This window comes from Oryza glaberrima, chromosome 3 (assembly GCF_000147395.1).
Source record: "Oryza glaberrima chromosome 3, OglaRS2, whole genome shotgun sequence".
NCBI classification, from domain to species: Eukaryota; Viridiplantae; Streptophyta; class Magnoliopsida; order Poales; family Poaceae; genus Oryza; species Oryza glaberrima.
The window spans coordinates 18,494,940-18,567,028 of record NC_068328.1 but is presented as its reverse complement, the minus strand read 5'-3'; the positions used below and the strand labels follow the sequence as shown (position 1 = coordinate 18,567,028).

The 72,089-nt window shown below is 41.5% G+C and overlaps 3 protein-coding genes and 1 long non-coding RNA gene across 12 annotated transcripts in view; 2 read left to right on the top strand and 2 right to left on the bottom strand.

Annotated features, from left to right (window-relative positions):
• Positions 1-12,525: 12,525 nt before the first annotated feature.
• Positions 12,526-20,535, top strand: LOC127768072 (uncharacterized). 6 transcript variants are annotated; one of them, XR_008016550.1, is made up of 8 exons: positions 12,526-13,054; positions 13,145-13,508; positions 13,750-13,869; positions 13,987-14,046; positions 14,199-14,307; positions 15,639-15,763; positions 16,763-19,474; positions 19,685-20,535. It is a non-coding gene; the product is annotated as an uncharacterized LOC127768072 (long non-coding RNA). The 6 variants fall into 6 exon arrangements; XR_008016551.1 differs by lacking the exon at positions 15,639-15,763 and having other exon boundaries at positions 16,763-16,888; positions 17,286-19,474; positions 19,685-20,492; XR_008016549.1 differs by lacking the exon at positions 15,639-15,763 and having other exon boundaries at positions 16,763-16,888; positions 17,008-19,474; positions 19,685-20,491.
• A 755-nt stretch (positions 20,536-21,290) lies between these two features.
• On the bottom strand, positions 21,291-28,731 carry LOC127768070 (mitotic checkpoint protein BUB3.1-like). Its single transcript, XM_052293586.1, has 9 exons — positions 28,419-28,731; positions 28,168-28,298; positions 27,370-27,452; positions 26,356-26,622; positions 25,541-25,616; positions 22,159-22,239; positions 21,995-22,073; positions 21,823-21,923; positions 21,291-21,716 (listed from the first exon to the last, which is right to left on the bottom strand). Exons 1-9 carry the CDS (start codon positions 28,557-28,559, stop codon positions 21,635-21,637), a joined length of 1,041 nt encoding a protein of 346 aa, XP_052149546.1. The 5' UTR covers positions 28,560-28,731; the 3' UTR covers positions 21,291-21,634.
• A 6,130-nt stretch (positions 28,732-34,861) lies between these two features.
• Positions 34,862-41,211, bottom strand: LOC127767568 (uncharacterized). Of its 3 annotated transcripts, XM_052292944.1 has the most exons (13): positions 40,892-41,207; positions 40,610-40,802; positions 39,337-39,417; positions 38,724-38,806; positions 38,510-38,625; positions 38,320-38,430; positions 38,110-38,222; positions 37,720-38,026; positions 37,555-37,638; positions 37,423-37,473; positions 37,258-37,329; positions 35,498-35,566; positions 34,862-35,223 (listed from the first exon to the last, which is right to left on the bottom strand). In XM_052292944.1, the coding sequence occupies exons 1-13, from the start codon at positions 40,899-40,901 to the stop codon at positions 35,191-35,193; spliced, it is 1,323 nt and encodes a 440-aa protein (XP_052148904.1). In that variant the 5' UTR covers positions 40,902-41,207; the 3' UTR covers positions 34,862-35,190. The 3 variants fall into 3 exon arrangements, with proteins under 3 accessions (XP_052148904.1, XP_052148907.1, XP_052148905.1); XM_052292947.1 differs by lacking the exon at positions 39,337-39,417; XM_052292945.1 differs by lacking the exons at positions 34,862-35,223; positions 35,498-35,566 and adding an exon at positions 36,885-37,136 and having other exon boundaries at positions 40,892-41,211.
• A 30,516-nt stretch (positions 41,212-71,727) lies between these two features.
• The window catches only part of LOC127765128 (protein argonaute 7), a 4,639-nt gene continuing 4,277 nt past the window's right edge, over positions 71,728-72,089 (top strand). Inside the window, exon 1 of one of the 2 annotated variants that reach the window (XM_052289967.1) lies at positions 71,728-72,089. This exon is cut by the window's right edge and continues 445 nt beyond it. In XM_052289967.1, coding sequence (XP_052145927.1) covers positions 72,072-72,089 — 18 coding nt within the window. In that variant the 5' untranslated portion in view covers positions 71,728-72,071. The other variant, XM_052289968.1, reaches the window with a different exon arrangement.

Below are 72,089 nucleotides of genomic sequence, written 5' to 3'. Positions count from 1 at the left end.
GATGGAGAAGTATATGAGGGGATCTAGAATGACTCCTGAGGAGAAGGTTACTTTCATGCCTTTTCAGTTGACTGGTCAGGCGGACATTTGGTGGGATGGAGTTGTTGAAGCATGGAACCCTGATCGTGGTGCTATTACTTGGGAAGTTTTTCTTCAGCAGTTCAGAGCTAAGTATTATCCAGAATCATTTAGGGACAAGATGAGTGATGAGTTAAACAATATCCAACAGGGAAGCAAGACTGTTGATGAGTATGAACGGGAGTTCAGTAGTATTGTACGCTTTGTGCCTAGCGTGGCAAGTGATGAGCGTGAGAAGGCTAGGAAGTTCTTTCGAGGGCTCAATGCTCGGTATAGAGAAGTGATGGGAAGAAACCCGCCTACTATATACCTCAATGCAGTTGAGGAGGCTCGAGGGATGGAGGTTGAGCTCCAAATTACTACTACGCAGAAGAATCGTTCTGGCAATGTCACTGGTAATGAGTAGAAGAGAGCTCATCAGGAAGGGGGCGAGAACTCGCAGCGACCACCTTTCAAGAAGTACAAACGAAATCAGGTCACTCAACCATCATCTAAACCTAGGCAGTGGGGTTCTCAGCCTAATGCAGCTTCACGTCCAACGGAGTCTCAGTTGATTCGCCATGTGCCAGGGCAAGGGCTAATTTGCTTTAAGTGTGGAAAGAATCACCATTCAGCAGAGTGTGGGTTTACTGGGGCATGTCGTGGGTGTGGCAAAGCTGGACACATGGAGTTGGTATGTAAGCGTAACCCAAATTCTATCATCAAGTGGCAAAAGCCGAGCTCCTATTCAGCAACCTCTTCGACAGCTAGCTATCCTCGAGGTTTAGGTTCATCCACTAGTACTCCCCGTGGTGCCGTTCAGATGATGACAACTTATCCACTTCCTTACCAGCAGTTCACACATAATTACCCACCACCACCATTACCAGGACAGTATTGGCCCATGCCTCAATCTTTTGCTCCACGTGCTCCACTCCAGTTGCCTGCACCGCCTATGGCGCATCCTTCTGCTTCAGCTCCACCTCACCAGCAGGTCTCAGCCTCTACTACCCCAGCTATGGCTGGAGTCTACAACATGCCTGCAGCTTCATCCCTTGGTCGCCCGGATGTCGTTACAGGTACACTTTCAGTTGATTCGCATGATGCCCTAGTTCTGTTTGATTCTGGTGCTACATTTTCCTTTGTTTCAATCGAGTTTGCGAAAAGAGCTAATCTATTTAGTCAAGAGGTCTCTCGATCTGTCCAAGTCAGCTCTCCAGGGGGTATAATCTCTAGTTCAGTAGTATGTCCAGGTTGTGCAATCTCTATTGATGGGGAGGAATTTGTGGCAAATCTAATTGTGATTCCCTTATCGCTCTTTGATGTGATCTTGGGCATGGATTGGTTGAACCGATATCGTGCTGTAATATCTTGTTTCTGGAAGACTATTACCTTGGAAGCTCCATTAGGCGAGGAGATGGTTTTCCAAGGGAGCACGCCTCCGCATTCTCTTTTCGTGATGTCAAGGTTATTTCCTGGGCAGCGTGCTGTAAAGACGGGGTTATTATGGGCCTTAGCCGAGAAGTCATCCAAGCCTTTAGTGATTGAAGATGTTCCTGTAGTGCGAGATTATCCTGATGTTTTTCCCGCAGAATTGCCAGGGATGCCACCTGAGCGTGATGTAGAGTTCCGTATTGATCTTGTTCCTGGTACACAACCTATCTCCAGAGCCCCGTACCGGTTAGCTCGTCCTTTCCAAGAAGAGTTGAAGAAACAATTAGATGATCTATTATCTAAGAAGTTAATCCGACGGAGTGTGTCGCCATGGGGCGCACCTGTTATTTTTACTGAGAAGAAGGATGGAAGTTGGCGTATGTGTGTGGACTATCGGGCCTTAAATGCTGCGACAATCAAGAACAAGTACCCATTGCCTCGTATTGAAGATTTGTTTGATCAGTTAAAGGGAGCGAAGGTGTTCTCTAAAATTGACTTGCAATCTGGTTATAACCAAATTCGAGTGCGAGAAGAGGATATTGAGAAGACTGCATTTTCCACGAGGTATGGGCATTATGAGTATAGAGTAATGTCCTTTGGGCTGACCAATGCTCCGGCCTATTTTATGGAGGCGATGAATAGCATGTTGCATAGTTTTCTAGATAATTTCGTGGTGGTGTTTATTGATGATATTCTGATTTACTCCAAAGATGTAGAGGAGCATGAGCGTCATCTGAGGATGGTACTAGGGACCCTACGAGAAAACAAGTTCTATGCTAAACTGAAGAAGTGTGAGTTCTGGCTTCCTGAAGTGGCTTTTCTAGGGCATGTAATTAATCAGCAAGGTATCTCGGTTGATCTAAGCAAAGTTTTAAGTGTTGTCGGATGGAAAAGGCCGACTAATGTTAAGGATGTCAGGAGTTTTTTGGGTATGACGGGGTACTACCGACGCTTTGTGAAGGATTTCTCGATTATCGCTAAACCTATGACGATGCTCACACATAAGGATGTGAAGTTTCAATGGACGGACCAATGCGAGTGTAGTTTCCAACAATTGAAGCAGAGGCTGGTAACTGCTCCGGTGCTTACTTTGCCCCAACCTGGTAAACGTTTCACTGTTTATTCCGATGCTTCACGAGTAGGCCTTGGTTGTGTTCTTATGCAAGAGGGCAATGTTATAGCTTATGCATCTAGGCAGTTAAAGAAGCATGAGCAGAATTACCCCACTCATGATCTTGAGCTTGTAGCAGTGGTCTTTGCTCTCAAAATTTGGAGGCACTACCTGTATGGAGAATCTTGTGATATTTTCACTGATCATAAGAGTCTGAAATATATCTTCACTCAGAAGGATTTGAACTTAAGGCAGAGGAGGTGGCTAGAGTTGATTAAAGACTATGATCTTAACATTCAATACACACCGGGTAAGGCGAATGTGGTTGCAGATGCTCTAAGCCGTAAGGTCGTTCCTCCAACTGTGAGTTGTTTGATAACTGATTTTGAACGGATGGATATCTCCTATTGTTATGTTGGAGTGGCAAGTACCGAGTCACGAGTCATTCTTGAGTCCGCCATACCCCAACGAGTGCTAGAGGCCCAACAACACGATCGGTTGCTGCAACAAGTTAAGAAACGTGTAAAGGAAGGAAAAACTGGAGATTTCACTTTGGATTCCTCGGGAGCTGTGCGATTCCATGGGTGTTTATGTGTTCCACAAAAAGCTAAAGTCAAGGAAGAGATTTTGCGAGAAGCACACCGAACACCATATACTGTGCATCCTGGGGAGAACAAGATGTATCATGATCTGAAGAAGATCTATTGGTGGAAGAGGATGAAAGTGGATGTGGCCAAGTACGTGGCGTCATGTGGGGTATGTCAGCGAGTAAAGGCTGAACATAAGAGTCCTGCTGAAAAGTTGCAATCATTGGAAGTTCCTGTATGGCCTTGGAATGATATTGCTATGGATTTCGTGGTTGGGCTACCTCGAACTCCACGAGGAAAGAACGCCATCTGGGTGGTTGTAGATCGTCTGAGTAAGGTGGCACATTTCATTCCTATCCGCACCACTTATTCTGCGAGTGACTTGGCACCGATCTATACACGCGAGGTAGTGAGGTTACATGGTGTGCCTCGCTCGATTGTTTCTGATAGGGATGCTAAGTTTTCTTCTAAGTTCTGGGAATCTGTGCAAGAGGCATTTGATACTCAATTGAAATTCAGTACGGCTTTTCACCCTCAGACTGATGGTCAATCTGAGCGGACTATTCAAACTTTAGAGGATATGTTGAGATCATGTATCCTTTCATGGAAAGGCAGTTGGGAGGATCATTTGCCGCTTGTAGAATTTGCTTACAACAATCGTTTCCATGCTAGCATTCAAATGGCACCATATGAGGCACTTTATAGAAGAAAGTGTCGATCCCCATTGTGTTGGGATTCCATAGGGAGAGAGCTATTTTAGGACCCGATTGGGTACAACAGACCACAGAACGGATAGCAGAAATACGACAACACATGCTTGCAGCTCAAAGAAGGCAGAAGAGCTACGCCGATGTCAGAAGACGAGAATTAGAGTTTGAAGTGGGCGATCAAGTACTTCTAAAAGTATCTCCAACCAAAGGTGTTGTGAGATTTGGAACGAAAGGCAAACTCAGCCCTAGGTATATTGGTCCATTCTCGATAGTGGAAAGAGTTGGAATCCTAGCGTATCGCCTTGAGTTACCAGAGTCCATGAAAGGTGTACATGATGTATTCCATATTTCCATGTTGAGAAAATATTTGAGAGATCCTGAACATCATATTACCGTAGAGCCGATGACCATTGAGCAAGATTTGACATTTGAGTCTCATCCTGTAAGAATATTGGAGGAATCTGAGAGGGTGCTCAGGCATAGAACTATCAAGTATATCAAGGTTCTCTGGACGCACCAGACCGAGCGAGAGGCCACATGGGAACTTGAGTCACAGATGCGGGAGAAGTATCCAGAGTTATTCACGTCTGGTGAGTTATATAAGTCCTACCTATGAGTTCCTTTCTATACTTGTCCGAGGTATAGCTGGACGAATTCGAGGGCGAATTCGATTGAAGGAGGGAGGAATGTAATATCCCGTGTTCTAGAGTATGATTGGGCGAATTTGAGGGCGAATTCGATCGAAGGGGGGAAGAATGTAATACCCCGAGTTTTAAATTAATATATCTCGCGGAATATTAGAGCAAACGCGCAAAAGTTCAACTTTTAAACCATTGTTCGTATAGGCGATCGGGAACCGTGGATGCGTAGAGCTCGCCGAGTAGTGCAAAATAGACTATAAATTTATAGTAATCGGAGTCCAAACAAAGTCCCGAGGATTGAATAGATGTGAGCCGTTAGATCTTATTTAGTCTCTTTATATAACCAACCAAAAAAAACAAACGAAAAAAAAAAGAAACAGGAGCGATTCTCCTGTAGCCCTAGCCGCCGCACCTCCTGCGCTCTGCCGCCGCCGCTGCTGTTTCTCTCTTCGCCGGCGCCGCCGCTGGTGCAGCCGTCGCCGGTCGCCACAGCCGTCGTCGTCCGCAGTCGGTCGTTGGTGAGCTACTGTTGTTTCTGTTAATTTCCCTACTGCTGCCGAACCCTGCTGTTGCCGATCTGATCTCTTCCTTGCTGGTGGTGCACGGGTTGCTGTTGCTGCCGATATTCGTTTCTGCTGCTGCTGCTGGCCTGCAACGAACAGGAAGGAGGGAGAGAAGGCAGAGAAGAACAGGAAGGAAGGAAAGAAGGGGAAATTTGATAGGAGAAGGGAAATTTGGGGAATTTGGTGAATATTTCCAAATTCTTCCTTTTTCTTATACATTAGTACTGCTAGGTAATCCGGTTTAGTCTATAGTTGTTTCTAATTTATATTTAAGACGATCTGTTTCCGGTTTTTTCGAATTTATTTTATATCGAACGCTAGGCTGAAACCGTATTTTCAAATCTGGTATTAAACCATCAGGAATCAGGTTAGTTGTCCTAAATAAAGTTTGTAGTCATTGTCAATATCTTTCCAACGGTGCTAGTTTCACTCGATTCCGATAAACGGTTTAGGAGAAACAGCAAAAACAGTACTACTGACCGGGTCCGGAAATCAGGACAGCAGTTCGTTTTTCCTTAATCTGGGATTTTTAGAGGCATAATCTGATTTTGTGCTCAACATGAAAGTTGTAGACAATTTTGTCTAGATGTCCGAAGTTGTATTATTTGCTAGTTTCCATTAGACGGTTTGTGAGTTACTCATAAAACAGTAATGGAACAGCTATAGGTTATTTAATACAAATCGGTAAAAGGTTTATATGTTCTAGGTTTCGATTTTAGTAAATATCCCTTGTAACCGTCGTTAGTTGAATATAGTGGTTTATGCGTAGTTTTGCTCCACAGGTGTGGAGGGTTCCAACGTTGGAGGAGTTGAGTCGGAGTATCGAATGAGTTAAGGCAAGTACAAGACGGATTTATGTGATGGACAAAACTGAGTTGTTTTGTTTGGCTTTACTTGCATAATTATTATTCAATTGCTTGTTATTACTGATTGTATGGCTATGACGTTATGCTACTTATTCGTGTTTCGACCCATATTCAAATTCATGACGTTATTCATGTTTCATTATTCCGGATGTTCTGTTTACATTATTCAAGAACCATGCGTAGCCATGGGAGTGCAATTTGGATCTTTATTCATGATCCTTGAGAAGCGCTGATCACGCTTGCTCGGCTTATCGGTAATGCTAAAAGGATATTCACACCTGCCCGGGAGGGAACTACTATCTTTTGACTTCTTTGGTTTAAAAATAAAGTAAATCCAACCCTTCATGTTGGTTTCTTAATGCATAAATCATGCGTATGTTTTACTAGTTCAAGATTGTACTTGCTGAGTATTCTTTACTCACTCTTGTGTTTAATTTGGTTTTTAGGTACCTAATGACATCGATCGGCATGGGGCGGGAGTAGCACCCTTGCACTACACATTATTATTGCACACAATTGAAATTAGTTTTAGACTATAATTTTTGCTCAGCATAAGTTTTGCATAGAACTTGTAAAGGTCATTTAAGGTTCTGATCCTTATTTTTCACGTGGGATTTGTGGAGCTAGGATGGTTTGGATTGTGTGGTTTATATCGGTATTGACCTTTCTTATAACTGCCTGTCGTGATGTCCGTATTTTTAGGGGAGACTCTGCCGAAATTTCTAATAATTTTAGGACTTAGTTTTTGAGTGTATTTTGGTGTGGCATTCTAGGTACGTGGTTAACTGGGGTGTTACACTATCGCTGACCGAAAATGTGATAATTGAGCAGTTACAAGACTACATAACCATCTTAATATTATTGTACGGCAATAGGACTTGCCTAGCTACAAATTGGGGGACCTCAATGTTATGACGTGGCCAAACATAGAACAATTTCAAGAAAAATGCAAGGAGACAGGTATAGTACAAACCATATTCTCTTGGAATATTAAAATAATAATAAAGATATATTTTAATTGGTGTACTCCTGTATAATTTTGAATTGTTGTACTCATGTTTTACAACAAAGCAGTTCTTCGTGTGCTCTGTTCATGCTCAACTTTATGGACAATTGGACAGGAGATGTACTTTCTCATCATGTTACACATGTGTAATTCTTAACCGAACAAAAAAAAGTTGATCATATATCTTATCTTTTTTTATTAAACGAAGTTTCTTTTTACCGTGCAGGTAGATATTACCCGACATATTATTATGTTGAAAAACAAATAAATTATATAGTGAATTACAAATATATATATAAGGATGCGCTAAAACGCACTTGGGGTGCACAATAACTAAACGCTCCCCTCACATACCCCCTTCCCAACCCCCACCCCCAACCCCCCAACCACCCCTCCACCCGCACCTTTCTCTCTCCTCTATTCCCGTACCTTTTTTTCGGTTCCCACCAACCCACGCTCTTCCCTCTGCAACTTCTCTCCGTAAATAAATGAGTCATATTGCTTCTCTAACTGACACGTGGGTAAAGAAATTACCGAGTCCATGAGTAAATGAGTGAGTTACTAACAAAAAAAAAATACTAAATTTGCGAGCCGGATTTCGTATCGGTCCATAGATAAAAAAAAGTTAGATTTCCTATCGGCCCATAGTAAAAAAAATATATATTAATGAGGTTGTTAGTCAACGGGTAAAACAATTACTAACAAGAAGACTAAGTCCATGCAGGAAACCCATATACTGATAGATGGTATCTAATAGTGATATTTTTTTACTTGACGTTGGATCAGAAGTTGGTCAACTCCATTATGGTAGTAATATTTTTGTTCCCAAGTATATTCATAATTTTAATAACTTTAGTAATATTTGTACTTCCCATATATTTATAGATATGTATGTATTTATTTGTGTTTAGCAATTTGTTCACTCCATTGTGACATGTAACATGATTCGGTAAAAAAAAATATCGCCAGTTATTTGCAAGTAGTATTTATTTTACTAATCATATTAACAACAAGAAGAACATGGTGATATCATGAAAATTGAATTTTGGTTCTATCATATGACCATCAATATTACACATGAGAGATAAATATACACATATCCATAATGATCTAAGAAAAAAAAAGAGAGAAAAGTGATGCTGCTGACAACATCCCAAACACCACAACCAGCACCGGTATCATTACACAGGGGAGATAAGTACACATATTCATCTTGATTAAGGAGTAAAAAAAATGCAGCCGATGGCAACATGCCAACTCGCCAAACACAACCACCACGCTGGTGCTGGTTGTCCTCCAAACTTAGACGTTCACTGGAATCACAATTTGTATATTGCAAGAAAACAAGAGTTGCTTCCTTCAGAATTAGGAGCCTCTATTCTTTCTCGATCGTTCCAAAAATTGGCAAAATTCGTGATGCAAACAAGGTCAAAATCGCATTGATGATAGATTGCAAAAACAACACATAGCAGAAGGCCGCTCATAAATGATTCACAGTTTTGTTCCCTAATATAAAAAACAGAAAAACATGAAAAAAGTGTGAGAAGGAGGATTAGATCGGCATGGCAATGCCTAGTCTCATGTCTCAATATTTTACCTGCTCATGGGGATGCATCTTCATCCTAAATTCGAACAAAGATCACTTGATATTTGTACTATTAAAAATGGATTAGGGATCGCTCACACTATGAGAATGTGTTCTTTTTAAAAAAAAAAAACCTGAAAGTGAACTCACCGACGATTTACAAGGCAATATCCTTAGTAGGTCTGCTTCGTCCATAACGTTGGAGATGCTGAACTTCTCCCACATATATCACACCAACGACATCTGAACGAATATATATGTAAGGAACATAACTATAGAGTTAAAAAAAAAGCTGAAAATAGAAATTCAAGTTATTTGCTTTACATATGACCATATCATCCCTTATCGCCTTGGTAAAAATAGCACTATAGTCTACGAAACGAGGCTTTCATAGAATCAGACAAAACTTAGCTTGCATGGTTAGAATCAGACAAAACTTAGCTTGCATGGTTAGGTTCACATAACTAGGCACATCAGTCAGTTGAAAACCCACGTTAGAAAAATCATAGACTAAGCCACAGTGTATGGTTCAATTAAAATGATCTGCTAGCAGGTCGTAGGCTAGCACTTCCATCCTTGTCTCCTACGTTTCAATTGTATAGAATAAAGACATGGAATCCACAACCTAAATTTCCATAACATTTTTGCACATAGCGCCATAATCTTCAGCAATTAGGAGAAGAGGGCAATTAGGAGAAGAGAGTTGTTGTGTTTGACATACCATTGCGCCCTTGAGTATAAACCAAATATACCGAGTGCCAAATTTGTTTTGCTGCATGGGAGATTTGAACACCACCTTCGCACTCACCTTCCAGCATGTTCGGAAAACGTGTTCCGTCCGAATCTCATGGAGCTCTACCAACCTGCAGCCACGCATAAAGTAAGATCAAACATACTAAAGGACGTACGTACCATCCACTTACGTAAATTTGAAATAAAATTTTACTCCAGAAGACAAATAAAAGAACAACAGCAAATAGGGAAATGTTCTTTCTTGTTGAATGGCAACATGCAGTGAATATTTATTAGAGATAAATCTCTTATGTGGCACACTAACTATCATTATTATCTTAACTCTTGTTTAGACTTTGGTATATTTAGTTTAGCTTGATGAAGAATATATGAAGTCTATTTTTACACCACCCCTTCCCTATGGAAACATAAATACGATACCCTTAGAATACTCCTGAGTGAAATGCAATAACGGTATCCGTGCGCTTATCGGATTTTTCTATGACCATAAGAAATATCAGTAGAGCGCTGTTAATTTGAAGCAAAAACAGAAGCGCTCAACTACATAAAGGGTAAAATGAAGATTAAACACATCTATAGCTTGGGCTAGTTAATTGCGAGAAACCATTATACACCACTGAGTTTGTCACGGGTCTATGATTTGCCACTGACTTTGTCACGTTCTACAATATGCCATCTACTTTTGCTTAACTTCTACGATTTACCATTACCATCCGGTTAGCCTCCGTTAGCACTATATAATTTTGTCCAAATAATCAAAATACCCCTAGGACAAAAACTTCCATAACTTGGACAAAAATTCCAAAATATCATATTAGAAGCATAAGATTGTAAACATCCAAAATTTGGCCAAAAACTTAAAATCTAATATTTCAGAATTTTTGTCCAAATGTTGGAAGTTTTTATCCTATGGGTATTTTGGTCATTTGGATAAAATTGTACAGTACTAATGGAGGCTAACCGGACGACGATGGTAAATCGTAGAAGTTAAGCAAAAGTCGATGGTATATTATAGAGCGTGACAAAGTCAGTGGTAAATCATAGACTTCTGACAGACTCGGTGGCATTTAATGGATTCTCTCTAGTTAATTCATTACAGTGCATAGTTAATTTGATAGAGTACTTTCTTGTAGTTACAAATAAAACAAAACGTCAACCAAAAACAGACCTAAAAACGGGCTTGAAACAAGGTAACCAAAACTCATTGGCTCTCAATGCATTTGAGCAAAACTCTAATCACAAAGATCATCCATTAAAACATACCGTTTCTTATTCCTAACTTAGATGAAGCACATGAGTTTGCGCAGAAAAAATGTGTGAAATCAAACTCCAATCACACATAATTCCCGCTACCCAGGTAAACAAAAAAGGAAATCCATTTCGAATCCCACTAGATCCTGCTTTTGCACATGTAGTTAATCAAAAAAAATCTAAGGTACTTACCACTCCCGTTCGAATCATTGCTCAAAATACCAACACATGTAAACATTCTTATTTTAGAAGAAAAGAGAACTAGCTCACCTTGCTTGCCTCAACGATGCTTGCCAGTCCAGAAATCATGGCCTTGACGCTGAGAGATGGCACACTAGAAGAGCAGTAGCTGTATCTATTGCCAACACCAGCGAGAGGCTCCATGTATCCAGTAGGGACGACCATCGGGACAGTCCCTCCCCGATTACCTCTTCAACAACCTTGGGAATGGCGATCCATGCCTCACAAACAAAACATGGCGCGACGCCACCAAGCTTAGGCCCTACCCTTGCCGGAGAACACCGAGAGCATCACGGTCGCTTGCCCTGTCGTCGCCGGTGAAGACACTTCTCTCTTGCCATGCGCGAAGAAACCGAGAAAAAATTGGGAAGATAGGAATTTCTCTGGTTATACAGCGTGTGTGTCTAGATGAGAAGAGGACAGGATGACAACGTGGGCACCCCACCTATGTTGGGCCAGGCTACACTTCCACAAGCCGCACGCTCATCTTAACTAGGGTCGTCAAAATAGACAGGTTGGGTGTGGGTCCGAGTAGGACACACGAATCTTAAAAAGCAACATCCAATGGTCACAAATTCAGCTGACAAAACCAAAAAAAAAAATTGCAGGCAGATGTATAGCAATTAAAAAAGAGTGACACTCTTGTGCACATTGCTGTGGAGATCACAATTATTGAAGGAACGTAAATTAGATAATTAGTGCCTTGAGATAAAGCAGAACATTACACATGTATTTCTCGAGGTAAAAGTTAATTTGATTCCTCCATTTTCATGTTATTTAATGGGGTAAGCTTTTCAGTTGCATCTTGTTTGAACCAAAGGCTTGAACCTTACATCCGTTCTTATTGAAGACTAAATTGCTTTAAAATATAAGGGATTTTATCCATATAATTGAATAGGAAAAATCCCTTATATTTGGAAAGTAGATAGTAGTAGAAACCATTGTTCCCTTGAAACAGTAGAGCTAAACCTCTTTTTATCAATAAAATATATTTTGTCCTTTGCTTCAAACATGCTATAGCCGATTATTACAGATGTTGGAGGATGAATAATTGTGAACTAAAAAACCTTGATTAGAAAAAAAACTACTTAGCATACCTCCTCAAAGATAAAGATTTTCCATCTATAGTTGGTGCGGATTTGCATAACTATTGCTTCTTCCCAACAACTCATAAGCTGCATGTAATATTTATCATTCTCAACCCAAACACATAATCTCCAAAATCAGCGGCCAATCATTGAGTCAATCAAATTTCACACACATCACCATCGACGACAGACATCAAACCAAAGCGGAAGATAATATCGAAAGTAATCGAGCTGTAACTCAGCCATTCGCTCGAATTGGTCACTGCCATAACCATCAAAGCCGATCCAACAAAAACACAACCAATAAGACCGTTGCATTGACATGTAACCTCCAACGCATTGCTCTAAGGTCAGGTCATTAGAAACCATTAAGAGCGGCGGAAGGGGCGGACGCTGAGCTACGCCACGTCGAATAGAAATAGTGTGCGGGGTGGCAATTTTGCAAAAACCCCTCCATGTTGATCCCTCCCGCAAAGTACCTCTGAGTCGAGATTTTACGTGGAGGCCCTTCTAAGTACCGGATATTACATGTGAAGGAGATAAAAATCAACAAATTGGACCACGATGTAAAACTTTGAAGGAGAGGGGCTTTTTTTGCAAAACGGTGCCCACTAACCCTACCCCCAACCCTAGCCGCCGCCGCCGCTCACGCCCTCTCCTCACTCTCGTCTCTCCCTCTCCCTCTCTCGCCGCCGCCGCCTCGCGCCATCGCCAACGCCGTCCCCGTCGCCTCGCGCCTGCGCCCTCGTCCCCGCCTCCGCCTCGCGTAGCCGTCGCGGTCGCCACTCCCTGCCACCACGCCCTTCATCGCCCAATCGCCGTCGCTGAGCACGGGCTTCGAGGCGGACGCGGAGAAATCGAGGAGGCGAACGCTCCTTCCTCTTCCCCTCTTGTCTCTCCTCTGCCTGCGAGGAGCGCTGCTTTGCCGCCGTCATCGCCGTCGTCACCTTGCCGGTCTAGCCGCTCGCTGCCATCAGAGTGGTCGGATCTGATGGTGACGAGCACGTGGCTGTCGATTGTTTGGCGGTTGATGGAGCCACCGTTGTCCTCCCACAAGCCGGTATCACCATTTTCGCGTTGTAGTGGACAAGGGGCTCCACGGTGGCGACGAGCTCAACCTTGGCGGATTGAGCGATGGCGTCAGCCTCGCCGGCGGCGCCGAGTAGGCTCACCTCTTCTCCTCCCCTTGTTTGATGTTATCACATTTTTCTAAGAAAGACTTGTCACACATTTTCCTTCTTTCTTTTTACAGTAAATAGAGGCTTGCTGGATCTGATGGCGGCGAGGTCGTGGCCGCCAGATCCGGTAGCCTGGCGGCTAATGGAGGGGCTGTTGGTCTGGCGGATGGAGGTGCTCACTCTCCTCTCCGTCGTGCATTCACGTTTAACTGGTGCTGCCGCCACCACCATCGCCGGCACGGCAAGGCATCCACCTCCTCTGCACCATCCCCTTCCTCCTCACACTTCTCTGCCAGCCTGAAGCACCCCACGAGTATGGATCCCTCGATTTGGCGCTAGACCATGACGCTGCCTCAAGCCTCGCCGATGAGTTCACTGCCACCGCCACCACTGCGCGGCCAGACGACATGATGCTCGTGAATCGGATGCAACGGCTTGGTAAGGATAAAGATTTGATCTGTTTTGCTAGAAACTGTTTGCAGTTGTGTTTATTGTTATTCTTTTTTTTCATACTGTGAAACCTTAACTGACGCATAATGAGGTTGCTTCAATTTTTAGGGTTATTGAGCATTTTGAGGTTGCTGCAATTTTTATGGTTTTTTTCAGATCTAATTGTTCATTAAATGGTCTGGTGCGCATAAAACATGGAAATATATTCATAATTGTTTTTTTTGTGCAGCTCACTAGGATAACTGACATCGGCAGTTCATGCTAGAGCAGGAACGGATATACAGGTACTGAAAATACTGATTATCCTGTGTGAGCTGTTCAAGAATTCAAAGATGGGCTCATTCACAAGGTTAACTCTCTTGAATTTCACTTTTAGTTGAGGCCATATTTTTGACAAAAGTGGCCATCTGGTATTGAAATTCTGTTTTTTTTTTGGTCAATTCTGAACTGCCATTTTCTTGAACAGGAGGAGTTCCAGCTAGCACTCTTTAGGAACAGCAACAAGAAGAACCTTTTCGCTGATCGGGTCGGTTTGCCTTTTTTTCAATTTCTGTGTATTCTGCTGTCTCGCGGCAAAAGCTTTTGTCAGCTAATTAAGCACAATTTTATGGTTTCGGTTGAATTATAGAACAATTTCAGATGTGTGAAAAACTGACAGAATCTTCTCATTTCAAGCAGATATTTGATCTCTTTGATCTTAAGCGCAATGGCATTACTGATTTCGGGGAGTTTGTTCAATCCGTTGACATTTTTCACCCGGAAATGCCTTTGGCAGAGAAGATTGCCTGTAAGAAATACCCTTCCACATTGCATATGGTTAAAGCTGTCAGAATTAATGTGGTGTATTTACTACTTAATTACAATCTTCTTTTCTCAGTGTCTTAAGAAATAGCTTAGTCGCTACCTGAAAACAATACTTGCTGGTAATCAAGGATTTTTAAAAGATAGAAGCAGAAATAGGTCTGTTAGTCGGTCAGAGTATTCTGGCATAAGCCAAGAATCATCTGCATCTTTTGTCATGATTTGCTTTTCAACATCCTGGAATTGTTTGCACTCAAACTTTGTCTTCTGTTCATGTCATTTTAATCTTCATTTTATTCATATATCATTCATGTGTTTGGCATCTGACAGTATTCCCTCTTGCTGTTACTGCATTTAGATTGTAAGATCTGAGAGGAACTTGATACATTGAACGTGAAGAGGTATATTGAGTTACTAAACAATATCCTTAATAATTCTTTCCGTTGAACACCATGGCTGGGTTCAATAAAGCTTCTATTATCTAAAAAATATGGCTAATTAGCTATATTTTTGTAGAAATAACAAAACATAATGTAATTTCCATGCATAGCTAGCCTTCAGTACTGATGGCGATGTACACCAGTTTTCATAGTTACGTAGTAAACATAATTCATATAGATTAAATTTTTCTTTTTAGATATATATCATAAAGTTTAAAACATAAGAAATAATTATTTTCTTGCACTGGTCATTTGTACCAGCTATTGGTAGACTTAATGAACAATTTTGCTGAAGTAGGATATGTATATAATTGAGCTCAAACATACAAAGGAGGAAAACATGAAATAAAAACAAATTTGTCTAAGTTTGGGCCCTTCTGATAATCACAACTTGTTATTAGTAAAACTGGAAGCAACGGATAAAAAACTTTTATTTGGTTTTGCAAGAAGTAAACAGAGGTGACTGTTAATGCACCTACTGGTGGTGGTCTTCAATTAGGACTGATGCATAGTAGTTGGTTTCCAAACTAGAACCTGATCTCAAGGTGCCCTACAACTCGCCAACTTCGCAAGCTTATCATCAAGTAGCACTAGCAGGCTTGTCCTTACATGACATGCAAATGACCACCCATGGACCTTTTGCTTCCGAAATTTGGCTGCATATGGATGGAACAATCAAAATAGATGTTTTTAATGTTGTACTCCCTCCATCCCAAAAAAAGACAAACCTTGGGTTTCCGTGTCCAACGTTTGACTGTCCGTCTTATATGAATTTTTTTTATAATTAGTATTTTTATTGTTGTTAGATGATAAAACATGATTAATACTTTATACGTGACTTGTCTTTTTAATTTTTTTCATAATTTTTTCAAATAAGACGGACGGTCAAACGTTGGACACGGAAGCCCAGGGTTTGTCTTTTTTTGGGACGGAGGGAGTATGTGCAGATGGTCTAGCAACTAATCTGTCCCCAGTAGTTCACATATTTCATCTCCATTCTGGGTAATAGTTGCTTGCAATCTGCTTTATTCCTCCTGTGAAGTATTTACTGTCAGCAGCACACCATATTTTTTGTTGTCAACTAATAATAATCTTGTGTCACAAGCAACATAACCTGCTATAGATTTTCTGGTTATAAATATCCTATGACCAGTATAAACCAAACACTATTATTCCTAATATATGCTACAGTAGTAAAGATTTTTCTCCATGAATATTCTGGTCTCTCACATGCACATTGTAGCACTTAATTGTTCATGACTATTTAACAACTTTGCAAATGAAATACTCCTGGCTGGTTCATTAAGTTAGAAATAGACTTTTCGAATACTCATCAAAGAAATCAAATGCAGTTCATGTTTAGTTAGCTAACATATCGATCACTGATTTAAGTTTAGCTCTCTGTATTTAGATGCGTGACACTTTTCATGATTGCTATTCCCTTTATTAAAGTTCTTCATCCTGTGAACTACTGGTAGCTTTGACTTGGGGGCTAGGTCCCTGTTTCACCCTTTGTGCCACGGTGACATTTCTGATACTTAATTGCATTTTCGACTGATTGCCAGAATGGCATATTAAAATTTAAGTGCAAGTTTCATCTTGCTAAAGATTTCCTATAGACTGTCACTATTTTTTTTGTCATTAGCAATTTAGCATTGCAAGATTTCCTATAAATTGTCTTTGTTATTTTTGCTTAAAAATACTAACGAGCTATAGATAGATTTTCTTGTTGGCTTAAAAGAACTAATGAGCTAATGATATTATGCTATAGGGTCCTACTAATGATGTGAAAATGTTATTATCCTGTATATGCTGCATATTATTGGTGTCAAATATTTACTAATAAGTGATTCTGGCTGACAACAATGTTCTTTTGGACATTTCTGTGAATCTTTAAGCATATGCATGCATTCTGAAATATGAACATCCCCTTCTGTTTACTTTGGGAAAAAAATCCGTGCGCATCTCTTTTTTTCCCTAAACTGTTCCTTCCTATTGCAGAGGCTGCAGGATTTGTACCTGTTGAGCCCATTTAAATACTCTAGAGGAAATACTGGAGAAGAAGGTGGAGGAGGCCACCGAAAGGAAGTTTGATAGTTGTGCAAGAGCTCTTTTTTGGCTTAGTAGGTAAACTCACACATAGCATATAATGGGCTTTAGTTCTTCTCTTATGGAGTTTTGCTACCTACAAATTTCAACCTTGCATACCTCTTCATATTAATAGTTATCTTCTCTAACATCACCAGATGCATGGATTCACTATTGCACCGCAAAGCTTTGCACACCTTGTAGAAACTGCATGCATGATCATTCTGAAGTCATTGCAGCGTTGGATCTCTTTAGCAACCTATGATTGGTCAGGGTCCATTGAATCTAAGTGTACCATTTTTTTTTTTGTCGAAAATGACTGTTTTTCCATCGCACTTGTCCTGCACAACTATGATTGTATTGATACTGAATTCACCTTACAAAGATCAAAATATTTGCTTTTAGTGAAGTTGCATATTATCTGCTTATTTTTCAGGCCAAGTTTAGATTAGACAGGCTGAAATCAACTTGATGGCAAGTCTAAAATGGTTGTTCCAATGTGTTATTGTGTGATTCTGCCTTGGTGAGCTGGTTTGTCTATGCATAAAAATTTTCCTTTTTGTGTCACAGTAGTATTACCACGTGTCTATGGATCACTCTGTAAATATGTCAGAATAAAACCCCACGTATATAGCTTGGATATAGGCGTGGTTTCAATGCAGTTCCAAGAATCCACATAAGTTTTATCATCCATTTCCAAATTATTCATCCACATTTGCATTTCAAATTAATTTACAGTAACACAAATCAAGATCTGTGCTTAAAAAGTTATAATTGTCTTTAATACCTCATAGCAGTTATATTACTCTCATTTCTCCTCCATTGCATTACAGAGAAATATCTTCATTGTCATGATTTTGAACATGTCTTTATGTTTAAAATAGCATCTGTTGTATGTGCTTGTTTAATTTATACTAGCAGTGCTGTTGTACATGAATGACCATATGTACATTAGAAAATACGAAGTTCTTTGTACTTAGTCCTTACCATTGGGTTCGACAATATGTTGTCTGTACAGTACCTGGCTTGTATTAACTGCAAGGCTATGATATCCTTTATGTATTGAAATTACCATCCTACATGTTCATGGCTCCTTTTTATTTGCTTATTCCTGTTTATAAAAAAAGATGCAATTCTCTCTTTACATTTGTTGACTTTTCATCAATCAAATTATATAGGACGAGTTGTATACAGGAGGCGCAAAAGGGTGCGACCCAGAGCAACAACATTGTTTATGGAACAGTTTCTATTTGCATTGTAATAAACAATCTTACATCTTCACGACTTGAAATTCTTTAGTTGATGGCCTCCAATCTAAATAGTTCTTAACATGTTACCAGTTACTGCTTTCTACAAAGTTATATTTCTGAATGGTGTTTTTCCCAGAATTCAGAATCTTAAAATCTGTGCTACTGGAAGAGTTATTATTTCAGTTTGTTTAATTAAAATCAACTTCACTGCAACACATAGGCACATGCTATGAATCTACTAGAGTATGACCATGTAGCATTTGTCCATGGCCTTGAATTCGTTGATGATTTTTTTTTTTTGTAAGCATTGAAGTTCTTCTGATGGTCTGATTTGACTACTGCCTTAATTTGCTGAGAGGAAAAATTCTGAACGGAGATTCAACAATTCAATCAGAGGAAAAAAAAATATCAGCAGACAGTTCTTGAAATTTCATCATCTGCACCAGTTGTGAGAGAACTCTTTAGTCCTACTATTCTTTTGTGCCTTGAAAGTTCGCGTTTCTAAAATACAAGTACTTCCTTTTGTGCTATTGATTTGTAATATTTGGTGTCAGTCGTACAATATCTGACTAGGTCATTATCATTTACACAATAATTTTTATGGTCATTAACTGCAGAATCGAAAGAAAGCAGAAACCAACAATTTTGTTCTCCAAGGTTTGATCTATGATCACAAGGGGACAAGTTATTATTCTCAAGAGATTGGGTAAGTGTCTCGAAAGTGATTCTCTTGTAGCCAAGCTTGTTAAACAAAAATCAAGGCCCACCTTGGCACTAATGGATCTTACAAGCTTGATAAACAAAAATCAAGGCCCACCTTGGCACTAATGGATCTCCATCCCCATCAAGGCCCACCTCGGCACTAATGGATCTCCATCCCCTGTTATGTGTAGTACTGTATTTCTGATTTCCTAAAGTGGTCTTGGTGAAGGTTGATGATTGCTTTCACTATAGTCTCGTTTTTTCTCTGTTTACTGAATCATACTAAGATATGACTGACATTTAATAGTTGAAATAAGCTTAGGCTTTTAGACCTTTCTTCCATTATGTGTATTGTATGCATTATTAATGTATTAATATTAAATTCTTTTTATGATAATATCCATGTTTAGTGACACTTAAAAAAGAATCACGGAGAAATTTAACCCTACTGGATTTCCTCCTATGTATCATGACCAAATAACGAACCATATCCTGTGCCATAAATATTTCTAATGAAAATTAATATAGTAAGGATAAAATTTGTCATAATATTAATAGCCCTCTTTAGAGGACAATTACATGCCTACAATTTTCTTTTATGTACATGTTTATGGATTTCTTTTGCTGAGGTTGAGAAGAGGATTGAGAAGATTGGGAAGATAAATAAAACGAGGTGAGCCATTAGCGTATGATTAATTGAGTATTAACTATTTTAAATTTCAAAAATGGATTAATATGATTTTTTAAAGTAAACTTTCCCTATAGAAAATTTTTCGGAAGCGTGCACACGGAAAACGGAACAAACAAACTCACAATGTGATTGTGCCGAAACGCAGCCTAGATGAAATGGCTGTGGTAATGATTGTTTGCTCTTGCTATATAGGCCCCACGGTTCCGACTGCGGAATATTATACCCACAGATGGTGCTGAAATTTGGTGGAGCTTTTGGTGAAGAAAAAGCAATTGGTGGAGGATAAGAAGCAGGGAGTGATTCCATTGAATGTTTGAAATGTTTGCTTTCATTTTCTGTTTTCAGATTTCCTGAAGCAAGTATGCCTAGCCCTTCGATGGAAACATTTTTTTAACAGTTTAAAGTGCAGCTATACCTTTTCATCGTATTTGATATGCACGAGTACCAGAACTACCTGAACGAGTTGAAGACCCTGTGGTTATCCAGAGAACCAACAGTGATGTGGCTTTGAATGAATGTGGATTATCTGCAATACTCTTTCATATGGGTTAATTGTTATTAGGACTTTTGTTGTAATTATGCCCAAAGAAAAATGATTGTGCTGTAACTATCACTACTAGCAACTGTGGTGGTTTGTCTGATGACTTTTGCTACAAGTACTATCAATGAACAATGATTTTCACTAATCATAGATAAACACCAATTATACAGCTATTTGTGTGTGCCCTTGAAATTTAAACTAGCTGTGCACAGGCGGCGCGCCATTGGCGCGCCCCAGCATCTAGTCTCAAAAAATCATCGCAACTATTCTGAATACCCGGAACTACGTTTTCACACAAAAAGCCTACCACAAGACATATAATCGTCACTATTCTGAATACCTAAGACTAGGTTTTCACCCAAAAAGCCTACCACAAGATATATAGGACGTCAACAGCATCCCCTATACAAAGGTACGCAGCATACGTCACCGATGTCAACGCTATTAGCATTGACAGCCCAAATCCTAGATCTACGGTGATCTAAACTCCCGACCTCCTGTTCGACATCAAGTGGCAGCGGTGCCTTTCCCACACACAGTAGGATGGTGGCAACTGGCAACTTGACCCACGGACCATGGAGGACGTCATCATTGTTCTTAAGTGGACTAAACCGGAACAGAAGGAATTCTTGACAAGTGAACTAGACATGGCAATGTTCTCAGTTGTATAGGCATCATATTTTACCCTACAAATCGACACCCACCGATTTCCGGTTTGTTGCACAGTGACCATAAGGTCTTGTTCGGTTACGCCGGATTCAATTATGATAGATACAACGAGAGACCGGGATTTATTCCGGGCCAAGAACCAATTTACTCATGATAGGAACAATAAGCGACCGGGAATCAATCCACTAGTCAAGAGGTATGAAAACTAATCCGGATGTTTTTTTTACCTAATATGAGTAAATTGGTTCCCGACCCAGAATAAATCCCGGTCTTTTGTTGTACCTATTATAAATTTCTTGTTCTATCATTCCCGGCCCAGAACAAATCCCGTGTAAACAAACAAGGCCTAAGGGAGTTTCAAAAACCAAGATCAAATGTGACTCCACCAGGTTCAGAAGCAAGAAATGTACTTGAACCATGCTTCAATCTTTTTAACGAATTCAAAAATGTAGGGCAGTTGGAGACTTGGAGTGTCTTCTACATCAAACGAGAAAACGGCAACTTAGTAGTCCAGCTTGGAACTTGTGGTGTTTACATATAACTACATAGTGCTTTTATCCAGAGACAGGTTCAACAAGACGACTGATATAAGATCCCAGTTCCAAAACTTAAAACAGAATAAATGAACATGGTACCATAATATACAATAATATGGAATACATCAACATTTAAGCAAATATTTCTAGAGGTTCCAAGCGAAATGAACAGGCAGAGGCAACAGAGTTAGATGCTGACCATCCCTTCAACATAAACAAGGAATTTCGTCAACAGATGTGGTTGACATGAACTTAAGAGAACTAAGAAATGGAGTGTCCGACATAAATACTTTTTTTCTTGCGAGGACACAAAAATACTAATTTGAATGACGCTTTACTCTCACCATACACATCAAACCACACGATTACCCCTGTCGTGAGACAACTAAAACACTTCTAAGGTGCTGCCAGTGCCTTAGGCTTCGGCTTTACTTCCACTTCATTCACTGACCGGATAAATATTGCATCAGGTTCATGGCTGAACAGGAAAACCACATAGTACGTCAAGATTCCACTATTGTTGTTCTTTTAGATAATGGACAATGTCCTCCTAATGACAGGAAGAAAACAAAGTAAAATCTTACGATTTTTCTCCCTCTTCATAAGTGTAGCTGGATGCCACAGCGAGCAGGTGCCCATCCTTACTAAATGACAAAGCAGCTATGCTTGACGCATACTTTGAATACTGCAATAAAAGAAGAACATTAATGGCAACTATTTTAGCCCTTGTCTTCATTGAGATAGTGTCACTTGTACCTGATATAGTCTTTTCTTGTTAATGCCATCCCATACATTCACAAATCCGTCACACCCACCAGTGGCAAATGTACCATATCTGCAGAGGATACAAAAGACCCAAGTTAAAGACAACGAGCAATTCTATAAATCAAAAGCTGACAAAAGGCATGTCAAGCCTTTACATTGGATGGAATGCAATTGCATTGACAGGATAAACAGTGTCCCGGCCAGCTTCTGATTTCCGATGACACTTGAAAGCATACCTGCATAGGATTATCAGATGAGCCAACAAGTAATTTTTCACAGGATATCACCTACAATAGATCAGAAGTAGATTACCTAGGAAGGTACACTGATATTATATTCTGAGTTGACTGCATTATCTTTTACAGCTGCCTTAATAAAGTTAAAATATGACATAGATGTTCGTTCAATGATGCAGTGCTGTGTAATACAGAAAGTCAACTTCTGTGTATAATACAAGTACTGAAAATTCTGCATTTCATAATACTTTTCGTTACTAGTATCAACTGAGCACCCTACTTTTCATTACCCCCACCCGTAAAGCAACCCAAAAGCAATTTGGTTGGGCCTTGATGGCCAAATGGGATTTAGTAAGATAATTTGGATGTTCCTACTTGGTTTTCTGGAAAAAGAAATCTGACAGTGAAATTTTAAATATGATTCCGCTCTGCTCATTCATAGCAACAATCTATATGACACCTAAGTCAACAGTGATAGGCAGACAAAAGATGCAGGCTCGTAACCTGCTCAAGCTAAAAATTAGCCAATCTCAATTTTAGGCTCAAGCTCATGCAACTTGATACGTGGGTGTCGAGGTTTTACCTGAGCTCTCTTCACACAAATTTCAAACTCCTAAGCAAGCAGCATGGCCTAACTACCCCTATTCTTCAAGAAATAAAAATAAATGGAAGCTAGCTAGCATCAATGTCATCATCTCTTCAATCCCTAGTCAGCAGTCAAGGTCAATTCCATCTCCCACTCAATGAGTATTTAATTGTGTTGATTATAGACAGCTTTGAGATGCCTTTTGTGTTTTGTGTTTGAAGAACCAAAATGGGAAAACTGGTTACAGCACATGAAATTAAGCAAGTTGGTGTTTGTTATTCATAAGCAAGATGGCCGGCTTCTTAGAATCTTAAGCTCCCCCAAACAGAGCCTTTTAGCTACATGAGCAAGGTTCGATGAAAGAAATCTAACTTGCCAATCCAATATGACTTTCAAAGGAACATGGAGCAGCAGCTAGTGATATTCATTCTTGCCCACTGAGAACCATATTCTACACCTTCTCTATGTTGATGACATGGTCAGACATGATCAAGTGCTCTTGTTCTACTCCCTCCAGTCATAAAATAAAGTCATTTTGGGATGTGCGCCGCCAACATAAGTCAACACTGACCATAAATACTGTTTAAAATGGTGATGCCAAGTCCTAACAAAAGCATTCCTAAGATTATACTTGTCTGACTTAAGTTTTTTTTTTTGCAAAAGAATCAAGTACTGATTTGAAAGTTATGTTTGTCAACTTTGAAAAGCCCAAAACAACTTCCTTCCATGTTCTACAAGTGTCTATGCATCTTGCATATTGACAAAACTTAGCTCAACACATGCCTTGTTCAATTTATGCCTTGTCTATAGCAGTAACCAATTTGAATTTTGAATTCAAAAACATGGATTCAGACTTTTGTCCGGTCAAGAACTGGAAAGTGATAAACGCTGCTAAAACAAGCGGCTAACTGTTTCATGGAGTGACCAGTATTTTTTCCCAAAACCCATATTTACAACCTTGGTTTACTAGTTGGTCAACTAGTTGATCAGGACTGCAAGTCACCCCTTTTGTAACACCTTTAGAACTGAGAACAGCGCAAGTTTCTAACCACAAAAACCATTTCCTTTGACCTAGAAATCTCCAATGCAGCCACATAGTAGTGATCAGACGACTACTTTTTGGTCATCAAACCATGGATACGAATGGTTACACTTAGATCACCAAAACGTCCCAAGTTCAGAAATAAAATTATCAAGAAATTTTGAAATGATAGATAAAGTAACTCATAATTTATGGTCTAATGTTGAGTTTTTGCACAACCCAAAGTGAGGTACGCATGATTGCAACTAGGAACTAGCTACCAGTTTAAACTGGATGTCTTTATGTATGTTAGATATTTCATGTTTTTATAATAACTAGAAAAAATACCCGTGCATTGTAACGGGTTACAGGAATTTTAGTCTTACATATTACTTAAGTTCAAGATATCCTACTCTAAGCTCAAGGTTGATCAAAAGGAGCTGGCCATTATTTGCTCGATGAAAATGGGAGCCCTGCTATGGTTTTTGCATCCATGCACAACCTATAACATCCGGTTAGATAGTTAAGTCTTCCTTGTTATGAAAATAGATGCATAACGGATACACGAATTTTATATGAAAAATCCTTATGGGAAAAAACTATGGGCGACGATCGGCAATGATCAGTATAGAGGAGTTGAATACAAACGTAGATGACACATAGTGTTGTCGCATCCTTCCCATGCGGCATACAAGAGATATATAAAAGGAGAAATCTATGAGTCCTAATATGTAATACAAAGTCCTATTAGGTAACTAACCCGAATATATTGTATGCTAAAATTTAGTTTACATATTTCACAATCTCTACCTTGACACAAATCTCGTCTTGTAGCATAAAAATCTTTAATCTCCAAACAAACTCATGATGTGACAAAATCATTGTGTGCGAAATAGTCACTTGGACAATAAAACCATAACACCCTTAATCTATAAGAGGTATACCATACTTCAAACTCGCCATTGGGAATAAATTCTGAATTTATTGGTATAAACCTGCGTGAACCTAGCAGAAACGCGATGCACTTTGGGTGAAAAAAGAAGTATTTTGATCTTCATAAAAACCTCATAGTAATCTGGCATATGAGCTTAGTAAAAACTGAACCTAAATTTGATTTACCCAAACAGAACGAAAGCAATGCAGATGAATTAATTCCCTGTACATGCACGAAGCGACAATCTATAAATCTTCTGGTGCACAAGCTTGGGTGGACGTAGCAATTCACCAGAAAATCACCCACTGTAGAGTGACAGGGGCAGCGAATTAACTTTGCTTGGCCTTCTCGTGAGCCGTGCAGTAGATGGATTGGCCAGCCCATCGCTGTCTCTTGCCTCCTGACAGAAACGGATTCGATCGGCGTGGTCAACACGGAAAAAGGGCAGAGGCAATGCAAATCTTTAACAAACGTGTGGCGTCACGTGTTATACACAGGAATCGGACGCGAACTGCTTCGCGCGCGGAGACAATATCAGACGCAATCGGACGCAGGCGACGTACGAAAACTACGGCAAAAACATCTTCAATTTTTATAATAGGTAGAGAAGAAGCAATGGAGGACAGGAAACTAAAAATTGTTCTGTAAAAACAGAAAAGCTGTTTGGATGGAAGATTCTTAGTCCATTATATTAAGTCTTAATTAACATGCTCCAAGAAACAAATGTTTTAAAACGCAAGCTAAGATGCAGAAAACATACTTTTTAGATTGAGCAGACTCAGATAGATCAAAGAATTCCATAGAAACTCGTCCTTCAACAGAACTTAGGGCATATCCTGAAGCATCGACAAGAAAGATCAAGGTCAGTCAACAAAATATATTTCACTGTAGTAGGAAAAATAATAATGAACAATGCAATCCACAGAATAAAAGCAAGGTGACTGTATTGATTCCAAAACTTACACACAAAAAAAAACCATGCATAAGATCAACAGCCACTCTAAAGGAACTTATTCCATAAGGCTCAAATCAAAATAGATGGAAAGAAGCTTAGATTATCTAATGCTATTCATCTTGTCTGTGCACACGTACAGACAAAATAGACATATTATCTAGCATCAAGACAGAAGGAAATTCATCTATACCCCCCCCCCCCCCCCCACATTACATTAAATGTAGTGGTGATGGTGGTAGTGAATCTAACACCCTATTAGCTCCCACTACATCTTGTACAGATTGCTACCAAAAATTTTTCTAATATTACGTAATATATCATTTATATGTTATTCTATCTTTATTTGTATTTTTCTAAAATCATAATTTAACAAGTCCCAGGAAAACTCTAAAATGTTAAAAATGTCTTAGTTTATCTGTAATGCATGAGTTAACTTCATAGATAATACATGTAAACACCATCAAATGCTCTTGTAACAAAAAAGGAAATCAAGGACATGTTTGGTGCAAAATCAAATTGTCCATCACAAGCATAAGGGCATTTAGCTAGTGTTTGAAACATGGGAGACAACTGGAAATGTACTGTCCTGCAGCATAAGTAATCAAAAGAGAGCATATTACCTGTTCCATTGGGGAAACATCGAACACAACGTGTTTGATATTTCAAAGAAGAGTCCCTTTTTTGCTCAGGTTGAGACATATTACGCAGATCATAAATATTGACATGTCTTCCTGCTGTTGCAACAACCAACCTATTCCCCACTAACGACAGAGAATATACACGCTCAGGTTGAGCATATGTCCCAACAAGCGTACGCTCTGGTCCACTTACACCTCTTGGATCCCAACACTTGATAGTCTTATCCCAGCTGCCAGTGATGACTTGACCTGGATAGATAAAAATCCATAAATGAACAGGTAATTTCAATATCCACAAATGAATAGTTAATTTCTGTATTGTTTTTAGGATGTAACAAATTATACATGACAACCAGATCGTAGTACATGCTAATATATGCAATGCCACAGAATCAAGTTTTGCACAATTTCCAGAAATTTACCAACTAGAAGTTTGGTTACTTTAGCCAATCTGTATAGCATATTCACTAAAACAAGCAGAACCGAGGACAGGAAGAAATTCATTCATGAATCATCTGCTGACTGGTGTTTGCCCTTAAATTAAAAGAAATGGATGCTACCCTAACTTGCTACTCCCACCAGTAATGCAGGTCATTCTCTCTAAAAGATTTCAAATAGACATCGATACTCAAAAGATTTGAAAGTTCGATAATCATGTCTGCAAGATGTGTCACGAGAAATTAAGTCAGCACTCAGCACTAAAGCAGGTAAGAACACCAACATCACTACCAGATAGAGAATTAGTATGAAACATAAACAACAAACTGACATGGGCATTCGCCGAATCCTCTATCCAAAGAGTTAAGCACTATGATCGATTTTTTCATGCTCAAGTACAAACTAATAGTACAATATAGAATTCAAATAACAATTCAGCCAGAAAATGTGCATGACGTCCAAAATAATGAGAACTTGATTACTCCAGTAAACAGCCAGTTAAACTCCTAAGGTTGAAGATTTTAATGCAGGAATGTGTGTACAGTAAAATCGAAGTACCTGCAGCATAAGAGTACTCCACACAGCGAACAGGAGCATCATGCCGTCCTAAAAGATCCTCTTTTGCTGAACCAAATACTAACCTGGAAGTCACGTGCCCCATTGCTTGTTAGTCTTACCAAGTCTTCACGTTATGGCAGAATATAATAAGGATGAGCTAATGATGATATCAATAAGAAAAAATATAAGCCTATTTACAAGCAACGAAGTGTTGAGTTTAGACAACTGAATTTACAAGAAACATTTAGTTCACTCATGTGTTCATGGTTGCTTAATGACGCTAGTAGCTGATTATATGTATTTGAATATATACATATATGTGCATACATGTTAATTGTTATACGGGGAAATACATCCATGGCATTGTAACATGGTCCATTGAGCATAAAATCTACTCCATTTCTCCAGCCTCTAACTAGGATCCCGAATTAACAACCCTTAACATTTTCTATCATCTGTGTCAATTGCATCCCAATTTGTTTTTCTGGCGGTTGGACGGTAACACAGCTTATGAAAGACAACTTTAAGCACTATTTTATATAACAATACAATTTGGAAACTAAATAAAATTATAGTGTCATGAGATTGAGAAAAAAAATCTACTCAAATCTGGTTACGATAGTACTGATGCTCCAAGTTGACCCGAGGGAGTACTATCCCAAACCATCATGAGCAAGCATATAAAGGAGCAATTGTTGAAAATGACAGTATCCAGAACAAACCTCCTGAACCGTCAAATCAACCGCGTGCAAAGAGTTGAATGAGGCAGGAGAACGGGGTTAACTCAAAATGGCTGACCTACGCACGGTGTGGTCGGCGCCGGCGCTAAACCCGGAGGAGTCGTCGTGGAAGCAGCAGTCGAGCACGGCCCCGGCGTGTACGAACTCACCCTTGAGCACGTTCGCGTCGGCGTCGTAGAGGCGCACCGTCTAGAAGAGATCGCAAGGAACCAAACCCCGGTCAGATCTTCCAAATCAAAGGGGGGCTAGGGTTTACTTACGGGCCACCAAGACCGCAAGGAACGGAGAGGGACGCGCATCGTCGCTGACCTTGTCCCAGGAGGAGACGAGGAGGTGGTCACTGTGGTTGGAGAACCGGAGGTTGGAGATCCCGTCCGTCGGCGGGTTGGCGAGCTCCTTGCCGCTGCCGACGGCGGCTGCTGGGGCGGCGGCGGCGCCGGCGGCGCTCATGGTGGGAGGCCCAAAGGGAGGAGGAATTGGATCGTTAGGGTTTCGGCTCGGCAGGAGGAGGGGAGCGTGTGGGGAGGAAGGGGAATCCAAATTTGAATTCGCAACGGGCAGAGTGAGGAGGATGAGGAGGACGACGGGGAGCAGAAGGTTTTGAGAACCGGAAAGGAAGCGGAGAGAGGGTGAGACCGACGGTACGATAGGATTGGTCCGTTGTCTCGGCATGGGCCGAGTTGACCAGTTTTTTTTTAAGACTAGAAAAATGCACCTGCGTTGCACTGGTTAGTACCAGGATGAGTAATGTTTGATCTCAACAATTTATCCAAGCAACTAAGCCTGATCATAAGCATCAGTGATGTGTACTGTGATCACAAAGGCATATTTGTTCTTGGACAATTAATCTTCTCTATACGTATGTGGAATGTGAATGATGCTTCTGACATGTGAGCCCGATGATTATAGCATGGGAGTAATGGATGGGCGAAATATGTAGTTGCCTCTGCACATAAGGTGACAGACGAAAATTTGAGTGACAAACGGATAAACCGATATTTGTAATCCTAACAGATGTAAATTGGAACCACAACACAACTTTGTAAGGGGTATTACTCTCTCTCTCTCTCTATTTAGGCCGAGATCATTACCTCTATGCGGATCTCGCGGATGGACAAAAATGAAAATATTGATACAGACAAAAAAAATCCCAGAAACCTTACGTATTTTTTTAGTTAGATATAGAATTATTAGTTTAGTGGTAGATATGCAGCTCCGGAGATATACACTTACATATACATATGTATGTATTATTTTAGTTTTTGGTTATGTTTCATCCCCACATGTTATGAGTTTTGTTTTTGATAGGAGGGTATATATACCACGTAGGTAGGCAATGCAGTATCTGGCGGTGGGGTAAGTGGGCGGTGGTGGAGCGCGGGTGTCAATGAGAAATTAAAAGCAAAGAAATGGTCCATGCCCCTATCCTCATCGCGCTCCCCACCATCCTATCCCTGTCCTTCAAATCTGAACGCCGATTGTCATGGGTATTTTAGGCTTTTGCACTATTAAGGTGGAAGGGTATTTTAGGCATACCCGGGGCAAGACGGGCCTGCAATCGCTCGGCTAGGCCCAAGTCATGGTCATCTCGTGATGCAGATGCCATCGCCGTGGGGGCACCCCTTGTCGCTCTTGCACGACGTTCTCATTCGCCCTCCCGAGCTCCCCTCGTGCGACCACGTAGACCGCCGTGGCAGTGGGGGTGCAAGCGGGCCGACCCACGAGTTTAAATAAATAATAATTTATGGGTTTTCGCGTCGTGACCCGGCTTGCCGCATCTAAATATATAAGTGGATCGATCTATAAACCCATTTATAAGTCAAATTCATAGTTAACCCGCTAGTCAAGCCGGTGGGTTACGCACTATTTTTGCCTAGGTTCGCGGGTAAACCCATGGCTCCACGCAACTGTGCGCCCAATGGCCGGCGACCCTTGTTGACTGAACCGACGGCCGCCATGCGAATCCTCTCTCTTAGATGTGGCGCCCCTCCTCTATGCTCAGCCGCTGGCACAACGCATGCGATGTGTCACGAACAACACCGCCAACATTGCATAAGATCCGGAGGCACACCACTGCAAGCACGATCTACATTCTAATTGACCTTCCAGTACTCCATGAGTACTGCTTCTTCCCTTAATCTTGTGTTATTCTGATGCACCCATCGATTTTTCAAGTAAATTTATTTGTGCAAACGTTAATATTGGCTTTAAAAACTGTATCTACATGCTATACAGGATAACATAAACGTCTCAGAGTTCAATATCAAATGCTATTAGAGCTAGGAATCACAATCCAGCGCATCGGCAGAGCGGTCTCCACCATGCTGCCTCGATCTGGCTGCTCGCGCTGCGCTGCAGCGGCCACCACTATGGGAGAAGCCGTAGTGGTCACCAAGGTGGCAGCTGCATTGGAGGCGGACTCTTCACCGTCTATGCCATGTTCCCCCATTCTGATCTTAGGGCAGCCGAGATGGACGCAAAGATCCCATTGTCGATGCCGAGTTCCACCCCCCACACACAACGACCAAGGAGGCGGCGTGCATTATGGAGAGGGGCGAGCACAATGGGATGGTGGGATATGATGGGGGAGCTCGCCGGAGACGTGCCCCTCCTGCTCATCTGTGGTGGTAGAGTTGGAGCTGATGAGGGTCGCGGTCTTGGTGCAGCGCTAGGCGACTTAGCACAACATGTCAAGCCCTGGCCTCGATCATCGGGGTGGTGACCGGCGCCTCGATGGAGGGCGAGGAACACATCACAAAAATCATGTTCACACGGGAACCCTATCGAAACTTCATATTTACAACAATTCCATGTATTTTTTTCTCACAAATACCCTTCTACTACACCTACTACACAAACTAATAGGTGTAGTAGAAATACTATCATCTGTACAATCTAATACAATGAACGGCTCATGTTCACTCGAAGGTACTCTAATAAATATCCTTATTTGATATTACTACTTGAACATGCGTTGCCTTGCACTTATTAAGCCCATGCAAACATTGTCATGCGTGGCGAGGCATCGCGCATACCCTTCAGTATAACACCATACCACATACCAGCTCTAAGGCAATCTATCATAGATCCACCGAGGAGAGGGGAGAATAAGCTCTCGCGTTCTCGCAGCCATTGCGTCACTGCCATATCCAGAGTCATCTCGAAGCACAAGCAGCGCATCGGATCAGCAGGAGCCGCTCTCGTCGGCGGGATACGCGCATTGGTTCGCCACCATTGCACCGCCACTGGACCTGCTAGTCTCACCGGGTTATTATTCGTCGCCAGCTTGTTTCACCGTGGGATTATAATTGCATTCCTCCCTGGTCATTGGAATCCGATTCTTTAATTTGGTAACTTCCCCTCGCTGGATTATACCCCCAACTCGCTAGATTACAGCCCCTGCCTTACCGGATTATGATGCCACCGGGTAGTTGCCGGACCACAACGTTGAGCTCTCCTCCTCACGTTATGGCCTAATGTTGCTGGACTATAACCTTGCCGCCCCCGACCCTGGGTCGGTGAGCAATCTGTTGAGTTCTCTTGGCGGGAATTATGAACTGCCGTGGCCAGAAAACAATGACAATGAGCCGGAGGGTTGCCGTTGTTGGCAGTTGCCATCCCAATGGCCCGCTGCATGATTTCCACCACTCCTCGCCGTCACGCACCATCACCTCCGTGCTCACCGGTGGCAGGCGTCAGCATGCTAGCTAGCGACTTCCACTGAAGACCACAAGTACCATAGATACAGAGAAGAGCAAAAGCCTAGTCATATTTTTCAGAGTAAAATTAACACTGGTTACTCAAGTTTTGCCCCACATTTCATTTTGTCCAAACAGATTCTCCAAGTTTTACTTCTTGGTTCAAAATAGTCTGACTTCAAGCACATTCAATTCAGGGCATGGCACATTGGCATGGAACACAGAATAGCATTACATATATAAAATGAACGGAGAAACAGACGAGGTGGGTACTTGATGTTACACGTTCTCGAATTTATCTTTCTTTGCTTCATAAATTAACCGAGGTATATAGAATACACACAACTTATTGCCTCAAACTATAGGCTGCCCTAATTACTCTATGCTCTGTGCTAAAACAGAGGAGCCAAAAAGAAATGGTAAAATTTGCTACATGACATTCAAAAAAAATGTGATGTTTGCTACGAGACAGTGCAGGAATGTGAATTTGTCCAAAAGCACTAAAAAATATGGTAATTTGCTATAGAATACCACAAGTATTAAAATATACTATTCACTTAGTTAAGGGGAGAGAAACCCTTATCTTCTTCTACCTTATCCTCATCTTCCTCCTTAGCAGGTTGTGCTGGCAGCCCAGCTACCTCGGGCCTCCATCTCACGACGGAGCGGTCCTTGGACGGAAGAGGAGAAGCGGCGTTGGCAACAGCGCGGCAGCGTGGTCACAACCCATTGTCCTCCTCTCGATTTCTGCGTGAACCAGTGGCCGTCGAATCACCATATGTGTGGCCGCGTCGTCTTCTTTCCCGTATGTTGGCTGCAACCAGTTCGATTCCTGTCCCTTGTTTGACGGTGAGAGTGTTGAGCTGCTGCCACTAGATGTGTCCGACGGTGAGAGTGTTGAGGTACCGCCGCGTTCGACGTGATGGTTCAATAATCCTGATTACCATTAAAATGTGTCATTTGGTCCGAGCTACAACAAATCCATGGCTTCATTATCGATTAGACTTTGCTGTCGCAGCCTTTTAGCTGCGCCGACTGAGCACGCCGCAGATGAGCGGCCTTCGAGCCTCTCCAACATGTAGCTGGAGAATGAGCTTTCAGCCTCCCACCGCCGCCAAATGAAATCTAGCCAACGGGAGCGCGAATCGTCCACAGACGTCCAATCCGCCGCCGGCGGAGCGCCACGACCGCCGATCCGTGAACGTCTCGCTGGCTTTCGATCTATACTTCTATAGTACCCGCCGGCCTTCGATGACCACCCAATCCCAACCAAGAGACAACTGTTGATTGAGGAACAGAACAAAGATTAGAAAACTAGAAAATGATTAGAAAATTAGAAACCAAGAGACAGCTGTTGATTGATGGGGATTGAGAGCAAGGCTAATAATACACCGACTTGTTGGCTATAAGGTTCTTTCTACTCTTCTCTTAGCCTCCACATATAGTAGTTAGCTATTTACAGTTAATATAGGGTCCACTTGTATCTCTCACAGAATTTCTTCGTTCTTGTGTCCAAGTCGGCTGCAAGTTTATAGGGCCCACTTGTATCTCTCATAGAATTTCTTCGTTCTCGTGTCCAAGCCGGCTGTAAGTTTATAGCCTGCTTCTCCTCTCTTCTCTCCTCCACCTCAGCATTTAGGGTGTGGTTGCAAGAACAAGTTCCCAACACCCCCCTCTCGTTTTCCGTGAGCACGTTTTTCAAACTGCTAAACGGTGTATCTTTTGCAAAAAGTTTCTATACAAAAGTTGTTTAAAAAATTATATTGATCTATTTTTGAAAAAAAGCTAATACTTAATTAATCACGCGCTAATGAACTGCTCCGTTTTTCGTGCATGGGAGATGGGTCCCCAACACCCACCTTAGCCGACTTACAACCTACTATTATACTTTCTCTGAGTGATTGACAGCGTTAATCATGGGGTCAAACAAGCTGACCGGGAAGCTGACTGGGAAAAAATGTTTGTTCCCAGGGACAAAACTATCATTTTGGCCTTGTTTAGATCATGCCCTAAAATTTTTCATCAAATCACATCAAACGTTTGAACATCTGCATGAAGTATTAAATATAAGCTAAAAAAATAACTAATTGCATAGATTGCGACTAATTTACGAGACGAATCTTGTAAGCCTAATTACTCTATGATTTAACAATGTGGTGCTACAGTAAACATTTGCTAATAACTTCGTCTCGCAGTTTACAGGCAGAATCTGTAATTTGTTTTGTTATTAAACTACGTTTAATACTTTAAATGTGTGTCCGTATATCCGATGTGACACGGCAAAAATTTTCACCCATGGATCTAAACACAGTAGGGATGAAAACGGAGCGGATAGTTTCCGTCCGCTCCGGACAAAAACGGATACGGATACCTTTCAGATCGGATAATTCTCAGATATTTCGGATACGGATACGAATACGGATATTTTCTCCCGGATACGAATACGAATATGGTATCAGGGTTTTCGTCGGATACGGATAATAATTCGGATATTCGGTGAACAGTGCTATTCAGATATCCGCAGGACCCATGAGACATACCCCATTTCTTTCTAACTCAATATACCTTTATAGATTTTAATAGTAGTTTATCTCTTAACACTAGGCCATACTATTAATATTATTTAAATTTTATATAAAATGATATAATTATATATGTTGATATTTGTTTCTATTAGAAGTTGAGTTGGTTTTCGTGTTCCGAGAAAAATTTGTTTCCGTATTCGTGTCCGATCATATTCGATTCTTATTCGTATTCGAGATAATCCGTATTTGTTTCCGTATTCGAGCTATCCGTATTCGTTTTCGTATCCGGTAAAAAATATGAAAACGAATATGGTATGAGCATTATCCGTCCGTATCCGCTCTGTTTTCATCCCTAAAACACATATATTGAAAAAGTTTACTCTATAGTACAAAATCATAAAATAATACGTATGGTGTCTGCCAGCAAATTATCACGCTTCCTACGTGTCCTCGAACAAATTTACGTTTTTGCAGTGTTGTCCAGCAAAGACCATGTTTTTTCAGTGTCTCGTAGCAAATTTACGCAAAAGAAAACAAGTTTATAAGCATTTGATTATCAAATGCTTATATTGTACTATAAAGCCAATAACCTAGTTTTAACCATGTACAAACAAACTAGAAAGGGAAAATACTGTTTAGACAACTGCGTGTTTAAATCTGCTGTACCAGCAGGAAGTTACAAATAATTCTTCAGAAGTGTTTTTTCAGTAACATTGTGTTCTAATTTATAAGTACATTGTATATTGTATTAAGTTTGTAACGCTCTTGAATGAATTAACATTGGCCTATAAACACACTCAATATCTGATAGGATTTCGGCTATACAAAATTCCAGGAAGAATAGAACATCCCTATCCTTTATTGCTCGTTTAAGATATTTTGCTTCCTCATCTGTGCATACGCAAAACATTCAACGTGATCAGTAATCATTACTACAATGAATTAACAAATTAGAAATGGAACATCAAACTATATTGAACAAGGAAATGTAAGTTATATCAAAGATGCTACTTGATTTTCATCAAGAGCTTCGACTGCTACATATAGCCTAAAAAATTTGGAAGATCCCACAACTACTAATAAGGCTGAAGAATAACATCAAGTGGATTTGCACTCTGCCAGTGTGAACAAAAACAAAATGGATAATATTGCACGTTTATCTTACTTGGGCTAAACGACGCTCCTTATTCAACTTTAGAGCTCTTCCTTTCTCTTCTCCAGACCTATAGATTTTCTGCAAGAACAGGTGATCGCACTTGTGATTAAAAAAAAACACGTCTAGGTTCCATGCCCAAAACAAAAATGTCCATGTCTAGATGTCTATCACACAAGCATGCCAAAAATAGAACAGTAACAGATAGGAAATGAACGGAGTAACATATAAGGAAAAGCTTGAATATGTATGGATAGACTATATACAAATCTATACCTACTTAAAAAATACGGAGTACGTAAGTATTTTGGAAAAAAGATTTCATCCATCGCTAGTAGAAAACAGCTTCACGAGAGTGGAAGCCCTTTATTCGATTCCTATTTCCCCGCAAGTCCTTTTGTAGGTCGTCCGTTAAAGATCGAGATTGAGATGTGCTAGCTCGTTCTCAAAGATCACGCGGGACCACTGAGTTGAGATCACGCCAGATTACATCGCGCTTTCCGTCCTTTTCCCTTTTTCACCCATCACCAGATCGCGTCGTAACGTCGAACACGGTACACTGAGGATTGTCATGCCCTATGCCAAAGTGAGGCCAACCAGCCTATGCCTATCTCCAGGGAACAAACATGCTGGCCAGTCAAACTGTATCACCGGAGTCACTCCGTCACCGGGTGCTCTTTTGGTGTGGTTGCTCCCCTACTTGCACATAACCAGTTCAACCTCACTGCCTGTGTTGGCGATGATGATCATTGAACGTGTCAGTGAGGCGGTGAGTGCCATCAGGTACTCAAATCACCAGGTCACGACCTTCGACATGACACCATCATCCACCACTTCAAAAGATCCTGCGAGCACGCCGACACATGCCATGAACGGTCACACGTACGGCACTGAGCACGTGGATTTTCGTGGTCAGCACGGGATCATGGAGCGGCGACCTGGCAAAATCTTGGTGGATAAACTCCACGCTAAACCCACTGTCACCAGCGCTGCGCTCGCCATGCACTAGAACAGCTTTCGCTGCCTCCATCGTCGATCACCTCCGGTCCTATACACAAAGTTGATATTGGGAGAACGTACATACTAAATGAGGAGAGATTAAGGGGGTCCTTATATTGGTATGATGAGTGTGAACTGCATAATTATCGTGTGCTACATATGACAAATAATTTACGATAAAGCTAGTGTTGGCAGTTGATGTTTTCATTGGAAAGAGATGTGCACGTTTTAAATTTTGCCATTAAAAATTTGGAATGAAGTAATTAATAAATAAAAATAATATTACGTGACCTAATTAATACCAATAAACTTATGGTTACAAACTTAATTAGTAATATGTAAAATATAATTTTTTTTAAGTTAGTATCAATATATTTCTTATAATCATCCATGTATGCAATTATTATTGACTTCATCCATCGCAACGCATGGGTACTTTGCTAGTTAAAATATAAGCCAGTAACAGGTTAAGAAACGAATTAATCAATTAATAAAAACTTGATATGCAAGCATAGACTATTCAAATCAATTCTATATGTACCATAAAACTGGTGATTGATTATCCCCAGGAGGGCAACACTGCAACTTATAAATAAATCAACACTGCACGGAGAAGCCTGGATGCAGCACTACCCAAAAGTATAAAATGTATCTGAAAATCAAAGTACATATCACCGGAAATTGCCAAGCAGACATACCAAACAAAACTCTAAATAACACCCTACAAAACATAATCAGAATGCAAAGCAAGTCCAAAGCTATGAAAAGCTTACCTTTTCAGTGGTTGACATGTTTTCAGTTTTATCCATTTTGATGTCAAAGATATCATGTAGCAATCCATTGTCCTGTCATAAAAATTATGAATGCCAGTCTGAATATAAAGCAGAAATATAAGTAATAGAAAAGAAATTAATATGCATAATTTCACCGATACTAACTTGTGCATGCTTCAGAAATCCTCGCCCAAGGAACCGCCTCAAATAGTTCAACTAACCAAAGATACACAAATTAGCAAATTTATAAATGTGCAAGCACAAAAGTTCAGATAATCATTGAAATAAAACAAACACCTGTATTGATTCACGCCATGATGTAACTCTTAAAATACCATGCTTGCCTGCAATTCTAAGTGATTCTTCAAGGCACTCACCAGTCTGCAAAAAAGGTAATTAGATGATCAGAAAAAAAAGCTATTAAAACATTCATGATACAACAAGAATACAATAAAGTTAGACCTTAATAAAATCTGAGATTCGTTGGAATAAGTCTCTTTGATCATTCAGATTTTTCTTGTCAGCACCTCTTCCCCCCGCTTCCATAGAGAGATTATAGACTAGACCAGATATTTTGGCCTTCAATGCTTGCATATTCAAGAAAAGTTGGTTCTTAGAACCACTAGCTTCTGCAGTGTCCACCTCAACTTCTTCATTGGAGAAAACATCAAGCAGTTTTAACTCGAAGCACAGTGCTAATGCTTCACCAGCAGCCATCCGCACAGCACGGTCCTCCGCTTCTAGAAGAGCAGAAAGAAATGTAATTGACCTGCATCCAAAAGAAGAATATCAAGATATAGTTTGACATATAGTTCGGTGCAGAGAAGAAAACAGAGACTGAGCTTCACTAACTCTTTCCAAGAGTCAACGTTTCTTTTTGATGAAACAATAGTTGTCAAAAGAAGTGCCCATGCAGACACAGCAGCTGCTAACAAGGGAGGCTTTGGTTTTCTGACAATTCCAACCTATAAAAATCCATGCAAAAGATTTATGTTCAGATGACAACAGATATAACATTTTGCAATTATTACCAAGCCATCACCACAAGTTATTCACCCTTACATTGGATCCTGACTTAGGGTGAATCACATCCCAGATGGCTTTCATAGATAGCTGGGTTTCAGATAGATCAGTTGCACCAACAAATGTGACAACAGCTAAGCAATCAAGTGCCTATAAGAGTTCAGGTTAGTGGTGCCTCCTGAAAATCCAAATTCAGTTGCTGGATGAACAAAAAAGAAACTAAACATACAGATATCATTTTTGAAGCATCAGGCCAAGTTTGGAGGACTCTCAGAAGCTGCAGACGGGACTCATCCATTATTTCATGAGAACTACTTCCAGCACCAAGTGTAATGGCCAGTAAGCCTCGCAAGTTTAAAAAAGAACAAAAGAAGTTCAGAACAGCAGATATTCTGCTGCACAGCCTAAACTACGAATACCCATGGACAGAGAAGGATACTAACCAGTGGTGTGACAAGCCAGACAGACCTCCTTTATGGATCCTTTTTTTATTGAATTGATAAATTGGTTCAAAAGTGTGGCATACCTTCAAAAGATTAAAAAGAAAGGTAAACTTTCAGGATAGATTGACAAAAAAGATGGCATGACATTGTTCAAATGCTTGCAACTCCTATAGAAGAAAAAGTTATGATTGGACCAACTGTGGCTAAACTATGGAAAGAATGCTTGTCTGCTTGCAATAATGCATGCGTAAGCTCACTATAAATATTGAATAGTATGGAAAGGAGGAAGGTACAATCCTATGAATGAACATAGAAATGACATATACCAATCTGTTCACTAGTAACTCATTATGTATGATGTAAATTGCTAGATAAAAGGGAATGCCTTTATCCAGAAGTTTGCTACTGTAATATTTGACTTAGTATGGTTGAACCATAGGACCTACAGTTTATCAGCTTGCATGTAATCTCACTTCTCACTAGATACTTGAAACTAGAACACAATAAATTTGGGTTATGCAAATTGCTGAATCTAAATTCTCATGAATGAATAGTACAGTCATATGCCCATCAGTTCAATGGCTGCAACAATATTTAACAACCATGAACTTACTTGTTTTCCACTAAATCAAGTAGCACAAAACTTTCAAAAGCATCAACAAGAGCGCCTAATGCTGCCTCTCTTGTGGATCCCCTGGACCAATCACAGCAGTTGATTTAATATGCGCGTTAATATAAAACAAATAGTAGTGCTTTTATACTATTACAAAAAGCAAAAACTGAAAAGTACACAACCTGGAAGCAGTATTTATAGTACTTGTGTGTACTTTATTCTTTTCACTTTCTGGGAGAGCTTGACTCTTTCAATAGTATTCTGTTCTTGTTTCATCATTCATTTTATAAATACCGCAAAGAAAGAACATGGTGGTGTGAAGAGCATAAAGGGGTGTGGTTGATGCACTTGATAGTGCAGTGGCAAGGGGTATGTGGTTTCAACCCCAAGGTCTCGTGTTTAATCCCCAACACACTCACAATTTCCTCTTAAAAATGACTCTTTGAACTCTACTCACAACTTGCCTTTTTTTTTTCCAATTATTAAACAATCTATCTACTTTATCAAACTAATAAACAAAGAAATCAAAGAGCAATTTGAATTGATGGATTCTTTGCTGCATTAGTGTATATGAACTATCTATTAATTTATGTGAATTCTTTACTAAAACTAATAATCTCACTAACATACAGAAAAAAGATTATTAGTAGAGGATTTAATGGTTCAAGCATTGTTAATATAACTTGATAATCTAGTGTGCAAGAGCATATGTATTCACAAGTATTTTTAATGGAAAAACACATTATGAAACTCAAATTTACCAGTAGAGGTAGCAATAGCACATGCTCTCTATTGATAAAAACCCATGTGCTGGTAAATAATATTTATTCCAATTCTACAAATAAATAGAGACAGTTCAACATAGACTAATTGTTAGATTGTTAGTTGCATCTCCGAGACCATAAATGAACTGCCAAGAATTAATTGGAATTATTAGATGAAACCATGCACAATTCATCATTTAAAGAGCAATTGTGAATGATAATTTGAGCAACATAGGTAAAATTGCAATATAACAACAGAATTCAATGCCCAGCTTGAGACGATTGCGATATCCTGTATAAGACCGGTGCCAGCCGGCACTGCAGTTGTTATAGAATAGCTTCTTTCACGAAGTACATAGCATTAATGTAAATCAAACATATTCCATAAAGCTTATCCGTCTATCAAAATATTCAACTGCTGATAAAAAAAACGTACAACGGAAAAATATAAGTTCCTAGGCTCCTAGCAGACATCATTGATCCAGCTAAAGGAAAAGAGAATGATCCACCTCTTCTCATAGAGATCGTCGATGTATTTGTCAAGAACAAAATCCTGCGAGCTAACTTGCTCGGTGGCCTGCGCGAGCTGGAGGTCGGACAGCGCCGTCGACACCGAACTCACGCTATCCACGTCACTACCTCCGTCAAATTGGTCCTCTCCACCACCGCCGCCGCCTCCTCGACCACCCTTGTTTTTCTTACCTAAAGAAACAACGGAAAAAATTCCCAATGACACCGAGCAGCGAAGAACCAGCAAGGGGAATCCACGAAATGGATGACATGATACGAACTCTTGCCCATGGCAGCGGTGAGGCCGTCGAAGAAGGAGCTAAGATCTCAAGAATCGAAGAACCGCCCCCGAAACCAGGAGCGGGGGGGGACCAGTCAGCGGTGGATCGAACAGAGGTGGCCGTCGTCAGCTGGGGCGGCGAGGAGGAACTGGGAGAACGAGCAGGTGGCGGAATTGGATGGGGAGAAGCGGGGGCTCTCTTCGCGGGTTGGATCGAATTGGCCGTGGAGACGCAGAGCCATGTGAATTGGGCGATGGGGACGGGAGGAGGGGAGGAAGAGGAAGAAGACTTTTCTTTTCTTAGATTTCTTTATCCGCTCGTTTTTCTTCCCTTTCCTTCCCAACTAGAGGCCTAGAGGGGCATTTTTAACTATTTGCCACTCTCCGATGGACGCTCTTCAAATGCGACTCTTCCTGTTCTTCTTAATCTTTTGCCACTATAGCGATGTGAAATATCACTTTTGTGCCCTTCCCTTCCATCTCTCTTCTCCCTCTCTCCCAGTGGCGAGACGAGATAGGCGACGATGAAGCTCAAGGCCAATAGTGGCAGACCTCGACAGTGGCGGCGGTAGAGCTCAGGGCCCGTAGTAGCGACGGAACACATCGATGGAGGCGCACCGTTCTTGCGCAGAAGCTCGAGTTCAATCTCCGTCACCGGGAACAGAAGGAAAAGACTCCGAGCTCCCCGTCGCCACCGCTAGACTTGAGCTTCGCCACCGCTGCTACGTACTTCAAGCTCTGTCATTGTCGTTCCCGCGCTGCTATAGCCCATCAAGTCTTGTTGTCGAGAGAGAGGGGGAAGAAGAGAAATGGAAGAGCAGCTCTGGGCTGCCTGAAAGAGGCGTTGCGGGCTTCGAGCTCCGCCGCCGCTAGCGTCCATCTCGTCTCGCTGCCGGGGGAGAGGAAGAAGAGATATGGAAGGGGAAGGGGGGGCAAAAGTGACATTTCACATCGCTATAATGGCAAAATATTAGGAAGAACTAAAAGAGTGGTATTTGAAGAGTGGCTATCCGGGAGAGTGGTAAATAGTTAAAAATCCCAGCCAGAGGTGGTGCTAAGAGATTTTAATGACACATTGAGAGAAGCATGTCCAAAATTTATAACCTATAGTGACATCCATAGTTAAAAAAACCGGACCGGACCAGCGGTGAACCGAAAAAAAGGGAACCAGCCACCTTGCCGGCTCGGTTCTGCTAAAAGACCGCCCCTGCAATCGAACCGGTAAAAAACCGGTGAACCGACCGGTTTTTCCTTGAACCGGTGACGGGTGTTTAAGTATTGAACTGGTTTTTATTTTTCCTATGGCAGTATGACATGATGAATTTATCATGTTACCATACCACATTTATTTTTTTTATACTGTGACCATGTAATAATAGATATACTGGTTTGTTTATGCATATTTTCACCAATTTGTGATGGTTCTATATTAAAAATAATGCAAATCAAATATAATATTAATAAATAAAAATTGGCGGTTCGACCGTTGAACCGGTGAACCAACTGCCAGAGTGGGTCGACCCCCGGTCAGTTCTTTTTTACTATGGCCCAGAGAGCATCGGGTAACTTATCCTTCCATCCTGTTCCCATTGCATGGACCGTTTTCTGCAGAATATTTTTGATCTGTTTGTTTGATGTTTGTGCCTTGCCACTGGTCTGAGGATGGTAAGGTGTGGTGATGTTATGCTTGGCGCCCATCTTGCGCAGGAGTTCTAAAGGTCTTGTCGATGAAATGAGATCTCCCATCGCTTATAACCATTCTCGGGGTCCCAAAGTGAGAGAAAATGATCTCCGAGAACATCCTTTCAGCATGCTTTGCATCTGCAGCTCTGCATGGCATCGCTTCCACCCACTTGGACACGTAGTCGACTGCCACCAGGATATACTCGCAGTTTTGGGACTTACGGAATGGTCCCATGAAGTTGATGCCCCATACATCAAAGATTTCTACTTGTAGATTGTATGTGAGGGGCATCGCATCTCGAGTAGTGATCCCTCCTTGCTTTTGGCAGCACTGGCAACGTCTGACGAATTCCTTCGAATCTTCATACATTGTTGGCACCGTAGTTCCTTGCCTTTGGCTTGTGTGCAGAATGCACCGTAGTTCCCACCATAAGGTGTTGCGTGGCATCTCTCTATTTCTTAAACCCTTCTTCTATTGGCACGCATCTCCTTAAGAGTCCATCTGAGCAGACGCAGTATAGGTATGGCTCATCCCAGATGTAGCGATGACTGTCATTTTCAATTTCCTTTGATTCTCTCCTGGTGGTACGTACTTAGAAACCATGTAGTTGACGATTTTGGCATACCACGGGTCGGAGTTGCATACTGCCATTAGTATGTCGTCTCGTAGGAAATCATTTATCGGGGGTTCCTGCATATTAGTGATCTGCAACCTCGACAAATGATCTGCTACATAATTCTCTACTCTCTTTTTATCCTTAATTTCTAAGTCAAATTCTTGGGGGTAAGAGGATCCATCTCAAGAGACGTGGCTTAGCATATTTCTTAGTGAGCAGGTATTTCAGAGCAGCATGATTAGTGTAATTGATTACTTTGGCACCCACTAAGTAAGATATGAACTTATCGATAGCAAAAACAACCGCAAGAAACTCTTTTTCAGTAGTTGCATAATTCAACTGAGCTCCGGTTAGAGTTTTGCTAGCGTAGTAGATTGCATGATGCTTTTTATCCTTGGTTTGGCTCAAAACCGCACCAACAACAAAGTCGTTGGCATCACACATTATTTTGAAAGGAAGCGTCCAATCAAGAGGTTGAATGATTGGCGCGGAAACGAGTGCCTTTTTTAGAGTTTCAAAGTATTTAAGGCACACATCGTTAAAATCAACGGGGGCATCCTTAGCCAACAAGTTTGTTAGCGGTCTGGTGATTGTAGAGAAGTCCTTGATGAACCTTCTATAAAAGCCAGCGTGATCAAGGATGCTACGGATTCCTTTGATATTGACGAGAGGTGGAAGTTGATCTATGACTTCGATTTTTGCACGATCAACTTTGATACCTCTCTCAGAGACTCGATGGCCAAGAACAATCCCTTCGTGGACCATAAAGTGAAAGTTGTCCCAACTAAATACCAGGTCCTTTTCTTGGCATTGCTGCAAGGACTTGTCCAAATTTTGGAGAGATCAAAGGTCTTCCCATAGACTGAGAAGTCATCCATGAAGACTTCCACGATTTCTTCGATCATGTCCGAAAAGATGGACATCATACACCTCTGAAAAGGGGCGGGAGCGTTGCACAGTCCAAATGACATCCTACGATAAGCATAGGTTCCATACGAGCATGTGAATGTGGTCTTGCTTTGGTCTTCGGGATAGATGGGAATTTAATGATACCCGGAATACCCATCAAGGAAATAGAAGAAGGAGTGATATGCTATCCGTCCCAACATTTCATCGATGAAGGGTAGTGGAAAATGGTCCTTCTTTGTGGCCTCGTTAAGTTTCTAGTAGTCAATACATATTGTTGGAGGCATGCCATGAAGCCCTTCGGTCGAACCTGCCGAAACCATAGTACCAGCAAGGATTCAAGCCGAAGACGTCAAGACCATTCAGGCGAAGCCCTATGGCGAAAGCCATAAACGAAGATGGCAAAGGCTGGAAAGCCGCGTCGGTACTCCGAAATTAAAGGCATCTCGGGCGAACTACAAAGACTTCGCCATGATGAGTTCGGCATCAAGGAGGCCCAACAGGCCGCCCCCGGCTTTTTAGGCCCGTTCGCCATAGACCAGGCCCAGCCTATCAGCCCATTAAAAGCCCATATGTGCAAATGACATTGCGTACCCATGTAAATGTCCCTTTCATAAGGGCAACCATGTAAAATCCCCTGTAACCCTAAACCTTAGAAGGTGCAAGCTTGTGCTAAGGCTATAAATAGACCTCTAGGGCCATGTAATGGGGGGATCCCTAAAAAATTTTACGAATCAATACAATTGCTTTTACATTCCAACTACTGTTAAGAGAACCACGCCTTTCGACGTGGCATAGTTTTCCATTCGACAACAGCTGGCGCCGTCCGTGGGGATACCCAGACCAAAAGGGCGAAATGGGACCCTTTTCGCCACACGCCAAGCCCTTCGCCAAAGTACCAATAAGGTACGGCGTCAAGGGCTGCAGGCGAAGAGGTTTCGCCACACCCACGCCCTTCGCCACAGTACCAAAAAGGTACGGCGTAAAGGGCTGCGGGCGAACAGGTTTCGCCCATCCACACCCTTCACCATAGTGCCAATAAGGTACGGTGTCAAGGGCTGCGGGCAAACAGGTTTCGCCCACCAACGCCCTTCACCATAGTACCAATAAGGTACGACGTCAAGGGCTGCGGGCGAACAGGTTTCGCCCACCCATGCCCTTCGATATAGTGCCAATAAGGTATGGCGTCAAGGGCTGCGGGCGAACAGGTTTCACCCACCCACGCCCTTCGCCATAGTGCCAATAAGGTTCGGCGTCAAGGGCTGCGGGCGAACAGGTTTTGCCCACCCACGCCCATCGCCATAGTGCCAATAAGGTACCGTGTCAAGGGCTACGGGCGAACAGGTTTCGCCACACGCCACGCCCTTCGCCATAGTGCCAATAAGGTACGGCGTTGTTGACGGAAAACACGAGGCCTGGGAGATCTGCTTAACTCCAGTGCAGGTCCAAAGCTCGCTTTCGAATGTATGAGCGTGCCAGTTGATTTGATCCTGTAATCAACAAGAAATAGAAGCAAAGAAACCACAGTTAAATCTATAAATGATAGCCGATCGGCTAGGTGCCGATGACATATCATTTATCTTTGAGCTGATGTCGTATATGCATCGATCGGCAGTCATTAATAAATAAGAAAGGACTGAATCTACTCGATCGGCTGCATATATTACCAATATATATTCTTTATATCGATATATACTTAAATCAAGTGATTGGGATAGATCAGTCGCCATGCCGAGACAGTATAAATCACTTAGATCGAAATATATATTAACAATGAGACTATATACGTTCATAGCATAACCGATCAGATAGATCTAGCATGTATCGGCTAATACCCCGATACCACCTTATATTAAGATATTAAAGCAAGTAGAATATACTAAACAACAGCCTAATATACTTAAATGCAGCAAGATCTTAACGTAAAGGGCAGATTTAACATGTCAATCAAGCATATAGGATAAAAAGTAGTTAAATCAGGTAAGATCGGCTGAAACTCCGATACTACCCTAATCAGCAACCAAGAAGCGGGCTAGAGATTGAGATTCTAATCACGACTCATAAGATCAAACTTAACTGATGCAACTATAAGTATGAAAAGAAGGACAATATCTAGACAATCAAGCCGTTGGATGTGTCATGGAGTGGTAGATATCCTATATAATCTAAGTCAACATCGGTATTTAACCTAATCGGCTGCCTTCTATTGACGGATATTAGCCGATTGTAGGTTGGATATCGATATTGCCAAGGATTATGTAGGATATATGATAACTCGATGAATTACATAAACAAGATTAGAGTGTCATAAAGATGGAAGCACTAATCCCGAGAATGCAAGCCGCCATAACAAGTTTTACCTCTTGTTGAAGATCGAAACCGATGCAGCTCAACCCGAAAGCAAGAACTCGTCGAAATAAAACTAAAGCAAAAAGGTGGCGATGCGCCGAGATTGTATTGAACGTGTGTGTTAAAAGTTACATAGGGCTCGGGTCTATTTATACCCGAAAATTACAAGATATGTCCATAACGGACACGACAACTATCTCTAACAAACTCTAAGATACCATAAGTCTTTGCGGCAGACTTTTGCCCAAGCATATCTCTAAGGAAATTACATAAAACATCCTAATTAATAGATACAATTGCCTTCTCAGGACTCTATCCATGTGCGGCAATCACCTTGAAGCACCTCAATTCAACCCGATGTCATACATCAAGTTGCATTGTCGGAATCGGCTGCATCAGCTTACCTAGCCCGACTCAGACCCAGCCGATCCTAATCGTAGCCGATCTGGACTCCAGCCGATTCCTGCTCTGTTTTCGATCTCTCCGCCTCTAACTTTGCTTCGATCTAATCTTCTTTCCCGATGCCGATATTACCAAATTTGGTTGTTAACAGGTGTCAAGGGCTACGGGCGAACAAGTTTCGCCACACGCCACGCCCTTCGCCATAGTACCAATAAGGTACGGCGTCAAGGGCTGCGGGCGAAGAGGTTTCGCCACACCCACGCCCTTCGCCATAGTACCAATAAGGTACGATGTCAAGGGCTGCGGGCGAACAGGTTTCGCCCACCCACGCCCTTCGCCATAGTACCAATAAAGCACGGCGTCAAGGGCTGCGGGCGAACAGGTTTCGCCACACCCACGCCCTTCGCCATAGTGCCAATAAGGCACGGCGTCAAGGGCTATGGGCGAACAGGTTTCGCCACACGCCACGCCCTTCGTCATAGTACCAATAAGGTACGGCGTCAAGGGCTGCGGGCGAACAGGTTTCGCCCACCCACGCCCTTCGCCATAGTGCCAATAAGATACGATGTCAAGGGCTATGGGCGAACAGGTTTCACCACACGCCACGCCCTTCGCCATAGTACCAATAAGGTACGGCGTCAAGGGCTGCGAGCGAAGAGTTTTCGCCACACCCATGCCTTTCGCCATAGTACCTATAAGGTACGGCGTCAAGGGCTACGGGCGAACACGTTTCGCCCACCCATGCCCTTCGCCATAGTGCCAATAAGGTACGGCGTCAAGGGGTGCGGGCGAACAGGTTTCGCCCACCCACGCCCTTCGCCATAGTGCCAATAAGGTACGTCATCAAGGGCTGCGGGTGAACAGGTTTCGCCCACCCACGCCCTTCGCCATAGTGCCAATAAGGTACGGCGTTAAGGGCTGCGGGCGAAGAGGTTTCACCACACCCACGCCCTTCGCCATAGTACCAATAAGCTGCGGGCGAACAGGTTTCACCACACCCACGCCCTTCGTCCTAGTACCAATAAGGGACGGCGTCAAGGGCTGCGGGCGAAGAGGTTTCGCCACACCCACGCCCTTCGCCATAGTACAAATAAGGCACGGCGTCAAGGGCTGCGGGCGAAGAGGTTTCGCCACACGCCACGCCCTTCGCCATAGTACCAATAAGGCACGGTGTCAAGGGCTGCGGGCGAAGAGGCACGCCATGCCCTTTGCCATAGTACCAATAAGGTACGGTGTCAAGGGCTACGGGCGAACAGGTTTCGCCACACCCACGCCCTTCGCCATAGTACCAATAAGGTACGGCGTCAAGGGTTGCGGGCGAAGAGGTTTCGCCACACGCCACACCCTTCGCCATAGTACCAATAAGGCACGGTGTCAAGGGCTGCGGCCGAAGAGGTTTCGCCACACGCCACGCCCTTCGCCATAGTACCAATAAGGTACGGTGTCAAGGGCTGCGGGCGAACCGGTTTCGCCGACCCACCCCCTTCGCGATAGTACCAATAAGGCACGGCGTCAAGGGCTGCGGGCGAAGAGGTTTCACCACACGCCACGCCCTTCGCCATAGTACCAATAAGGTATGACGTCAAGGGCTGGGGGCGAAAATAAGTTGCTTCCAAGCTAGGGGGCTACGAAGCCACCCTAGCCTCTAGAGCCTTTCGCCACACCCACACCCTTCGCCACAGTACCAGCGAGGTACGGCGACAAGGGCTGGGGGCGAAAATGAGTTAAGGAGTTGCTCCCAAGAGCAGCCGAAAGAGATTTATCATTTTTCAAGATGCTCTGAGGGGCCGGCAAACTCAATTGGACACCTAAGTGTCAAGCCGCCTTCGATGGGCTAAGGTAGTACCTTCGGCACTAGTGTAAAAATCCGTTCGGAAAAACATTTTCTGCCGATTCGGTTTGCCAAAAGAGTTCATTACCGACAATAACAAGCGGTTTGAGTCCGAGAAGTCCAAGAAAATGTGCGAGGGGCTAAAACTTGAAATCAAGTTCGCATCGGTTGCACACCCGCAGACGAACGGGGCAGCCGAAAGGGACGAATGGCAAAACCCTAGTAGCACTAAAGAAAAGACCGAAAGCCGGTAACAGTTAAAAGGTCGAAGTACTAAAAAGACCGAAAGTCGACAACGGTCAAAACGATCAAAGTACCTAAAAATACCTATGCCAAAGGCAAAAAGGGGAAAGTACGAGCCGAACAGCCATAACACGCACCACACCCCATTTATTTGCCAAAAAGCACAAGTGACTGATAAATTCCATTGCCCGCCAAAAGGCATTCGGTCTTTACATTCGATTCATCAGCAAAAGCAGTCCTCAATGGTGAAGGACTACCCCCTTGAGCATCTTCTTCATCGCTAGTTGTTAGATCAACACAAAAAAAATTTTTAAGCGGTGAAGAAGGAAAAACGTGGATTATGCAAACTGACGCTCAGTCATATAAAATTCATGGGCGTCTTCGCCTTTTTTGTGTATGATATTTCGTGGAAAAACCCCAAGGCAAATGTTTGATCGACGAAAACGCTAGGGGGTCAATACGAATCGGCCGAAGCACAGCTCGCCGAACGTTGAAACCGCTGGCTCGTTTTCGGAAAACATACCGATCGTCGCTACACTCAACTTATGCAAATACTTAAGAGTTTCTGGACGCATATGCCAAAAGTCGAGAGCGAATGATGAGGGCTGAAAAGTCAATGTGAATTCCTTTCGCTAACACGCAAGGGGGCCGACACGCTTCGCCCTTCCGAACGTACAAGTTACAAAATATGATGATAGCGAAAAGAAACTTAAAAACACGCACAAGCTCCATCGGGCAAAAGCACATACGTGTTATACAAAGGAGCAAAAAATTTTATGAGTATATCACATCATCCGTTTCAGGACATTTTCGCCTCGCCCCTACTAAGTCCGGCAAACACAGTTCGTCATCTATACTGTACACGACTTTAAGGGGGGAAGGAGGCGAAATACACACCGACACCAAGCGATAGCAGCTTGACGATTAGTCATTTTGAAGTCTAACCAAAGTGTGGCAATGTCATCGCGGCGCTGGATGTGGCACCGGTCGTAATCCTCTAAGGTTCGACCAAGATGTCTTCGCCTCCAATTCACCATTTTGACAACCACATAGCTACATAAAAGGCGAACGCTTGATCGACGAAAACGCCAGGGGGGCGAAACGAATCGGCTGAAGCATCGCTCGCTGAACGTTGAAACCGCGACAGCTTGTTTCGAAATAAAAATATCGAACGTCGTTACATTCGACTTACGCAAAACACAAGCGTTTTTCCCAGCGCAAAATGCTACGAGTCGAAAACGGAAGTCGAAAGCTGAAAAGTTAACAAATCTTCTCGCCAATCCCCGAAAGGTGGTCGAACGCATAACTTTCGGCGAAATCCCCGCTAAAACAATAGGGAAAAGGGGAAAGGAAAAAAAATCAAGTCAAGAATCGCGCAAAGCAGACAAACTTGGCAAAATATACTCACCCAGTGTCATATACAGCTTCGCCATTCTCGAAAGGCGAACGCCAGTGTTCATATTTTTTTTTCTTTCTGCAGGAGTCTAAAAAGAGGTTTCAGCAGGAACATCGGCCGAAAGGGGGTACCTCATGCCATACCGTATAGTTTACACGGTCTCCGGCGAAGCTCCTTTCTCACCCTTGCCCGTGAGGGGCTTGTTGGAGGCATGCCATGAAGCCCTTCGGCCGGACCTGCCAAAACCATAGTACCAGCAAGGATTCAAGCCAAAGACGTCAAGACCATTCAGGCGAAGCCCTATGGCGAAAGCCATAAGCGAAGATGGCGAAGGCTGGAAAGCCGCGTCGGTACTCCGAAAGTAAAGGCATCTCGGGAGAACTACAAAAACTTCGCCATGACGAGTTCGGCATCAAGGAGGCCCAACAGGCCGCCGGCCTTTTAGGCCCGGTCACCATAGACCAAGCCCAGCCTATCAGCCCATTAAAGGCCCATATGTGCAAATGACTATGCGTAAGTATGTAAATGTCCCTTTCATAAGGGCAACCATGTAAAATCCCCTGTAACCCTAAACCTTAGAAGGTGGAAGCTTGTGCTAAGGCTATAAATAGACCTCTAGGGCCATGTAATGGGGGGATCCCCAAAAAAATTTACGAATCAATACAATTGCTTTTACATTCCAACTGTTGTTGAGAGAACCACGCCTTTCGACGTGGCATAGTTGTCCATTCGACAACACATATCCTCTATCCCGTGGCGGTACGTTGAGGGATTAGCTGATTGGTGGCATTTGCAACGACCGTCATTCCTCCTTTCTTAGGTACTACTTGCACTGGACTAACCCAGCCACTGTACGGCATAGGATAGACAATCCCAGCGTGCAGGAGTTTCAGGATCTCCTTCTTCACAACTTCACGCATCTCATTATTAAGCCGTCGTTGAGGTTCCCTGGAGGGCGAACTCTCAGGCTCAATAGGAATGCGATGTGTGCAAAGAGCGGGATTAATTCCCTTGAGATCTTGAAGGGAGTAGCCAAGAACAGAGCGATGTTTTTCCAACATGGCTAGAAGACGATTGATTTCGTCCTTAGAAAGCTTGTCATTAATGACAACGGGAGCTTCCTTGTCGCCATGTAGAAAAGCATAGCGTAGCCCTTGAGGATGGGGGTTTGAGCTCAAGCGGAGGTCACGGCTGCGGTTCTAGAGTAGGAAGATCAAGAGTTTCTCCAGAGTCATCTTCTTCTACGACAAAGTCAGGGACATCATCGTCGAGGAGTGATTCAAGAGACTTGGATGGTAGAATAGCTGCTACTTCCTCTGCATACTCTTCTTCGGGCAGGGAGTCAGTCAAGGCGAACCTTGACTGCTCAAATGGTACACGATTAGGACATCAAAATCCTGGACTTCAAAAACGTGGAAATCCAGGATTGCCTCCTTGCCGTCATGAATGACCGGCACATCTTGGACAACCCCAAATCCTTCAATAATGCTCCCATTGGGTTGCTTGAAGAATTTGTCAGTCTGTGTAATTGTCTTATTACTCAGGTATGCAAACACAAAGGATTTTGAGACAATATTGACACTGACTGTTGGGCTGTAGAGAATCCCAACATCGTTCCCCTCTAAGTGACAAGGAATGAGCCGAGGAGCGGTATTTATCCGAATTTCTTCGGAAGAAAGCTCAGCCTCCTTTAGCCATTCGTCACTCATAATAGAGGTCAACTCCCGAACTGTTTCCTTGAGAAACTGGAACTCTATCGGATCAGGAGGTGCTAAGGGAACTGGTGGTTTTCTCTTACTGAAGTAGTTTAAGGTGTTCCAGTAATCTTCATCAAATCCATCCCTGAACAAGATAGCACAGCCCGGAGTTTGAATTTCCTCGGTCTCAACGAGTGATGGCTCAGGAGGAAGTTCTCTGGTCGAAACAAGAGAAGTAGAAACTTCGGGCTCGGATTCGAGAACCGGAGGTTCCTCTATTCTAGACACTGATGCCTCGGGGAGGGGCTCATTATATTGGTCCATGAAGGAGGTGTTTTCTAGAATTCGATCTAGAATCACCTTTCCTTCAATTGGAGTTTTATGCATAAATGATCCTCCGGCAGTAACGTCTAGATAGAATGCAGACTCTTTGTCTAGTCCTGAATGAAAATGTGGCAGCAGCACATGGTCGGGTATAGACAAGGTTGGGCCAGATTGTACTAGGTTAGTGAATCTGGACCAGGCTGCACCGATTGATTCTTTATTTATCTGCTAGAAACTCAGAATTTCTATCCGCAGAGTAGTGACACGGGTTATCGGAAAGAAGGCAAAGCATAATCTTTCTCGCAGCTTTTCCCAGTCACCGTTCACACATCCGATGGTAGATGTGTGTCGGGTCCCAAAACTAATGATTCGGTAACCAACATGTTTAGACTGTATCAAGCCCTGGATCAGTAGATTGATATAGGTTCAATAACCTGGATCTTCATTGCATACATTTTGACAAGGCTCCAAAGGAGATTTCTTTATATAAAATAATAGGACATTTACAAGTTTGTGGCTAACTATTACAGCAGAAGCTATACGATGACCCAACTCTGCTGTTTTGCTATAGAATTAAACCATCTAACTATACTAGACTTGAGGATTAGGTTTAAAGGAAACTAACTTATGTGATTGAACTCCCGGCTTCGGCAAAACTCCAAATTGACTCTTAAAAGGGGGTTGAGGCAAGGGTGAGTACAACGTACTCAGCAAGCTATTATATTAATCAACAATGAATGCATGAAATGGTAATATTTGTGTAGAGCTAGGTTTACTTGCAGAAAGCAAAGAATATAGAGGAAGAAAGGCAAATAAATCCGAGATAGGCAACCTGATTATCTGATGCTCGAAATACCACAGGTTGCCATCTAAATATAATAGACTCTACTGAAGAAGAGGAAGAACCGAATTCAATAAAAGCCATAAAATAGCAAGAAAGCGATAAACGGTTATGAGGGCTAGGGTTTAGGGTACAGCCTATCTCTTTTAAAGGGTATAGGATTCTAAAGGGTTGGAAGCTAAGGTGGAGAGGGGATCAAGTAACTAAGGTTGCTTATATTTTATGTGAAGGCTTGGTTGAAAGGATAGGATGTATATTGGATAATTGAACTGGTTCAGCTGGTATATGGCTAGTGGTAGGTTTAGGTAGTATAATACCTAGAGTTTGGTTATATTTAAGCCAATTATGGATAGGGTAATATATCGGCTAGGCTTTATATTTTATGTATAGGTTTTGGTGGGTGAAGAGAATAGGTGGCTGAGAGTATGGTGGATAGGTAGGTATGGAATTGAGATGATGACTGGAATTTAACTAAGAAAGTATCGGCTAGGGTTTGGTTGTGTGCTAGTCGATGCTAGTGTTGAGCAGCATAACGACTAGATTTGGTGTCTTCTCTAGCCAGTGTCAACAAACAGCATGACGGTTAGAGGAATAGGAAGCTTGTGTAGGAAATGTTACTCTGACAACCGTGAGTGGCGGCGGAGCGGCTAGGATCACATAGAGTTCAAGAGCGAACTGTGTGGTGTGTTGTGGAGGTCGAGGGAATAGCGAAGCACCGACCGTTATACGCGTTAAGGCGTAAGGTGCCAGGAGCAGCATTTCAACTTTAGGTTTGGGTTTTGTCGGACTTTACAACCAACAGTTCAACGTCGGGGTCAGTAGACCGCGCGAACGTCCCCATGGAAGGCGTAAAGTTCCAAACGGTCGTTGTTTAGTGACTAAGGGTAATTTGAAAGTAAAAGGAAATATTTGAAAGGTAAATATAAGTTTCAATTATAAGTTTAAATCAAATATTTATTCAAATGGTATTTGAATAAATTAAGAAAATTCAAATAAAATCTTAAAATATCAAATTTGGTATCAAAATGTAGATTTTGAATTTATATGAATTTAGGTCCAGGTTTCATCGGAATCGGATCTACGGTTTAGGAGATATGGGTTTCTAAAGATTCGGTTTTGAATTAAATCTAGAAAAGATGAAAGTGCACTGTTCATGGGCCCACCTGTCAGCCTATCTTTTTCTTTTTCTTTTCCTTCTTCCTCCCGTCGTCTTCCTCTTCTCTTCCAGCCGAGCAAACGAGAGGAGGGGGAGGAGGGGCGCCAGGGATCTGGTGGTTGGGGGGCGGCGACGTCGGTGGCGGAATGTGTTCCCGAGCGACGCGCATCCGGGGAGGGTGGTGGCTAGCCAAGGGGAAAAGGGAGATGGCCGGAACGGCGATGGCCAAAAGCTTGCCCCGGCCGGTTTGGGAAGTAACGGTGGTGGCTAATCTCGGAAGGGGAAAGGAAGGGGAAGGTTAGGGAATGGATTTGCCTCGTCGAGGCGAAGGTATTGGCGCGAGGGCTTGGTCGGCAATGCTCCGACGAGGGAGATCGGCCGACGGCCGGCATGGGGAGGAGAGAGAGAAGAAGAGCTTGAGCTCGGATGTGGAAGAAATGGGATGAGCTCGCCGGCTATTTATAGGCGACGAGGGGCGGTGATTAATGGCGGTTTCGGAGGAGAAGGCGAAGGGGAATACGGCGCCGGTGGAGTGGAAGAGAAGAAAACGGCGCCGGCTTCGCTACTCCATTGGCCGGCCATGACGGCGTGCACACGCGGCGACTTCGGGAGTGTTGGGCGGCGGAGGAGGGCGAACACGGCACGACGTCGGCGTCGGCGCAAGTTGGCGGCGGCGGCGCGCATGCCGTGGGCGGCGGTGGCGCTGTGAACGGCGGTGGCGCTGTGGGCGGTGCACACGCCCACAGGGAAGGGAGGGGGCGGTGGCTCGGTTGGGCCGACCTGGGCCAAGCAGGAAAGAAAGAGAATTCGGTCCAAAAACAAAAAGGAAGGAAGTCTAATTTCCTAGAGATTTATATAATTGATTTAGAGGAATTTGAATAGGAAATTTCGGAAGGAAATTATATTTAAAGATAATTCCCAAAAAGGATGTTTTCTAGTTTGAGTGCAATATTTTGAGGGATAGAATGGAATTTATTTGATGCACTCAAATGAGAGGAGGGGAAATAAATAGTGGAAGATAAATAGGATTTTTAGCTCTCAAAATGTATGGCATGGGTTTCAAGGAATTGTTTGATGTTAAAAGGAAATTTAGATGACAAGGATATAATCTACTTTCTTAGCACAAGAGCAATCATTCACAATATTTGTAATATTGCTATTCTTGTGCCGAATAGGAAATCAAGTCATAGAGATTAATGATGGCTAGATCAAAGGGGGGAACTTAGATATTTGAAATTTGGAAAAGGAACTAAGGATATATTTGGAATCAAAGGGTAGATCGAGAATTAATCCCAATACTAATTGGAATTATGATGGTTTAGGTTCAAGGATTTTCTTGGACCACAATTCATAACAATAGAAAGGGTTTTCGAACTAAATTTAAACAAAGGAAATCATGGTTGGAGGAAAGTATTAAATCAAATCGAGAAATAACCCAAGATGGTTCAAATCGAGAAATAACCCAAGATGGTTTTAAATGAAAACCACAAAAAGAAATTAAATAAAAGGAGAGGTTTTGAGTTAGTTTTAGGAGGTCTCTCTAATTATAATATTCTAGGTTTAAGATGTTAATAATAACATAAGAACCGGCATGATGCACAATTAGAAAATTATAAATTTTCAGGATGTTACAATGTGTACCATTGTTTTGCTCTCTCGTGAAAAGAAAACGAAAACAATTTCCACCACCAAACAGTATTTTGCTTCATGCCTCGAATCTTAAGGCACCAACATAGCTGTTCAAATTCCCGCAGATGATGGTAAGGATTCTCCTGGTCGAGACTAGAAAAAGGATTTTCCTTAACCATGCTTATTAATTCGGGACGAATCTCATAGCCAGTTGTATAAATTGGCTCCGATGAAGGAGGTGGCTCGTAAGATTCGCCCTGTGGAGCAGATAGTTGGAAAATTGATGATGGCTCCACCGGTTGAGAAGGTTTTAGTAGAATTCTTCTCTAGGATAGTAGGGGTGAAGGTAGAAGAAAGAAAAATAAAAAGGATACGAGGATGAATAAGGTTCGGAGATAGACAACAAATGTTCCCCGGCAACGGCGCCATAAATGCTTTGGTATTTCTTAACTGCAATCCTAACGCGATACTTCGGGCACTAGCGAGCTCATTGCTCCCAGATACCGCTCTATTACACGCCCGGAAAGGGAGGACTTCAGTGATCTCGAGGGCTGTCACCACCTCTACACCCACCTCACACCTACTGTGGGATGCGGAGTAAACACCAGGAATCAACTACCTAGACACCGTGTCTAAGCAGTTAATTACTTACTTTAATGTTTACTACACACTAAAGCAATCACTATATTTTACTGAATTATAGTGAACGATGATCCTGCACGCTGATTAGGAACTAACCAAGAGATAATTCTCACCAAGCAAAGCTAAATTACTCAAAACATATTTCTATTATAACCAGAGTAATTAACAGAGCAAAAGAAATAAGAAGAGGATTAACAGCTCCGGAACTCGTCCGACTTCTTCTACTCTACTCTCTCCCTAATCTAGTATACAATAAAGTACAATAGAGTCTCTTATAATTCAGCTCAAGCTTGGAGTGTGTCTTGAAGTGAGTGAAGTGAAGTCTTTATATAGGGCAGGTATGACGGTTATTAAACGCGAAAAGTCCATTCTGCCCTCCAACCGCCATTCAAGAGCACATCCAGACCGTCCTTGCCAAACCCTGAATCGGATGGCTGAGGGAGTGGTTCAGCCGAACCCATGTTTCGGTCGAACCCAGGCCTGGCCCAATAGGCCCACACTTCGGCCTGTTGCTTCTCCTCCTGCTCTATCCATTTCTGCAAGTGGAAGGCCCATTTAAGCATATTTCAATATAGGTTCTGGCCTACTCTTTGTATGGATAGGACTTCATCTCCACTTAAGTCTGATTTTCATCCAACTGTGGCAGTTTATTACCTGCATTCAAATATACACCAACACTTGCGGAATATGTCAGAATCAAACCCTATTACTATGTTGGATGTTCTATTTCCTTGATTTACGCAGGTATTGTCGGCTTAAAATTGGCATTTAACAACTGCCAACAGGTTCCTCAATCCTAGACACTGACGCCTCTGGGAAGGGTTCATTACATTGATCCATGAAGAAAAGTATTTTCCAGAATCCGATCTAGAATTACTTTTCCTTCTAATGGAGTTTTGGGCATGAATGATCCTCCGGCAGTGATGTCTAGATAGAATGCAGACTCTTTATCTAAACCTGCGTGAAAATGCTACAATAGCACATAATCAGGTATGGATAAGGTTGGACCAGACTACACTAAATTAGTGAATCTGGACCAGGCTGCACCGATCGATTCTTTATTTATTTGCTGGAAACTGAGAATTTCCACCCAAAGAGTAGTAATATGGGTTATTGGAAAAAAGGCGAGGCAGAACCTGTCTCGCAATTTCTCCCAGTCACCGGTTACATACCCAACGGTAGCTGTGTACCATTGTTTTGCTCTCTCGTGTAGAGAGAACGGAAACAATTTCCACCGCATAGTTTCTTGCTTCATGCCTCGAATCTTAAGGCATGAGCAAAGCTGCTCAAATTCCCGCAGATGATGGAAATGATTTTCCTGGTTGAGACCAGGGAAAGGTTTTTCCTTGACCATACTTATTAATTCGGGGAGAATTTCGTAGCCAGTTGTAAAAATTGGCCCCGATAAAGGAGGTGGCTCATTGGATTCGCCCCGCGGAGTAGATAGTTGAAAGATAGATTGTGGCTCCATAGTTGAGGAGTTTTACAGAAGTACTTCTCGGGGATAGCAGGGGTGAAGGTAGAAGAAAGAAAAGTAAAAATGATATGAGGATGGACAAGGTTCGGAGATGAACAGCAACCATTCCCCACAATGACGCTAGAAATGCTTGTTGGTATTTCTTAACGTCATAGATAAAATCCGTAATCGCATGGAAGTTACCGATGTAGCACTTCACCCGGGAGTATTCCAAGGTATCGATTTCCATAAGAAACGTGTGTGCTCAGCACCTCGTCAGGTTCATCCTAGGACACGAAGCAAAGGTAGGCAAATGATAGAGATGATTTACTAGTGAGAAACAGTGTCTACGGAAAGCTCAGTTTAATCCTAAGGCGATACTTCAGGCACTGGCCAGCTCGCTGCTCCCAGATGTCGCTCTGCTGCATACTCGGGCAAGGAGGACTTTAGTGTAATTGAGGGCTATCACCACCTCTACACCCACCTCAAACCTACTATGGGATACGAAGCAACCACCGGAAATTAATTACCGAGACACCATGTCTACGCAATTAATAACTATTTTAGAGCTAGCTAAACACTAAAGCAACCACTATATTTTATTGGACTATAGTGATCAATGATCCTGCACGCTAATTTAGGAACTAACCAAGAATTAATTCTCACCGAGCATATCTTAATTACTATTAAAGTAGAGTAATTAACAAAGTATAAGAAATAAGAGAGGATTACCAACAACTTCAAAATTCCTCCGGTTTCTTCTACTCTACTCTCTCCCTAATTCTAGTATACAATAAAGTAGAATAGAGCCTCTTATAATTTAGCTGAAGCTTGGAGTGTGTGTGAGAAGTGAAGTGATGAACTCCTTTTATAGGCAGGTATGACGGTTACTACAATGCAAATTGTCGAAAATGCCCCCACAACCATCAGGAGAGCATCTGGAGTGTCCATGCCTAACCCCAGCATGAACGACTGAGATTGGGGTTCGGCCAAACCCTGGCTTAGCCCAACAGGCCCAGAACTTGGCCTGTGTCTCTCCCTTAGCCTGCCCTATCCATTTCTCATGTAGTTGGGCCCATTTTCTAATATTTCGATGAAGTTTAAGGCCCACTCTTGTATGCATAGAATTCTTGCTTCACTTAAGTCTGGATTTCATCTCAACTTTTGGTGGTTTATCACCTGGATCCAAATATACACCAACACTAATGGAATATGTTAGAATTAAACCTACCACTATGTTGGATGCTTTATTAACTATGTTTTATGCAAGTATTGGCGGCATAAAATTGGCATTTAACATCTGCCAACACAGCGCTGTCACCACCTGCCGCCTAGATGATGGGTACCGAGTGCGCCAAGAATGGTTAGCTCTAGCACCGGTGGTCCAGGTGGCTAGATGATAGGTTTTTGGATTGTACCATGGTACCTTTCACCTGTGTGGTGAAGCAGGTGAAGGGAGGACCGCCCAAGGGAAAGTCGGCGTTAGAGTGAGATAGAGGAAACACTTTGTTACTCTTTGTTGTTTAGCAGCACAGAATTGTATCTTGTGGGTAAAGTTGTATAACCTCTGCTGAGTTTCAATCTATTTGAATAGCCGTGATCCTTCAATGATGGACATGTTTGGGTCGTGTTCGGGAGGTGAGGTTGGGAACTCACCTCCCTCACACGCAAAATGGAGCAACACATTTTCTTATGATTAATTAAGTTTTTTTTTGAAAAATGGTTTAATATGATTTTTTAAAGAAACTTCCGTATAGAAACCTTTTGCAAAAAAACGCACCGTTTAGCAGTTTGAAAAACGTGCACGCGGAACACGAGGGAGTTGAGTTGGGAAATTTGGGAAAAGAACACAGCCTTGGTGATTTCACATGAGGGGTAGATTTGTGAAAGTTTTACTTTTGGGAAAAATCTATGTGCAGAACAAAATAATGAATATAGTTGTGTGGTCTTTTGTGGACATAGAACCTTTTGGTCCCGTGTGGACGCAATATCCTTTTTGGGTTGGTTGGTTAAAAATATTGTGTTTGTAAATGTTGTTTAAATTCAATTTATATTTATTTAATGTATTTAAATTCGCAAATGCCTTTATACAAATAAACCCTAATCTTCCTTTGAAGCCTTGTATCATATATTGCATACTCCCGTACAATTGCGAATACTTCATGTACTCACTCTTGTTGTCTCACCAAAATTTCAGAGAAAGACCAGCTGTTTTCAAAAGTTTCTATTGCTGAGGACATCAAATAGGTTGCGTGCCCCAATCGACTATGTCTGTGTTATGTCATTGGTGCCTATGTTTCTTTTCCGTTGATTTTCTGTGTTAGGCCCTGTGTGGCCAATTAAATTGTAAAACCTAATCTTATTCGAAAGGTGCCTGAATATGTCTATTTATGTAGTACAACTTTTGATGTTCATTTTGCCTCGCTGTTGACGGGTATGTCCCCTACTACTGAAAGCACAATGTCGTTAAATCCTGTAGCTATTAGTCAAAAGTGTTCTGTGTCACCTTCCGCGTTCTCGCCGTGCTAAAAAGTTTGATTTCACGAGAAAACATTCTATGTTGGCAGCCTGTACATTTATGATATGTCATTGATATTTTTATTGTCTTATTTAATGAAACAAACTATATGCAGTAGACGCTCCCGTCATATGGTAGATTGTGTTATGAAACTATTATCTCCTACCAGAGATAAATATGGGCTCATACCAAATATATGGAAACGTATCCTAATAGGACTCTTCCTTATGGGTATATATACTGAGAGAGAGGGCTTGAGGGGTTGGTTGATGTATTCGCATATGGTTAAAGAAATAAAGTTGTGATGCCCCTCTCTATATCCGTGTTCATCTACTATATGATTGTGTGCATGAGATCTGTCTTCTACTCTAGATCAGCAAATAGGTCACTAGTTATTCAACACGTTATCAGCACGAGATTGCTCATACGCTAATCCTGGTAAGTGTTCTAGTAGATCAATTGATTTCGGTACTAATTAGATTGATCTGTTATCCGTGTACTGCTCGTCGCTGGCCAACACGACCGCCCGCCCGTGTGCACCTGCACGCCGCGCTCGACGCGTGGCTGATGGTCGCCGGGTTACGACGCCGCACCGAAGCATGCACGGCAGCAGGACGCATCCAGCCGCACGTGCCCGAGGCAACCAGCCGGGCGGCTCTACCACACGCAGTACGCAACCCTGCGGCTAGGATCCAGGAGCAAAGGATCAAGCAGACAAGCAAACATGCACATGAATGTACAACCAATCTAGTACGTGCACGTATCGATCTTCACCAAGCCTATAACAACATGGGTGTGCAATGCCGTGTTGACAGAGCTGGGCTATACACGGCTACACCAGCACGCAACTCGTCAATGCTGCGTCGCCGATACGCTATGCGGACGTGCATAAGCGGATCGGCTACCTTTACATCGGATAAACGAGATAAGTATTGGTTTCATCTATTCTAATACTTTGCAGTAGCGAGAGTAATATGCTAGATCATGCCTCTAGTCGTTTTATTTTCTCGCATGAATAGATGTATTTGTCCGGCCTTTGCACCAACTCTTCTCTTGTTATATCGCCGACCACGAAGTTCGGCACCACGCGCCCGAACACGCTTACCGTGCACACAAGAAGGTGCACATACATAATCCGTTGAATTGAACGACGGAGTGCTGTCCCGAATGACGACACCTCACACTCGGTAATACACGACACCACCTAGAAGTTGTCGTCTATCTGGCTAACATAGTCATTGATCTATCAATATATTAACACACTCGTCATCACCGATCTTATGGATCAGCGCGCTTGGGACACTGTTGGTTGTGAGTGACTTGTATGTTAATAATCCGTCGTATTGCTATCTGTATGAAGTAGATGGTAACAAATCCGAGTCATCGGCACCTGCATGCGCCGCCGCCGCCGCCTGCACGTAGCGACTCCCTGACGCCACCGCATGATGTCCTCCCCTTTGTCAATCGTTGCCGAATCAATCCAGAGACTTTCCCACATTGATCCGCCATCTGAAACACCGACTCGACGGCCTTTCAAGGCCATCCGCAACGCAATTGATGGCTGCCGCCCGTAGCGACGCCGAGGAGCTTACGCTCGCCTCCCCTCGCCGCCGGTATGCACGGCATGCCTCCCGCGCTACCGCACGTGGCCGAGATGAGGGTTGAAGCCGCTGTGAGCGCTTGCCGCCGATAGCCGTCCGCCATGCCGGCCTGTATGCCGAGCCGAGTTTCGTCGACACGTAACATGGAGCTATGATTGTCAGACGCCGGTCATGGCCTAATGCCAACAAATGCTGGTGTCGGTGCTACTAGATGTTGCACCGCCGCTCCGCCTCTGACCATGGCAACTTGCCATAGTTGTCCATCTCTACCCAGGGATCACTAGCACGTTTGCCATTGGTTCCATCCGTCGTCTCCATTGAAGAATGGCAATTGGATCATACCTCACCCCATTTCTTGTGGGAGAAGGTTGTAATAGCCCATTGGGCAACATATGAGATGGGCTGGCCAGGTTTTCAAGCTAGCCAGTATAAGGAGGTGGGCCAAGTAGAAATTGGCCTATTAAAAGGAGTCGGGCACGAATCGTGATTTTGGTCCGAAAACGCGGAAATTATGCGGAAAAGTCCTATGGGACATTAGAAACTATAGGGAATATACATTCGCCATTTATACTTTGAACCTTCATGAATTGGGTTTACGCCAAATAGAGAAGAATGAAGGATTTATACCTTAGTCCCGTATTTCTAAGTATTTGCTTTAACTATTTAGTTAGTTTCTTGAATAATCATAATCAATCCTAGAAACATTGTTTTTAGGCAAAAGAGCTTCCATGAACTTGTGAAACCTTTGTTTTAGCACCCCTTTTGGAAGCATCATATTTTATGGTTTATTTCCTGGCAATTGTTTTGTTTGGGGTAATTGATTGTTCTGTGGGTTAGTAGTTCTGTAAATTACACATACCTTCGAATAGCAGAAAATCATGTTAATTGCTAGGATTGTAATCCTTTTGGAAGCATCATATTTTATGGTTTATTTCCTGGCAATTGTTTTGTTTGGGGTAATTGATTGTTCTGTGGGTTAGTAGTTCTGTAAATTACACATACCTTTGAATGGCAGAAAATCATGTTAATTGCTAGGATTGTAATAAAAGGTGTGTATTGAAAATCATTCTTTACTATTTTGTACTCGTTTTGTGCACTTTATTTACTAGAAGTAAACCGGTAGAAAGTTGCATAAAAGGACATCATGTAAGTAGTTGCATGTAGCAAATACATTTATTGGGCAAATGAGTAATAAAATTATTCATATATCTTCTCTTTGTCTAATTGTCGCCACATTTGCAGAAGGCACAATTATATATTCTCCGTATAGAATAAATGTATACACTCATCATGAAGAGAGTATATTATTGACTTACAGAAGCTACAACTAATTTATATTAATTGTGTCCAAGTAGATACAATTAGGGGTGAAAACGGTATGGAAATTTTCTGACCGTACCGATACCGTTTCCGCAAAACTAATATAATAATAATATTTTTACCGATGGTTACCGTCTTCAAAATTTAGTTTTTTTAATTTCTATCAGCGTGGCATTGAAGTTGACACTAAATAGATGAATTCATAAATATGAAAATTTCCCGACCGTTTCCATTCGTTTTCGAAAATAATAATAAAATAATGTACCATTTTCGACTGTTTTCATCCCTAGATACAATGTCATCGAATTTGCTAATATCTAGATGAGAAGTCTATATGCCACTATGCCCTGCACGTATAAATTTGATTGATAGTATAATTTGATTGATAATTTACCGAAGTTGTCACGAAGTCTAGTGAATAGCTAGATAATTTACGAGAAGTCTATATGCCAATATGCCAAGTGTCTATAGTTAATTTGATTGATAATGTTATGTCCATCTTCCACGTATAAATGACTTTACAAATGAAGTATTGTTTTTATGGATGTATGTAAATTATTTTGAGTAAATTGGTCATTTGCATTTGAAGCAATTTTGGCCTAGATGCAACATGTTTAGTTGTTAGAATTGATACACAAGAAGTTGTATTACTGTCAACATGTGCATTTGCACACACATATATGACTTATACTATTAATATGTTCATGAAGAACATGCATACTCAAAATTTATGGAAGGAAAGGAATTTGGTGTATTTGAATTTGATGTTCAACTCAGGGAGAGACGAATAGTAATGACAGTAATCTTGCATTCGTTCTTTTAAGATAGCATTTTACAATACACGAGTTACATTATAGTTTAGATTAAGTTCAATATGAAGAACATGGTTAAGCTCATGTAGAGAATCTTTATCTTTTGCTTTAGGCACAGAAGCTTCTGCATTAGATTACCAAATATTTTTTTATATAGGTCATCTCACCTTACCTATATTGCCTTTTTTTTTACCTATAGTAATTATTTAACCTTTTGTGGAATAAAATTGTGAATTGTATGTCTAACATTGAATGTAAATATTTGTCTTGCCTATTATTTGAAGTATTTTTGGCGAATGTATTCTTATTATCCACTAAGCCTCAATCAACCATGTAGGTTGATAGTTCTAAGAGCATTCCCAGGAGATCCTCCACTCGGTACTCCGTCTGAGATTTAGCGCACGAAAGTGAAAAACACGGCTCCAGCAGACAAGCCATCTAGCCATCCAAAAATAGAGGATGGGCAAAAACAGAGAGAGAAAGGCCAAATATAGCGTTTCTCTCTCCAAACACCATATCGCAACGGCCGCAGCTCCCGCCCCCATCTAGAGTTCCGCGACCTTCCCCTCCATCGTCATCGACTCGTCATCACCGGCCTGAAGGAGAGGGAGAGGCATACTAGATCCAGAAGACAGCGTCGCTAGTGGTAGCCATGCTCCCTTCCGCCACTCCATGCCTGCCGCCTACCTTCGCCCCTCAGCTGCCGCCTGCCTCCTCCATGCCCACCAGCCGCCATCACCGCTCCCGCGCCCGCCGGCCACCACCGCCGCCTCCGTCGGCCGCCACCTCCGCCTCCGCGCCTGCTGCCTGCCTCCTTCGCGCCTGCCGACCACCTCCGCTCCCATGCGGCACCTTCCACCGCTGCTCCCCCTCCACGCCAAGGCGCTTCGCTCTGCTCGCGCTCTTTGCCCGCCCGGCTGCATCGCTTCCATTGGGCTGGAGAAAATGGACGCTGGGTTGGTGTTGGGGTCCTGGGAACGATGTTTATCCGTTCTTTTTTTTATTTTTTTTCTTCTTTGCTTTCGCAGTGAACGTGATAGACTTTTATTAATCAACCTCAGTATACGTGAGAGATTAATTGGTAACTATCAGGTGAAGCATATAACATTATTTCTTTTTTAACTAATCCAGGCTTAAAAAACATATACATAGCAAAGTTAGTTAGAAGATATTATTAAAATATATGAAAGGTGATATGGAGTATGTAATATGGATGATCTGTTGGAGCAGGAATAAATATGGAGGAAGAATCTTTTTGGATGGCCATCCAAACTGAGATATGGAGTATCGTTAGATGAGCTACTGGACATGCTCTAAGTGCATTGACGCCATATTGGCATACATGTAAAGTTTTTTACTTATGCACATGAACAATTATAATTTTTATGTTTAAGCATTGAAGCTTAAATATATCCACCTGCAACCACATTATTTATTTTAGAAAAGTTGTACCATGAAGTTACAGCAAATATGTGGGTTTCACGACAACTATTTTGTAAGTTTTCTTATGATTGGCGTGAAAAGGGGGAGGAATATGTGTATTTTGCAAATTAATTTCAGAATATTTGCAATAAAGAAGCATAAGAAATTGTGGATATGTGGCAGGCAAATTGGTGTGTTATAGGTCAAATGCTAGAAGCAAAAATAGCCCAAACTATTAGCGAATTTTATTTGGGATAATTATGAATTATTGTCGTACAACGAAGTGTGATATTTATTGGCCATTGAAAATTGCATATTCATCAAGGAAGTATGAAATTGTATATAGCTATTTGAAAGCTATTGGTTTACATGACCTAAATATCCTAAATAATTAATGACCTTTTGGATACGAATGATTCTGAATGATCAAATGACACCACATTTACTTTGGCGTAATAAATAAAAGTTATACATGTCACCCAATTAATTTATTGGCATATTCAAGAAGAATAAATATTCTCATAGAATAATGTTTGGGTGATTTGAAAAGTTCCATGATGGTTAAACTATGTTTATAGATTAATGTTTTAGTGTTATAGTTATGTTCTTGAAGACATCATGAAGTTATATAATACTAACACATCCATCTTATGATCATATCTATGTTGCATAAATATAAACATGAAGTTTATTGATCCAACTTAATTCAAGAATTGAATATAGTATGAGTAATTGGATCAAGTCTTGGGCAAATAAAAGAATCTAGAAAATAGAGTAATTTTGTCGACTAGTGGATATTTGTTTGGGCTTCATTGTCGTAGAATAATAACCCTCTATGAATTGGGATAACCTACAGTATTAGGGATGTGCAATTTTTCATGCCATTGCATTAATTTTTATGTTAGCTCACTGCATATAATATCTTTACCCCATTTATTTTGTATAAGTGTATGTTCAATGAATGAACATTTCCCTCATATATCACCACCATAGCATACATATATGGGCCTCCACATGAAGTTGGGGATACAAATGGACCGAATTCCATTAATCCAGTGCCTATGATAGGGTATTTTTGTGATATGCTATTAGATAAAGATCGAATATCGACATCAGGGGGAGAAAAGCCCATGTGTTAAAGATGCTTTATATTTTCAAGAAGAAAAAGATCTTCATAAGTAAGAATAACGCACAAGCCAAACTAAACTAGAAGGTTTAGTTTATTCTCCTCTAAGCCAGAAGCGGGAGCTTGCCAGATAATTATGAATTAAAGGAGTAATCAGAAGTTATGTTTACTTGTAGTAAACTTTCTGCTAACAGTGGTATACCCCGGGTTTTAAATAGTATATCCACAAATGCAGAGTGACATGTTAGTCAATGTTCTAAAATCTACGGGGACGCCTGCGGATTCTAAGATCTGCGACTATTGTCAATGTATCCATTAATAACTCCTTACAACTCTTGTAGAGTAATCACCATGAAGGTGAATTGCCTCGTGAAGAGGTTCATCATGAAGATGAAAACCCAGAATTAAAGTGCGCACATCTATCTAATTCTGGGATGAGGAACAACCATACATCTTATGTTTGGGAAATGACTAAGATATGGTTTATAATGAATTAACCTCACGGAATGAGTATGTGGAGAAAAGAATAGTTGTCGACAACATCGCCTCTATGATTGCTAATATTTCTCTAATGAGAATCTGGATCCGGAACCAAAGTCCATGGCAGAGTTGCATAGTAGCACTCATATCAGGTCTATTGAAGAAAGCAATGAGGTTAAACCATAGTCGCTAAATAAGTCTATGTGAACATGGAAGTTCAGACTTAATAGGAAATGAAGTGGTGAAAAGCGACGGTTCATTTGGTCATGGAAAAGACTGATATTCTCCTACTATGAATGTATTAAATTCCGCTATATATATCGCTGGCAAAAGGCATGAATGAATAAATGATATGCAGTTTATGGGTTATGAAAATCCATATGAAGTTTTCACTAGAAAGAAAACAATTTCGCAACATATATGTAAATCTCATACTAATTAGTGTCATGAAGCACACTATATTCTCATGCAGAGAATTGCAAGACTCGTAGAAGAGTTTATGATGACTCACGAAGAGTTTTTCTCCTAGAAGTGAGAATATTTCTCATAGCAGAGAAAATGACTTCCAGAAGAATAAGTTGATCCCTATAGGACTACGCTAATGTATGAATTACCGGTTAATCTCCATATAACACTGATAACTCGTACTCCTATGAAGTGGACAGACCCATTCAAACGAATGAATTGGAAAATCACATCCACTAGCATGCAAGTGGATCAGTAGTTTTCTACATACTATGAAGGTGTAAGAATTTATATATCATGAAGATATACTTATTGATGGTATTTGGTAATCTTATTAATTCCCCTAATGCCAAAATATAGACCGGTTTATGTCACTCTAAGTGGTTTAAGCTAATTGTTGAAGGTTAGTGAAACAACCAAATTGGTAATGATTGATAAATCCATTAAGAGAAAGTTGCATAATATTTAACCTCTTGTATTGAGCTAATTATTTTATACATACCGCATATGTGTATCGTTGCAACTTATTTTCCCATAGTCCTCCGTAAGGATAAAACTTTGTTTGTATTGCACATTTGAATAAGTGGTTATACATATTGCTCCTATACGTTGATTTATTTCTCATGTTCATAGTAGAACTTATGAAATAAGTAAACGAAAGATTAAACATTGTAGTAATTTTATTATCATTGTTTTACACATTAATAAAAATATGGTTATGACATTGGAACATGGAAGTTTCAACGGATGTCTTATTGAGGGGGAGTGCTAAACATTGATTATCATACTTAAGTCTTGGAAGTCTTATATTTGATTTACCAAGAATTAATCAAATTAATCATTGTTTTGATAATTTATCTTGAAGGTTATTACCGCTATATTGTTGTGTTAATCCAAGTCGATTAATATAATAAAGCATATAGATCATTAGCTATTTATGAAGAATAGTCAATCTTAAAGATTATGCGATCAAGAAGATCGTGTGTTGTACTCTTTTTCTCTTAGTGAGTTTTTACTTGAATATTTCTCATGCAAGGTTTTTAACGAGGCAACAAATGCAGTATAACTAGCGTGTATGATGTACTCTTTTCTCCTATCCTTTTCTCCCACTGGGTGTTTGGATGGAGTTTTTAATGAGACATGTGTATAGCGCGGTATTCGCCCAAGGGGGGATGTTATGAAACTATTATCTCCTGCCAGAGATAAATATAGGCTCATACCAAATATATGGAAACGTATCTTAATAGGACTTTTCCTATTATGGGTATATATACTGAGAGAGAGGGCTTGAGAGGTTGGTTGATATATTCACATATGGTTAAAGCAATAAAGCTGTGATGCCCCTCCTTATATCCGTGTTCATCTACTATATGATTGTGTGCATGAGATCGTCGTCTTCTACTCCGGATCAGCGAATAGGCCACCAATTATTCAACAGATTGAATGAACTTTAAAATAAGACCACAACACGAAACACATAATATAAGATTGTACAATCTATGGTGAAGATAAAACACAAACGATCTAATTAATGATCAGATTTTTCTGGTTAATATGAATACAGAAAATATCTAATTAGTATATGTAGAGTTAAATACGTTGGGAAGAGTGAAAGAGAATAAATATTAACTTTTTAAAGAATAATTCTACTCCCATTGTTACTACTAATGTAATACTGTTTCTCAGATTTATTTTCTTATTTTTGTTTCGAATTTGAAAATGGCCTTAATCCATTTGAAACCCCTAGTGAAATTTCAGTTTGATATGGCTCGAGAGGTTCAAATGTCTCAAAATCCGAGTAGATTTAATTCGAATTTTTAATATTCAAGTAAAGAGAAATACTACTACATCTGTCGCAAGTGAATATAAGTGTATTGTTAGGAGTGGAAGGGATAAATTAAGAGAGAGGAATAATTACCTAGCTGCCTCATGTACCTCCGTTTCAGGTTATAAGACTTTCTAGCATTGTCCATATTTATATAGATGTTAATGAATCTAGACACACATATATGTCTAGATTCATTAACATATATATGAATAAGAGCAATGCTAGAAAAACTTATAATATGAAACGGAGGAAGTATTAAATAAGGGATGGTGGAGTGCGGGAGAGTATATAAGGTTAAGATGTGGAGAAATTTGAATAACATGTGCATGATGGTATAATTAGGACTGTAGGATTGTACATATTTTGTGATAAAATCTGAATCTACAATTATACTACTCCCAAATAGTTCGCTTTCTAAGATTCGAAATTTATCCTAAAAATTTGTTACTCTAAAGTACTAGTACTTGTCACATTCATCACCTCCCATTTAAATTTATCTCTATTCAATCCCCAAGTACCACTCCACTTCAGCACTCCTAAACATACATCATTTAATAGGAGGCACTACAATTTTTTTAAAATCGTAATTTATACTAAATTATCTAGAACAATAAGTATTTTAGAATGGAGTACTCATTTTTTAGACCAAAGCAAGGCAATACTTAAGGGTTTCATTGCAGTTAGTACCAGTTTACTACCCTAAGGATATCCACATATTTGAAGTATTAAACGACAGAATCCGCCTGCAAACCACGAGATGAATTTATTAAGCCTAATTAATCCGTCATTAGAAAATGTTTACTGTAGCACCACATTGTCAAATCATGGCGTAATTAGGCTTAAAAGATTCGTCTCGCAATTTACACGCAATATGTGTAATTAGTTATTTTTTCGTTTATATTTAATATTCTATGCATGTGTCCAAACATTCGATGTGACAGGGTGTAAAATTTTGTCAGAGGATCTAAACAGGCCAGTAGTATAAAACTAATCCATAGGCAATACAATATTTCATTCAGCCACCTAATAATATTGTGGAACTAGTCAATAGCAAGGAAATAGCAAAAGCCACCCAAGCATATGGGTTGCCTATACAGAATAAAATATGTTACTATTTGTCTTTACTTGCTCTCTCCTCGTAATATTACTTGCTATCTAGGGTGTGTTTAGTTCACGTCAAAATTGGAAGTTTAGTTGAAATTGGAACGATGTGATGGAAAAATTGAAAGTTTGTGTGTGTAGAAAAGTTTTGATGTGATGGAAAAGTTGAAAGTTTGAAGAAAAAGTTTGGAACTGAACTCGGCCCTACTTCCTCCGTCCCCAAAAAAAAAATCCAAAACTGGGTTTGAATCTGGACATGCACTGTGTGTCCAGATTTAAACCTAGGATTGATTTTTTTTCAGATGGAGGGAGTATATATATTGTGAATATTACAATAATTAAAACCAATATATATATGGGTCCTACCTATACGTATTACTCACTCCGTCTCATAATATAAGGGATTTTAAGTTTTTGCTTACACTGTTTGACCACTCGTCTTATTCAAAAAATTTTAGATTTATTATTTATTTTTTTACTTACTTTATTATCCAAAGTACTTTAAGCACAACTTTTCGTTTTTTATATTTGCACAAATTTTTTAAATAAGACGAGTGGTCAAATAATAAAAAAAACTTAAAATTGAGATGGAGGGAGTACTTTTGTTTTATATATATATATATATATATATATATATATATATATATATATATATATATATATATATATATATAACCTAAAAGAGAGAGAGGGAGGGAGAGAGGGAACAGAGGAAGGCACCAAAGAAAGAGGTGGGGGTAGAGCCGCAGAGAGAGCCTCTCTTAACTGCAGCCATAAATTATCCACCCTTGCCACATTGAGAATTTCGGAACACGGTGCAGGAGGGCAGCAGCAGAAGCAGCAGAATGGAGGAAACTTTTTAAAGCAGAAGCAGCGAGGATGGATAGCGTTGCATCGCACGCTTATTACTACTCTCTGCTTCCAAGTTGTTGCAATGCAAACAGACCCGTCCCCTTTGGCTCCCTTCCCCACCTTCCCTTCCTTGCGCGCGCACACAGCAGATGAACAGATGCGCGCTCTCTCTCTCTCTCTCTGCTTCATGACTGTGCCTGTGTCTGCCACCCCCATTAATACCAACCCCATCTCGCTCCCACTTCAGTCCACACTCAAGTAGTACTACTACTCCATTCCCCCTCCTTCTCCACCCTTCCCTTCTTTTTGCCCCCCTACCATCCAACCATCCAAGAACCCCCTTTCTCTCTCTCTCTCTCTCTCAGGCAAGAAACGGCGCTCAAGAGCAAGAAGTTGCTGCCATGGCGTGTTGATACTCTTACTACTACCACCAAAAAGCTGTGCACGGACAGGTTAAAGCGGTGTACCGCTGACTCGCGCGGCCATGGAGGGGGAGCGGGAG

Excerpts from the sequence above, each read along its gene's own strand:
- LOC127768070 (XM_052293586.1), bottom strand. The coding sequence starts at position 28,559 with ATGAGCGCCGCCGGCGCCGCCGCCGCCCCAGCAGCCGCCGTCGGCAGC. Across the intron at positions 28,299-28,418 it reads TCGTCTCCTCCTGGGACAAG|ACGGTGCGCCTCTACGACGC; the intron begins GTCAGCGACGAT and ends GATCTCTTCTAG. Across the intron at positions 21,924-21,994 it reads ACAAGAAAAGACTATATCAG|TATTCAAAGTATGCGTCAAG; the intron begins GTACAAGTGACA and ends CTTTTATTGCAG.
- LOC127767568 (XM_052292944.1), bottom strand. Across the intron at positions 38,431-38,509 it reads ATGCTTCAAAAATGATATCT|GCACTTGATTGCTTAGCTGT; the intron begins GTATGTTTAGTT and ends GAACTCTTATAG. Across the intron at positions 35,224-35,497 it reads AGGAGCGTCGTTTAGCCCAA|ATGAGGAAGCAAAATATCTT; the intron begins GTAAGATAAACG and ends GCGTATGCACAG.